This window comes from Mus musculus, chromosome 8 (genome assembly GCF_000001635.26).
Source record: "Mus musculus strain C57BL/6J chromosome 8, GRCm38.p6 C57BL/6J".
In the NCBI taxonomy this organism is placed as follows: Eukaryota; Metazoa; Chordata; class Mammalia; order Rodentia; family Muridae; genus Mus; species Mus musculus.
Window position 1 is genome coordinate 34,215,885 of NC_000074.6, and position 72,089 is coordinate 34,287,973.

The window sequence follows — 72,089 nt, forward strand, 5'->3', positions numbered from 1 at the left end:
AGCAGGAATAAACACAGAGGCTCTCCCTGGGGTAGGGATGGAAAGAGAAAGAGCCGGAAACTTCCCGGGTGCCCCTGGAGCCAGGACTGACCATCCTACAGGAAGCAAGGAAGCCACGTGGCTCTTTTCAAAAAAAAAAAAAAAAAAAAAACCACAACCCGATTAGAGCAATGTTTGTCCTCAATCTAGGTAGCCTGCTTCTCAGAGGAGCTCAGAAGTCGTGATCTCATTAGCCCTGAAGGCAGCTCTGTGAAGAGAGCTCTCTTGGTGACACCTTGTTTCCTGACAGGAAACCAAATCCCCCAAAAGCGAAGGCGGGGAGGCAGAGCCACGCGTGGTCTTATGTAACAAGCTGACTGTGTGGCGTCCTTACCAGGCTGTCTGTGGCTTCAGAGAGGCTCTGAGCGCCACATGCTTTAACCCCTATGGCCTCCAAAGTCTAAAACCTTTTTTCAATGCTGTCTGCCAATTTCTCTGGGTTCTATTCTCAAACACAACAAGGGCAGCTCCTTTATAAAAATCTCACCGAAGCTGGTATATCACCCTTTCCTCGACAAGCCACGGTCTGAAGTAAACTTCCTGCCTGCGTCTTTCAACAGCAGGAAATAGGGTTCTTTTTAACAGAAAAAGATTTCAAAGAATGCTAGAAATCTAGCAGTTGATGTGAACTTTGGTTTGGGCAAAAATAGGACGATTACACTGAAAAACTTTACAAGCAAAAGTTATTAGAGACCATTAGACGTAAACTTGCAACTATCCAAAGCAAGTATTTCTAATATATGCACAGAGAAATGTCTAGATGTTTGGTAATCTTAATGAAACTGACACCCATAGACTCATAGGGAGGGGCACTATGAGGAGGCGTGGCCTTGTCGGAAGAGGCGTGGCCTTGTCGGAGGAAGTGTGTCACAAGGAGTGGACTTGAGGTTTCAGAGGCTAAAGCCCAGTGTTGTGCTCTCTTCCTGCTGCCTGAGGATCTGGATGAGAACTCTCAGCCACCTCTCCAGCACCGTGCCTGCCTGCTTGCCACCATGCTTCTCACCATGATGACAATGGACTAAAACTCTGAACTGTAAGCCAGTCGCCAATGAAATGTTTTCCCTTGTAAGAGTTGCCATGGTCATGGTGTCTCTATGTAGCAACAGAAATCCTTAATAACTTAAGCAGTAACCTTAGGAAGTTCATGGTGTTTGTCTGGAGGATAGAGGAAATCCATTTTTATTTTCCTCTCCATCTTTCTTTAACATTTTCTTTTTACAATAAGTGAAATAGGAGTTTTGATAACAGAGAAAAAGAGCTTTATTAATTTCTTACCTTTCCTGTGTCCTTACATTGGCCAGCTCCTTAGCAAGTCCATGTCATCTTCTGCCTCCACATCTTTACCAATATGTGAGTCATTCTGAGTCATGAGTGATCAACTGCTGCTATGTTTTAGTGCCCCTGCCCCCAAAGTGTAGGTATCAGAGGAGATCTTGAATAAGTAAAGCCCAGAGTGAAGGTTTATTTTGACATGGGCACGGCTTGTTAGGGACTCCAAGCCCAATTGGCCTGTGGGGAATTGGTAAAGCTGATGGCCCAGACTCAGGAGGAACCGCAAAGCTCTCCTTGAGAGTCCGAGTATGAGTGTGCAGAGACTAGCAATGGTGGCTTCCTGCTCCTGCATATTTATCGCTTGTTATTGCTGCCTACAGAGATCTACTGCTGGGTCCGGCTAACCCCTCCTCCTGGTGCATATAATAAACATGAGGTTCTGGGTAGGAGCAGTTAGAAAACCTAACCTGGTCTCAGCTTCAGTATATGTGTGTGCACGCCTGTGTGTGTGTTTGTGTGCACACGCGCATGCGTGAGTCCATCCGTCTGTCTGTCTGTCTTTCCTCCATTCCCTCTGCCTCTAGCCATGGTCCCAGGACCCAAGCTGCATGGGTCATACACGGCATCAGCCCTCTCTGCCTTCCTCATTATTCCCGATACATTTCCAGGCAGGTGTTCATCAGGACCTCAGTTTTATCCCACGATGTCCAAAATGGAACAAATATTCTTTATGTACCTGTCTTGTTTCCATGTTCCCCCCGCCCCCTATACAAATATCTTTCTCATTTTAAAAACTTATAATAATGATATTACCTAGGGGCATCGGCTGCTTCTGCATCATGGTGAGCAGAAAACTCGACAGAAGCAACGTAAGGGAGGGAGGGTGATGGTTTCTGAGGGTTTCAGCCTATCATGTCGGAGAAGACTTGGTGGAGCCATGCCAGTAGGTGTGCTCATTGGCATGGTGGATCAGGAAGCAGGGAATTCAACAGGAACTAGGGGCCAGATGTCACCGTCAAAGGCCTTGCATTGATGACTTACTTCTTCCAGGAAGGCCCCACAGTTCCTTCTTCAGTGTAAGGCTCTCAACTGAGCTCTCTGGCTTTCCACAGTCTCATAAAGTAGCACACACTTAAAGCCCAAGACTCTGAGGCACATTTCAGAGGCAGGCTGTACCCCTTGCTTCCAGGCTTGGGCTTGGAATAGAAAGTCCAGTCAGACATCTCTTTCTTTCTGGCTTTGCTCCCCATCCACTTCATTGTTGAGTCGTCTGAACTTGAGCTTAGTTACTTCACTTTCGTCTACCCTTCCCTCCCTTTCCCCCACACCACTCTTGGAGGTTGGAAGTTTCCTGTCTGATGTGTGGGTGATGCCAACGGCATCAGAACAGCTTTGATGCCCTCTGATCCTCCCCCCATCCCATATATACAGTCAATAGCCTAGAGGACCACAGCCAGTTCTGAGTAGGTTTCTACTCTGAGTTGGCTTCTACTTTGGGCTCCTGGTGATCTACATGAAGTGGAAACTTAAGGGTTCTTTGGAAAGTCAGTTGTGTTGGAAGGTGTTTTCCTGAAGTGGACACTGGAGTGAAAGGCTGAGGCAGACTGGAGAAGGAACATTGAGCTGAAGCAGACACAGGAGAGAGGATGTTCTACTAAAGCAGGCACATGAAAGGACATTCAATGAAAGATTCTTTGCTAATGACACCCATGTATTGGTCTGCCTTACACTGCGTAGTTGAGCTGCATTTGTCGGGACACTATAGAGAGAAACACACCAATAAACTTCAGGTGGTGTGCTGTGGCTTCTTGCCGCTTCTGTAGACTTGGGCTGATTGGCACGGTGATGTCAGCTGAGACAGCCACATGTGCTTGCTGAGGCAAGACCATGGAGGACAGGTGATGTTTGGAAGGTATAAATAGAATGCAAGCTTGGCTCGCTTATCGTTTGCGAGTGGATTTAGCTGCTCCTGCTAACCTATGAACTGAACTGCCGATTTCCAGACAACACAGATGGGAGTTGCTCCAAAGAACCTTTCTAAACAGGTCCACTCCCCCCACACCATATCCAATCTTTCTTGCTACCTGTGGTGAGTGGTGGGCTAAAAAGTGTTTAATAAAACTAAAAATCGGTCTTGAAAAAAATTAAAGTTACATCTACCAAAACCAATCCAGGTGTTCTTAGGCTTGGGTAGGTTTAATGATCCCTTCTAATTTTGTTTCCCATCATCCTCCAATATTAATCTAGGCCCAGGCTGTCTAGGCAGGGTGTATCTGCAGCTATGCCTTAGTGCTTACTAGTATCATCTAGGGAATTAAGCTCCTGAAGGGACCAGGCTGGACATGTTGAATTCCTTCTATCATCATTTACACGTCCACTGTGTTTTGAGCAAACTCTAGCTTGTTCATGACCCTGTAAACATTTGACACTCAGGATGAACGTCAGCATTTTGAGCTCAGCAGGCTTTTTGTCTGGGAAGGGCATTGGAAATGAGCAGTTGATGCTGGATACAGAGGGAGCTGCTTCCCTTTGGGATGGAAGAGGTTCTCCCACTAGGGAGGGTCAAGAGAAGAAGGATCTATGTGATAGATGGAAGTGACTTAGGCAGGGGAATGGGGTTTCCAAGAGGAAATTTCTATAAAGACAAGCAAGGGTGAGCCCAAATGGCCCCCTAGCTTCAGGCCTAGAAGTGTAAAGGGGAAATAACAGTGGTTCAGGAAGCCAATCTGATCTGGTCAGGCTGGCGTGGGCAGAGATGGTGATTCTGGTTGTGTGAGTATGAGTTTCAAGAGGGCTAACATTTGACAGCATAGGCAGGCAGATTTGCTATGCTCTACCCTATGCAAAGGTGGGCATTTTATTTTATTTACTCTGTGTGTGTGTGTGTGTGTGTGTGTGTGTTTGTGTGTGCATGGTGAGGTTGTGAATGGTATATGTGCATGTGTGTGTGGTATATGTGCATGTGTGTGTGGTGTATTTGTGTATGGTATATGTACACATGTGTGTGTATGGTACATTTGTGCATCTGTGTGTGTATGGTGTATGAGTATGAGTATGTGTGTGTATAGTGTATTTGTGTATGGTGTATATACCTGTGTATGCTATGGTGTGTGTATGGTATATGTGTATGTATGTATATGGTGTATTTGTGTGTGGTGTATGTGTGTGTATGGTATATTTGTATATGGCATATGTATATATGTGTATATGATATATTTCTGTATGGTATATGTGCATGTGTGTGCATGGTGTATTTGTGTATGGTATATGTACATGGGTGTATATGGTGTATTTGTGTATGGTATATGTGCACATGTGTGTGTGTATGGTATATGTGCATGTGTGTATGGTGTATTTGTGTATGGTGTATGTGCATGTGTGTGTGTCTCTGTGTGTGTATGTGTACTGAAGCAGAGGCCAGAAGAGGTTGTTGGGTATCCTGTCCCATCACTCTCCACTTCATTCCTTTGAGACAGAGCATTTCAGCGGACCCAGAGATAGTTTGGTAGGCGGATCTTCCTGTCTCCATGCACACAGTGCTGGTGTTATAGGTATACATACAGCCGCCACCCCTGGCTTTTTGTATGTCCTCATGCTCATGAATCATGTGCTCTTACACTGAGCCATCTCTGTCGTGCCACCAGATGTAATTTCCTATTTCATCTCATAAGCTAACAGCACCATAAAGATAGAAGACTAGCTACAGGGGATTCTCCGTACAATTCATACTAAAGCCATTGCCTGGAGAGTCTGGCATCTTGGACTGAAGGTAAGTTTCTGCTCTGTTGTCAACCTTCCTGAAGGTTCTAGGGAGAGGAATTTGAGGAAGAGGAAGCTCATGAAGCGGGATACCGCTTACACAGAATGACTTTCTCGAAAGACCATGAGCTCTGTTGAGTGTAGAGATATGCCTAACTTTTAACCCATAAAACCCAGTTTTTGAGTCTTAATGGGCACAACCATGAATGATTGCATGAGTATCTAGTTTGTTCAACAAACATTACAATGCATGGTAACCTTTATTTTAGAATCTATGTTCTATTAGTATAGTCTGCCACCACACTGGGTGTTTGCAGGTGTCATGTTACATGGTGTCAGTTGACAATCTGGTTCTACTGAGTCAGAACTTCAGGGCAGAGGAGGTTCCATGGTATTCCTAAGCACCTGGATGGTTTCCATCAGAGCCATTGCTGGACCTTGTTTCCTTCCTGGCTGACTCTAGTTACAGCCCTTGGATTCCAAGTTTCCTCTTATCATTTCTGGCTCATTGGTGTAGCTTGTCAGCATCTTTTTGATCACTCTCTGTCATTCATTATACTAGCTATTTGCTCTCAGTTTTTTTTTCTTTTTTTTGTATTGCGTGTGCTAATTAGATAAGCACACCTTCTCTTGGGAAAACATGGGGGACATCAAAGGGTTAGGATCGAAATGGATTCATCAATTAACACCATGAAATGGAGTCAGCTAGAAAACCATTTAAAGAAGTTGTTATTCCCCCACAAATGTAGTTTACAGAGAAACACCACCAGGACACAGCTAGGAGATTTAATTGGTACTTCCATCTCTGCCAATTAGTATTTCTGTGACCTTGGGTGAGACATGTAGTCTTTCTGGATTCCACTCTGTGGCGATTGGGATGGCTCATGCCTTGGGCTGACCCTTGTGGTTCCCTTGGTGGATCTACCCCAGTCAGATCCCTTCTTCCATAATTTCCCCGTGCTCAAGCCATCATGCACAGATCACCTGCTCCTTTCGATCAACCCCGGGCAAGGTAGAAGAAATTTCAAGAGTACTTTTCTGATAGAAACTATAGGGACATATCTGCCCCAAGGAAATAGAAAGGATACTGTCCATTCAACAAGACTCTGTTGAGTTTCTGTTACACGGCAATCACTGTGCTGGATTGTGGAGGTTGAGTAGTGAAAGAGAGCACCTACTCAGATGGGCTCGTGATCTACAATTGATGGGATGAGGGACGGGGGAAGGCAGCTGAGGAATATACAGCCAGATACACTGCTGGTGAAAATGTTTGGGAGTAAGTAGGGGATTGGACTGCGATTAGGTGACTATTTTAGGTAGGACATTAAATTAGAGTCTTTTTAAGAAGCTGACACAAACAGAGTTCTGAGCAGCAGAGGAAGCTAAGGGAGATGAGCTATGGCAGATGCTTTGGATGGGGAGAACTCTCTGCGGTCTGGGAACAGCAGAGGCACTGCAGTGCCAGGGAAATGTTAGTGGTTCTCCCTCTCCCCAAACAGACAGGAGCTGATCTGCTGAAACTCACAGCAGGGTCTTTATTCTATTCAAGCTAGCTCGGGTTCCTCCAACACACCCGCTGTCACACAGGACGGTTTTGGTAGTGGTAGAGCCCCAAATATCTATCGGGGCAAGGCTTTATAGTATGCAGCAAGCAGGGGTACGTGTACAGGCATCTAATTGAAGAGCTACCATGGCCTTTAACATAATTGGCTGGTGCTGGAAGTCATATAATAAACTTAGTTTCTGCTCTCCTCTGCATTGGTGGTCATTAGGCAGGGGGTGGGCTTGTAACCTGGGGAGGCAGGTTGCTGGGGAAATAACCTGGAGATGCTGGTATTGTTGAGGGTGTAACCTGGAGATACTGGTCTTGTTAGGAATTAATCTAGAGACTGGAGCTAGGCTCTGGTTTTGTTGGGGGTGAGGGCAACTTGGAAACTAATGTTAGGTACCAGCCTGTTAGTTTACCTGAGTTCAAACTTGGGTTAGGTTCTCTAAAATGGAGTCAGAACTCAAAAGATTTGGTCTCTCAGCAATGAAAAGGAAGATCTAATTAGGGAAAGATGAGGCAGAAGAGGCAACTGAGGGTCCTTTTAGTCCTGATGAAGTCTTTAGACCTCACTCTGAGATAAGGGAGAAGCCATAGGAGATTTCTCTGACCAGAGAGTTATTATATTTCAATGTTTAAAGGACCAGGCAGGCTGCAATGCAATGAGAGCAGTTCACTGAGGCAGCTGTGGGGAACAGGAGACCTGACCGACCCAAGGTCATTAGATCAGGATTGGGTGGTGAGGCGTGAGATTGCCCAGATTGGGATGTAGCTGCCCAGAATGGTCAGCAGAGGTAGGTAGGTTGGATGGATGAATGGGGAGGGGAAGGGGGGAATGCAAAGACAGAGAGACATAGATGAAGAGACAGACAGACAGACACACAGAGAGACAGAGACAGAAAGAAACAAAGTCAGAAAGACGGAGACAGAAGAGGAGAATCTAACTTAAGCCAAAGTTGATGTCACAATTGATTTCTCATCTGAGTACTGAGAATAATGGTGAAGTTGTCTGTAAAAGATGGAAATACCTGGGAGTGGACATAACTGGACCTTGGAAATGTGAAGTCTGAGATGTGTTTTCAATACTGGAATGAGTCAGAGTTTGATTTACAAACCGATAGCTGTGTAAGGAGACTTGGTATCCCATGGAGAGGTACTTCAAAATCGAACACATGCATTTCTGCATTTCTGAGTCTTGAAATTTGAAATCTTCGCCCTCCGTCTGACTTTTTGCATAAAGTCTCCATATTTACCACCAACCGAAGGCTGGTTTTCCCTATTAGAAGGCTAACTTTCTTCAACTGATTTTAGTGGGAAGCTCTCTACCACAGCATTCCTACCACAGCATTCCTCTACCGCAGGGAGATGCCATGGCTGACGGAGTCCTCATTGGGAAGCAGAGTCTTTGCTGGCTGCTTGGTTCACTTGGGTGGCTACTGCTGTTGCCTTATTTACAGAGTGGAGATGGGTAAGAAGCCTGGGGTAGCCACCTCCCCAAGTTCCCTGTGGTGACAAAGAAGATCATTCCTACCCCCCCCCTTTCCCCAGTGGCTATAGCAGTCTACGCAAGTTTCAGGCTGACTTCCATTGAGTGAGGTTTCAGTAAGGGAAGAGTCAACCCAGCGATCGTAAGTAACTAAATTCCTTCTGTAGATTAAGGGTCCAGCTGATGCTAAGACAATTTCCCAAGATTCTGAAGGTCGAGGGTCATAATACAATACACTCTAAAGGAAGAAGCAAATCTAATCCCGCTCACCCCATTATCTCTTGCTCTTGGCTCCAAGAAAGATTCTGTAGGTAGCAATAAGATTTTTACATTGGATGCTGCTCATGGTATCAACAAAACAATTTCTCTGTCTCAGAGAGTCGGAGCTCATAGCCTGTGTTTCCTCTCTTCCCCATTCCTTTTGCTTCCTTTTATTCTCCGTGAAGGTGTTAATGAACGGTTAATTGCTTAAGGGTGGGCTTGCTGACAAAGAAGAATAAGGACAGGAAAGCAGTGATAACAGTTTGAAAAACTGTGAATAGAGAACTGTAAAAGCAGGCTTCCGCAGAGCCTGGGGTGTGGGGGTGGGGGCTGGGTAGGCAGATTAATCTAGTTCCTTACCTCTGGCTCCCACCCAGCATCTTCCACTCCCATCTCCTTCCCTCAGTTTTGTCACAGCGTTTGAGGGTTTAATTGAAGACCTGCAGAGGAGAAAGTGCTACGGCCACTAACTGGCTGGTTATATTATGGGAAAGAGACTTGAGAGTAAACAGAGGGCCTTCTGCTCTGAGCACAGTGCTGAGAACCTGAAGTCAGGCAGAGGAGAGCCTGAGCCAAGGCTGTATATTAGTTTAATATTTGTAGACCCAATGTGATGCTCAAGATGGAGAGAGAGAGAGAGAGAGAGAGAGAGAGAGAGAGAGGTTCCATTCACCTTGGCCCTGAGATGAAGCCACACTAAGGGAGTCTAAGCAAGAGAAGCACGCAGAAGCGAACTTTTGTACCCTTGACTTTTGCAGAAGGCTCGCCCAGTTCATCTTCTATTTCCCCAGAATTCCCTTTCCTCATGCCTTTCTTCTCTGACTCACCGTCCTAGCTGTTCTTTACTGTGAAAGCACACACACAGTGTCCACCAGACAGTGGCTGGAACCTCTCATTGACAGGATGGCCCGACAGCGTGGGCTCTGTATGGAATCATGGTGTGCTGTGTGTGACTCACTCCTTGTTTTACCACCATCTGAGTCGGCCATCAGCCCATCCATTATCTGTGGCTTGTAAGCCTATTACATTAGCTCATCTCTTTTTGCCCAGTTGACATCCGGTCTTCTTCCTTTGTTGGAGTCCCCGGGACCGGCTGCATTACCTTCTCATGTGCTCATTGCCCCGTATGGTGTCATCCACAGATAACATTAACATGCCGTTTACACTTTCCTGGGTCACTAATCCAAATGTTAAATGAGTCAGAGGGTGACACTTGGCATTCACCATCTGTGGTGGGTTGACATTTGCCACTCCTGCAAACATTCACCCTCTTAAAGCAGGACCGGATCTGGTGCTTGTCAAAACCGGACCCATTCAAACCCTAATGATGTTGGTATGTGCAGCAACAGCACTCTTGTTAGCTATAACCTTTGTTCATAGTCACCCTCCTGCCCCGCCCCCACCCCACGCCTGTGGCCTGTGGAACCAAGAACTGGCTGGAGTCTGGGAGTAAGGACAAAGGTAGTGACGGGATGCCAGAGGATGCTGCCAGATGGCAGAGTTGGGGGGCTCAGCCGTCTGATCACTCAGAACCTATAAGCAAATGGCAGTGCCCTGCAGTATTGTCAAGACCGGATAGTGAAGGTGTGCTAGCACAAGCTAGCTCTGTTGAGTTACTTGAGATGCAAATTAGATTCATGAAGAAAACCTATTTGGCTTCCTTGACTACTGTGATGAACTAGACCCTTAAGCTTCTACACCATTTAGAACTGATGGAATACTGTTTTCCTGGCTGAACTACTAAATATTGATTTATAATTTTCTCTCTTTCTCTCACTCCTAGAGATGAAATCCAAGGTCTTTCAAGATATGCAAATGAAGCATCCTTTTTAAATTCAAATTGTGGCATAGCATTAAAAAACTTATTTTGATTAAAAATTATACTTGTGAATCTTCCCATTCACTTACTCTTTCTTTTGTTTGATTTTTATTTCTTTTAAAGACATTTTAAAATTTTAATTTATATATATGTGTGTGTGTGTGTGTGTGTGTGTGTGTGTGTGTGTGTGTGTGTGTGTGTTTACTCACATGTGCAAGGCCACAGAGGCTAGAAGAGGGTGCTGGATTTCCTGGAACTAGAGTTGCAGGTGGTGTGAGTCACCTGATGCAGATGCTGGGAATTGAACTTGGACCCTGTGTGAGAGTGTCTTAACTGTTGGATCATCTCCCCGTCCCCCATCCCTGCCACCCCCCCATCCCTGCCGCCCCCTTGACATTATTTCTTGATAGGAGATTTTGTTTTGTTTTCTAAAAACCTGTACTGACTCTCCGTGTGTGAGTGTATGTTTTACCCTGAACTGTGCTGGCTTGTAAAACAGAATCGCATAGATTTTATGTATCTCTGATTTCCAGTTTTGCTGTGTATCTTCTCTCCTCTCATCCTCTTTCCTTCCTTGTAGGGGATTTTAATTCAGAGCTTTGCCTATGCTAAGCTTTTACTAACATGAGCTATACCCTGGACCCTAATATTTTTTTTTTCTTTCAGAGTGACTCTTCAAAACTTCATTCTATAGATATTATTTCTTGGGAGAACTGGAGTTTTATTTCAAAATGTCCTTCTCTCTCTCTCTCTCTCTCTCTCTCTCTCTCTCTCTCTCTCTCTCCCCCTCCTCTTCCCCCTCCCCCTCCTCTCTCCTCTCCCTTTCCCTATGTCTCCCCTCTCCCTTTTCATCTCCCTCACCCCTCTCCCTCTCTGTTCATACTTGAGAAGCTGTTTTCTGTGTATTCCAGGGTAAGCTTAACTTTATAATCCCCATGTCTCAGCTTCCTAAGGGCTGACATTCCAAGCATATGCGTCCATACTAGTGATTTTTACACTTTGAACAGACTTTCAGAATGGATTATGATTTCTTCCTTTTTCCTTCCTTCCTTCCTTCCTTCCTTCCTTCCTTCCTTCCTTCCTTCCTTCCTTCCTTCCTCCCTCCCTCCCTCCCTCCCTCCCTCCCTCCCTCCCTTCATTCCTTCTTTCTCTTTTTGATCAGAGGTGGAAAGTAGATGTAGACATAAATAACATCAATTGAAGGGACGAAGTAACCAGTGTCCTCATGCTGTTGGCTGTGGCAGTGATGCAGTCCTATCCCAGGGACTCTGCTCATGTGGACCACTAGAAGTTGGAAAGTTTGGGCTGGAAACCTATAAGCAGGAAAAGAGAACACTAGAATATGTAGCCATGCATGCGTACATATATTATCTCAGATCAGTTTCCTGTAAAAGACAGTCATCTAAGTGCAAGGAAGTAAAAAAAATCTATCTTTATGAACTCTGTGTCATTTAGTTGACTATGGTTGATAATGCCAGGCATCGAATTAAATGCTCTTGCTGAATTTATCATAATAATTTCTCATCAATATGTATTGAGAATTATTATCATAATAATTCTCAATAATTACCCCATCAACCCAATCAGCTTAGAAAGGTTAAGTCAGGAAGCTTTCTGAGGCTACACAGCTGACTGAGGTCGTCATCCGGTTTGACCCTGAGGTCTGAGCTATCGCTATTACTCTGATTGCTTGGGCGTTTGGAGATAATCAGATGGGTTCACTTATCGAGGCTCTTCCGATTAAATGAAGAGGAAGTGGAATTCGTGTCAGCATATCTTCAGGGATCATACTATGATAGAAGTGTACCCAGAGACGACTGGGCATAAAGAGGACAGGCTAGATTCAGTGTAACGACAGGGACTGATTTAAGATAGGGGGAAGGAACAGTGAGCTGAATCGTAAAAACAAGGATGAGCTCTAATCTTCAGACTCTGACAGTTACCCTACCTGAGAAGAGGTAGATGAAGAATCTTGAAGTGAACAGATTATCTTGGATTATCGAAGTTGACCCTAAATCCAATGACAAGTGTTCTTATAAAAGCCTCTAGCGATGTGAGACATCAGTATCCTTCACTGTGTCCTCTGTGGGCTTTGCCCCAAATGCATTCGCACCTGTATCCTAACCTCCTCTTCTAAGGACATTTATCACATTGGATCGGGGCTAGTTATGATTGACATTGATTCCCAACTTGACAAGCTCTAGCGTTACCAAGGAAATAAACTTCTGGGAAAGTCTAGGAGGGAGTGTCTAGGTTGGTTTAGTTGAACTGGTGAGACTAGCCCTATAGGTGGGCATCACCATTACGTGGATCCAGGTCTGAAAGAAAAGGAGAGAGTAAATCAACCACCAGCCTCCACGGCTCTCTGCTTCCTGCCTGTGGATACAATGTAACCAGGCACCTACGATCCCATTACCAGAATGGATTGTATCTCTTCCTACGGGAGGCCCAAGCAAACCTTTCTTCCTTAAGTTGCTTCATGGCAGGTATTTGGTCACCACAATGAAGAAACAGTAACTAATCCAGCTACCAATATGGAAAGGCTAGCAACAGAAACAGCTAAGCAAGGAGTCTCCTGCCCAGGTAAAGACACATGGCTTTTGAGATGGTGTCTTGAGAAGTTTCAGTCGGCCATGTTATATGCTTTTGATGGCAAAAGGCCAACAGTATCACGTGTTTGGCTCCTTCCTAAATGTTCTAATGAGTAGCTCATATAATCATTTTCTGAGCCTCAGTCTTCCCTCACATTCCATGGAAGAAGGAACCTCTTTAATTCTGTATGTAGGATTTTTATTTATTTACAGAATAAGGCACTTGTTTTTCTAAAATATTTGTATTACATTTTATTTATTTTATTGGGGCGTGGTAGTGGTACATATTTCCTAGCCTCCCTCCCTCTCCCTCTCCCTCTCTCTCTCTCTCTGTGTGTGTATATGTGTGTGTGTGTGAGAGAGACAGAGAGAGACAGAGAGAGAGACAGAGAAACACAGAGAGAGACACAGAGAGAGACAGAGAGAGAGAGATCATGAGTTTTTTGCAGGTCACAGAACAATTTATAGGACTCTGTTCTTTCCACCATGTGGATTCATGAGATCAAATTCAGGCCATAAGGCTTGGTCGCAGGAGTCTTTAACCACTCAGCCCTGTTGCTGGCTTTGACTGCTTCCTGCCCCCAAGACAGGGTCTCTCTCTCTCTCTCTCTCTCTCCTCTCTCTCTCTGTTTTTCTCTCTCTCCCTTATGTAGCTCTCGCTGTCCTGAAACTATGTAGAATAAGCTGGCCTTGAACTCTCAGAGTTCCACCTGCTTCTGCTTTTTCAGTGCTGAAATTAAAGGTGTAGGCCACTGTGCCTTTTAAAAAAATGTGGGACAGGGTCTTTCTGCTGGTGTGTACCATCCCACCTGGCTGGTGTGTAGGCATTTTCACATTTATTCTACTTGATGAGGCCTATAGTTTGGGCCTCAGTATTTGTACTTCACATGCCTAAAGCCAGCAGCCCTGACTCCTGTCTCTTTAGGTCATGTTGGTGAAGAGACTATATGACATCACAGGCAGCACTTGCAGCACTTGCTGGCCACCAGGTCTGTGACGCTTGGGTTATATTTAGTACAGAGGAAGCAAAGGCAGACAGCTATGAACTCACCATTGTTCCAAGCAGGGCGGAGTCCACTGAGTCTGTGGGGCCAACTTCTCAAGGATCTTTTTCCTGTGAATTAACGTAGGTTGGTCTTCCATGGGGAGCTGTGGTCAGTGGGTAGGGCATTGTGTGTTTCCATCTCATTGTCAAGAACCAGCTGTTTATGTTAAAAAAAAAAAGACCTTACATTTAATTAGAACCACTTAATGTTATTTTTCTCTCTGTGTGTACGTTTCCACAAACATGGGCCATGTCATATAGGTAGAGGGCTCTCTTTCTACAATATGGATCCTGATGGACGGACTTCATGGGCTCTGGATTGATAGAGGAAGCCATTCCCCACTCAGCCAGCTCACTGGCCCCAACCTTAGGTGGTATTCAACTTACTGAGCATCATTTTTTTAATTATAAAGTAATAAATGGTTAACAGTTTAATGCTGTTGAATGCTGCATTTTTTATAGTATTATTTGTTTCTGGGGACATTTCTCTAAAATAAGTGTGTGTGCATGTAAAATAATTACTGAAAACAGCATAGGTCATATTTTTAAATAAAAATTTATCCTCTAAGTATTATTTTAAAGTTTCATATGTGTATTGTATTTACACAGTTTCTCCTCTCCCTTTTCTTCTTTCACCTGGTACTATGTATCCCCACTCCCCTCTCAAATTAATGGCCTCTTTTCCTTTAATTATTAGTATCATATACATACAGACACACACATACACATATGCAAAAATACTGAGTATGTTTAGTGTTGTTCGTGTGTGTGTGTGTGTGTGTGTGTGTGTGTGTGTGTGTGTGTGTGCGTGTGTGTTTAGGGCTGACCAGTTGGTAATGAATAGCTAATTGGGGGTTCATCCCAAGGAAGAATGATTCTCTCTTAGCAGTCACTAGTTGCCAGTAGCTCTTCCTCTAGGGATAGGACCTTGTATAATCTCCCCTGCTTCTATGTCGCCAAGCCAACTGGTGCTATTGATGCTTATTATAGATGTTCAAAGAAACCTAACCCTGAACTTTGAATCAGCTTTAGCTACAATGACACTAACCTATATATCTCAAGAGATGGGAGGTCTTGAGAGGATCTGTCTTGTTACGGTAAGGTCCTTTGAACATTTAAGTACAGACCCATTTACATTATACCTCAGTGATTTCAACAGAGAAGGGATGGCTTTCCCACAGTGCAATGGACAGCAGATTAGCCTTCCACACTAGCCTGGCAAGGTCAAGGTCCTTTAAAGGATTTATTTTTATTCCTGTGTATGGATATGTGTTTGTGTGAGTGTGTGCCTCCTGCGTGTGGGTGTCCAGTGTCAGACCTCCTGGGGTTACAGTTCCCATGGGTCCTGGGATTGAGCTCTGGTTGCCTATAACAGCAAGAAGCACCCTGAAGTGCTGTATATGTGAACTCACAAAAACACCTGTGGTGGTTTATCTCATGACCACCGCAGTTCCCTGTCAGGCTTGCTGATGTACGAGAACCAGCAGAAAAGGCTAACTCATCCCATTCCCTAACTACACATTTAAGAAATTATAGTTCCTGGGAAAGTAATAGTTTAACTGCAACTAACCAATAACACTGAAAAATGCCTTTGTTGTAGGGCTCTGTAGTCCTTTCCTTAAGCCATAAATTGTAGGGAAAATTGAATTTGCTTACCTAAGCTAGAGATGAACTTCCAGCCCTATGCTAATTAACCCATTGCTCTCATATCCATGAATCTTCCAGCTTTATATTAATTGACTCTGCACGTGATATATCGTGTGTGTTCTCTTGTTAGTTAGAAAGCAGCTATTATAGTCTAGTTTCCTCCCTGTAGGCCTGCTCGCCGCAGTAGATTCTACAGACTTTGGCTGGAATGTACTGCAAAGTTTTACTCTTCTACAAAATCCCCTAAGTCAAGGAGAGCCAACCTTTCACAGAGATCACAGCTCCTTCCTTATAGGCCGTAGGTTAAATGCTTTTATTGCCAATATTCAGAAATGTATCACATTGAAATTATTCCCAGACAGTGACCGTTTTCTCATTGTATCACAAGTTGACTTAGTTTTGCAATGCATAGTGCTATTCCACTGTGGTCTCTCTTTCTGCTGATTATTTTGGATTCTGATAAATTGACCTGGCCAATGATAAGCTTTAAAGGTATGTGAGTGAGACCACACTAAGACCACAAAGGCCAAATGAGTCTGTCATGGCAGGCATTCAAGCACAGGGCACTTGGAGTTTTATTGAAGGACATTGTTGAAGAAGCAGGTGGTACAGTTCAGTAAGAGGTTGGGGATTTGTGGATGTCCTTTGATGTTATGACCAACAGGCATCATCAAAATGATGGCAGCTAGGGAATTGATTGGCAGGGAACCGGAAGGGCAAAGGTCAGATTCGGCTGTGTGTACAGTTCCAGGGATACACAGTTACCTGGGAGAAGCCAAAAGAACCTTCCAAGTCTGTTCTAGTTCTCAAGAAGTGGCCGTTCACTTCTAATACCTCACGGAGTAAAAATGTGTTCACATTGCTGTGTATTGATGAAACATTGGTTGTATAGAGAAGATGTTGAAAATTTCAAATCTTCATCCTTTCTCCATTTCTGCCCTCTACGTGTAACCATGGGCTTTTCCACCCATGCCCAGGTTCCCAAAATAATGATGCTGAGTCTTATTTATGAATAAATGCCTAGACCATAAGCCAGGGCTCACTCCCCAACTAGCTTGTAACCTAATTAACTCATTTATTCTATCCTATGCGTGCCATAGGCTGGTTACCTCTCTTCAGTTTCATGCCTCAGTCTCCATCAATGTTGGGGGCTCCTGTGCCTGAGTCTATCCCAGAATCCTCTCTCCCCACCAGAGCTCTCACCTCCTATTCCCTGCCTAAGCTAATAGGCCAATATTTTTATTGATAAGTGATGTTTCCACACAGTGTAGAGATTCTCTCTACATTGATAGGTAGCCACTGCTAGCATTTTAGAAAACGTTAATATGAGTATCCGGATATAGGTGTATAAGCAGTGGCAGGATTCAGGCCATATATTTGGGTGACAGAAAATGTAGTTAATTTTATTTTCTATAAGAGAAATTAACTCTCTTTTTAAGTGGCCCCTGGGATGTGTAACCTTGAGCATAGATATTTCTGAATTAACCCTGATTTTTTCTCTGATGCTATTGTGACGCTTTGAGAACTGGGTGGATGGGGTGATGGTGATGGACAGCCAGGTGAGGTGGGTGAAGTGTAGGCTTCTCAGGCACCTAGCATTCATATTTCCTTAATTGCCCAGCCACTGAACCATGTGACTTTAAAGACTCTGAAGTTGAGTGGTCAGTATTAGTTGCATACATTTTTAATCCCAGCACTTGGGAAGCAGAGGCAGATAGATCTCTGAGTTCAAGACCACTCTGGTCTACAGAGCAAGTCCCCTGTCTCAAAAAACCAAACCAAACCAAACCAAAAAAAAAAAAAAAAAGGACCTCTGAGATCTGGCTCCCTGGGGACCCTTGGGGTACCCCAGAAACTGCTTGATCCTTCTTGTTCCATTGTGGGTTGTATGAAGGAAATCTGCTATTTCCCAGGTCACTGGCTTGGCTGTCTCTGCTCTCTGATTCCATGTGATGTGGCATGTGCATTGAGGTCCAGGTCTTTTGGCACTCAGACTTCTGATGCATCCTAGCAGGTCCACTTTTACAACATGTATATACATGCTATGGGCGCTGTTCCTCTAGAGAACCAGGGTTAGCACTCCTCCTGACCTCCTTCTGGCAGTCTTCAAGAAGACGGCATCGTCTTCATCCAAGAGTCAGGAGCACAGCCTTCTTTTGTTTTGTTTTTCTTTTTTTAAAAAAGTTTATGAGTCAGTGTTTCTCTGTGTAGCCTTGGCTGTCCTGCCACTCACTCTGTAGACCAAGCTGGCCTCGAACTTACAGAGATCAGCCTGCCTTTGCTTCCCAAGTGCTGGGATTAAAGGTGTGCACTACCACTGCCCACACAACCTTGCTCTTAAGCCACGCCCCTGCCTGGGATTCCCTCACTCTACCTGGATATGAGATGTTGGACAGCAAGGAGGAGTCATTATGTTGCTGGCAGTCTTGGGCCTGTCAGTGTCCAAGGCCTAGGGGCTTCACAGGCAGACGAGAGGCTGTTAGCTCCCAACCTTGATTGCCAGAGACCTAATGCTGCAGGGCTTTAGAAGCCTGAAACATATGGTACTCAGGTTGGGAGCTTGTCAGTGCCTCTGATACTTGGCAGCTGTTGTAATCCTCAGCTCCTGCCAGGTTTGAGTGATGGTGGCAAGCAGTACCAGGCACTGGCTGCTAGTGTTAGAGCTGTCACAGAGCCTCAGGTAACAGCCCCACGGTGACAAGTGTGACATTCTCTATCGGGCGTGTTGAGACCCCTGAGCTCTTGAGAATGGCCTGAGGGTCTGGAATCCTTCTGGCTACGCAGATCCACTGTCTGTTGTTTTCAGGTTTTTTGTTTTGTTTTGTTTTGTTTTGTTTTGTTTTGTTTTGTTTTGTTTTGTTTTGTTTTTCCCAGCTTTCACTGTCTCTGGTCATCCATGTTTGTCCTGGCTGCTCTCTGTAACTCTTTACTACTGTTGGTGACATTGCCTTTGCTTCTGCATAGGGCTTTGCTGTCACCATCTCAGCCTGTCCTAGTGTGGTAGTGTGATGAGAATGGCCCCCACAGGCTCATGTGTTTGCATGCTTAGTCATCAGCCAGTGGCACTTGACAGGACAGGGAGGCGTGAGGAGGAAGTAGGTCACTGGAGGTGGACTATGAAGTTTCAAAAGCCCATGTCAGACCAAGTCTGTCTGTCTGTCTGTCTGTCTGTCTGTCTGTCTGTCTGCCTGTCTCTGTCTGCCTACACACTAGGATGTAGCTCTAAGCCACTGCTCCAGTATCTGCCCTGTTCCCTCTCATGATGGTACTAGACTAAATCTCTGAAACTGTAAGCAAGCTCCCAACTAAATGCCTTCTTTCACAAGAGTTGCCTCGGTCATGGTGTCTCTTCACAGCAACAGAACAGTGACTAAGACACCCAGCAATGAGTAAGATCAAAACCAGGCAAGGAAAGACCACTTGAGAGAAGCTTTCTATAGAGTGTAATGTGGCAATACGAGACAGAACAAAAGGTGTCTCCTTGTGAGCCAAATAGCCCAAGTTGGTAACAAGAAAGGGGGTTGGATACGAGTGTCTGCACCAATCACAGAAGTTCTCCAGCAAGAATGGACTGTTTGTACCATTCATAAGACTTCTGCTGGGGACCACAAGAGAAGGGCTCCTCCTGGGCTAGGTAGAATGACTACGGGGTCATCTTCAGTTCACTGGGCAGGTGATGGTAAATGCCCTGTCCAAACTGTGGAAACAATGGCTAAGATACTCTTTAAGTTTGGGTTTTAGTGCTGTAAAGAGATACCATGACCAAGGCAACTCTTACAAAGCCAAACATTTCATTGGGACTGGCTTACAGTTTCAGAGGTTCAGTCTATTATCAGGGCAGGAAGTATAGTAGCCTGCTGGAAAAGGAAATGAGAGTTTTACATCTTTGTCAGAGAGCAGCCAGGAGACTGTCACTTCTGCACTGGGCAGAACTTGAGCATAGGACCTTGAAGCCCGCGCTCAGAATGACATACTTCCTCCAACAAGGCCACACCTATTTCAAAAAGGACACACCTCCTAATAGTGTCACTCTCTGTGGGCTGAGCATTCAAACACACGAGTCTATGGGGCACCAAACCTATTCAAACCACCACAGACACTGACTTCAGGAGTCAGAGGTGTGCTTTGGCAGCAAACAGCTGTAGTTTCTGTACAGATTCCTCAAGTGTCTGTGAAGTGTCCAGAGCACTAAGGGAGCCCAGTTGGCTGCTTGGCTGCTTGTCCTTCACTCCAGACAGTCACGGAACTAGGGCAGGGTCTCACAGTTGTCAATTTAAGGAGTCAAATTCCCCAAATCTTTATTTAAAGGAAAAAAATGTCCATTAAAAAGAGGCAGTTATGCCGAGGCTAGAGTCACATCCTGACATGGTACTTGGTAGAGGCCTTTAGTATCCCTTCTAGTGCCCAGATCAGAAACATGGTGGGAAAAAAAAAAGAGGCAATTACAATAAAGATCCATCACCAATAGTGATTTAACAGTGTTTAAAAAATCTGTACTGGTTGGTTTTGTGAGATGACTTGACACAAGTTAGAGTTGTCAGAGAGGAAGGAGTCTCAGTTGAGAAAATGCCTCTATGAGATCCAGCTGTAAGGTGTTTAGTGATCAGTAGGGGAGGGCCATGCTTGGGCTGGTGGTCCTGGATTATATAAGAAGGGAGACTGAGCAAGCCAGTAAGCAGCACCCCTCGATGGCTTCTGCATCAGCTCCTGCTTCCAGGATTTTGCCTCTGTTTCACTTCCCATCCTGGCTTCCTTCAATAATGAACAGCAATATGGAAGTATAAGCCAAATAAACCCTTCTCCCCAGCTTGCTTTTTGGTTAAGGTGTTTCACCTCAGCAAAGGAAACTCTAAGATAGTGTCCTAACAATCTCCTGTCTAATTGCCCAGGGACAGGTGGACCTGTTAATAGGTCTCACTGTTAATTGTTTTACTTAGTATCTATTTAGGATCCAAGAACTAGGGGGGGTGGAGGGGGTGGGCAGGGAGGGAGGGATGAGGGAGAGAATTGGCCAAATTCAATCGGAGGACATAGCAGATGTCCTTAATACCAAGCACATGTAGGTACAACAAGCCTTTGCAAATTTCAGTGGATAATTTTATATTTGCTGGAAGAGACACACAGCTGAAAGAGGACTTAGGATATTTAAAAATAAAATCTCCTTCAAAAAAAATACTGGAGTGTTACAATGGTGACATTTCGGTTACTTCTGGCACTATTTGTAGCAAATAGAAACATGTCACTCATGGTGCAAAATACACTTTTTATTCAAAAAGTTTAAATAAAGTAGGCATGGTGTCACTCAACTGTAGTCCCAGCATTTAGGGGGCTGAGGCAGGAGGATTGAGGCTAACCTAGGTTATGTTACATTGGAATTTCAAGGCCACACTGGGTGAGACAGCTAGATTTTTGTCCGAGAATAATTACATATGTATTCATACATCTATGTAACAAATAGTTGCATTCAACAGTGTTTATTATTCATATGAACTACATATAAAAGTGTCTATTGACATATACACATGTATGTAGATGTCTATTGGATGTGTGCTCTTTAAGAGACCTGGTATTAGGGCTATTTAACATTTATCCTATCCGCTCCTACCAGTGCCCCAGTGACACTAACACTAACATCCCTTTTCTTTTTAGCCTTGCATTGCCTAAATCCTCTTCCCAGCTGCTATTAACACGAGTTAATAGCACCATTAGGCCAGTGTTAGGAGGAGACAAAGGGCACAGTATTCTTTCCTGTACACTTACATCATTGACCCATCAGGGCTGTGTGAGAATCACCTTCCTACAAGTCATGGTGAGGTAGTCTGCCTCCAGTGACAGAAAAACAAAATATCGGTAGTCGGGCCAGGGAGGACTTTCAAGAGAGCCTGGTGTATGTGCAAGACTTGGTGAAGGATCACTGAGATGGCTCAGCTGGCAAAAAAAAAAAAAAAAAAAAAAAAAAAGCTTTTGGTACAAAATCTTGAGGACCTGAGTTTGATACCTGGAAGCCACAGTAGGAGAGAGCTGACTCCTGAATGTGTCCTCTGACCTTTGCATTTATGTGTATGCCCCAGTCTCACCCCTTCCATTCTGTTAGCTACTTTCTTAATGAGCCCAGAAGGTCTTCCTAGAAGAGCAGCAGGTGGCAGAGTAAATTCAATTGCAGATGCTTATTAAATGAATGAACGAGAAGGATGGATTTCCATGAAAGGAGATGGGAGTGGAATGTGGCTCACGGAGCAGAACGTGGCTCACCAGCTCGTCTTCTCCTTGACCCTTCCTGGCTGCGGCATGATGATTGGTTACAGTAATTACTTAGAGCAGTGATCCCTGATCCACTTAGAGACTCTGCTGAATAATGGACTGAAAGAAATACAAAGAGTTCATCTTCAATTTCAGACCCCATGTAAGCTGACAAAAAGATTCCATGTCTTCAGGTTTGCACCAAGTAGACCTGCCCCACCCCTGGGGCAATTTCTAGACTGACTTTCCCTTTCAACCAATTGCCAATGGTGGGCAGCCTTACCTCCCAGCAATTTCCCAGTTCTCTGGATTTTTCATTGAGTCTCAGCACAGTTGGAGTTGGTCCTCATCCCTGTGTAGAAGTTCAGTAGAACTGAAAGCTCTGGAGTAAGTGCCTCTTTTTAATGGACATTTTTGTTGTTGTTGTTTAAATTTAGATTTGGGGAATCTGCCTCCCTAAATTGACAACTGTTAGACCCTGTTCTGGTGCCTTGACTGTCTGGAGTGAAGGACTATCAGCCATGCAGCCAACTGGGCTCCCTTCATGCCTGTTACTAGCTGCCCGGCACACTTCACAGACACCCTGAGGAAGCTGTGCAGAATTGCAGCTTGTCTTTTTGGTACAATGAGATCCATTCTACCCACATGCAGAATGTGGGCCTCTTTACCCCAATTATGCCAGCCTGGCAGGGCAGGGGTTGGGGGCATGAGACTTGAGTTATTGGGATAAAGGAATGGAATCTTGAGTTTAAAAGCACTATTTAGTGTTGCAGGGAACATTTCTATTATGTAGACCTTCAAGTGGTGATGGCCTACAGGGTCTGGCCTTCTGTTATCTATATTGGAAGGATTGTCAGCAATAGGAATTGTAAAATTGAATCAAATAATCCATGTTTACTTGTCTGTAAACAAGTATCCATCTGTACTTGTATCTTGGTTACATAGGTAATATCTGAAAAAAATTTTTTTTTCAGTTTTAAGCCTGTTTTAATCAGGAAGAGACAGGCTTGTCTTTTGTAAGGAAGACCTCATCCCAGCTTGTGCAGAACCAGGGGAAACTGTGCATCTCAAATAAAATCTAGGGGGAGGTGGACAGTGTTAGGATTACATGCAGTAGCACAGGTTGAGTTGGCTGTTGTTTTGGTTATTATTAAAAAATTGACAGCACCCTGTATACGGCAATGGCTCTGATCATTTTACGTGTGTTAGCCTAGTGACTCTGGGAGGCATGGGCCTCATTTGCTCTTCTGTCACCGTGATAAATACCATGGCCCAAAGCAACTTAGGGCAGGCAAGTATTCTCTTGGCTTACAGGATTTAGCCACCCTTGGGGAATGCTAAGGCGGAACACAGAGGCAGGAGCGGAAGCAGAGACCATGGAGGAACACTGTTTACCAGACTGCTCAGCTACTTTTCCTGAGTGTCCCAAGTTTCCCTGCTTAGGGATGCCACTGCCCATGATGGGATGGACTGGGCCTTTCAACATCAACCAAGAAAATATCTCAGAGCCGGGCAGTGGTGGCTCACACCTTTAATTCCAGCACTTGGGAGGCAGAGGCAGGGCTAGCCTGGTCTACATAGTGAGTTCCAGGGCAGCCAGGGCTATACAGAGAAACCCTTTCTTGAAACCCACCCCTCCCCCGAAAAAAATAAAAAAATAAAAAACAACAGAGATGTGATCACAGGTCAATCTGATGGTGACAATTCCCAGGTGGCTCTCCTTTGTGCCAAGCTGACAAAAAGCCACCAGCCCAGACACAGAGTACCCTTTTCCAGCCTTTAAGAACATTATGCAAGCATACAGAACTCATAAGTGACAAGGCTGGGATTTGAACCTTGAGATCTGCACATTTATGCTATTCTGTTCTGATGACTCAGGAAGATTGCCTGCATCTAAAATAGATCTGCTGTATGAATCAGAGAACCATTTTAGAAAATATCTGCTCCAAATGTGAAAAAAAAATTATAAGGGGATATTTCCTCTGTAGAAGAAGAGGGAGCTTTTATGGGAAAAATATGTGAAAAGCCCAGGAAAAGACTCCATAAAGCTAAATATAACAGCTAACAGATACTAGGGTGGAGGCAGCAAATGATGCATTCGAAGCCATGGAGGAAGAGAATTCGTGTAGAAACAACAGTTGTGAAAACGGCTGAACTGCACGGCGTCCAGGAATAGGCTATCAGAAGCGGTGTGCTGGCTGCTGTGTGACATGTTTTGGAGATCCCAGTTCTTGGAATAATAATTAATCTGCAGGGGAAAAAATAATCCAACCAGAAATGCAAAAGCATAATCCAAGAAATAAGGGAGAAAAATGTTTATTCTTCTACACATGTTTTTAGCCTAAAAAGTAGATGGATATAGCATCAAACTAACCCCTAAATACCCGTTTATAGCCACAGACCAAGGCTACCCTCAGCCTTAAACAGAAAAGCCTTTCCTTTCAGTGACTGGAGTGAAGCACAAGAACCCATGGGTGTCCTAGAGGGTCCCTAGAGGACAAAGGGCTGGGCTCTAGACAAGAGTTCCTCCCACCCTCAGGGGACACTGCTGAAAGGGGGAAAGAAGCCATTAAGAGCTGAAAGATGGGGGAGGGCTGTGAGATACCATCGTCTAAGCAACACAAGCAAGAACCAACGGTGACCACAGACTCACAGTAGCTGTGGCACTGGGTCCACGAAAGTCAGGTCCTAACAGTCAGCTGTGGAGGGAAAGGATTTGTAGGCTCTTACCATTTATTGGCAACCAACAGATTCCGAGAGAGAAGAAGGCATGGTAGCCAATTGAATAGCCATTGGTACACGTGTGTGTGTGTGTGTGTGTGTGTGTGTGTGTGTGTAGAAACTGATCAGTATGCATAGTGCACATGTATGAAGTTGTGAAGGAACACAATTTACTAACGAAAATGGTGAAATCCGGGGCTGTCCTGCTTTCTGCCAGAGACTTGACTCATTCTGTGGCCCAGCATCCCCACAGCATATAAATTCATCCTATTAGTCACGTACAGCCCTCTTGGTTATCAGGTTGACTTACCGTCATGGTAACGTATGCTTGTGTTGAAGTAACGCTTATTCATTTACTTAGCAATGGCCCCATAAGAGTTGTGATGCTGGTAATTTTACTGTAGTATATAATTATAATCACCCCATTTTTTTTTTGTTATATTGTACTGTCTCTTACTGTGCCTGATGCATACTTTAATTTCATCCCTGGCAGGTATGTATAGGAGGAAGCAGTATACACAGAGTCTGATACTATCTGCAGTTTCAACCATCCACGGGGGGGGGGGAAGGTCATGGAATGAATACCCCATGGAGAAGGGGGCAGGTAGGTGTAGTTCTTAGTTAAAATAGAAAAACAATGGCAAAATAATTAACAAGAAGGCATACAACAGAAATGGAAGGTGTATTTATAGTATAAAAGTAGCTAATTGGCTCACTATGGTTTTTTTTTTTCTGTGTTAACTCATTCATTAGATAGGAGTTTTGGAAGAGACAGAAATATATTTGAAGTCTAGATCTCTCTAGATGTGGCTGGATTTAAGGATGTCACAGGTCTCTCTGTGTATCTCTGTCTGTTTCTATCTGTTCCTCCCTCCCTCTTTCCCTTCTTCTCTCCCTCCCTCCTCCTCCTCTTCCTTTTCCTCCTCCTCCTTCTCCCCCATCTCTCTCTGCTGTTTCCTGCTTTGACTTCACTTTCAGGCAGCCTTTACTTTATGGCTCCAAGGCTGGTTCCTAGGCTCTAGCCTACACACTTGTAGCTAGCATGTCAAGTGTCAATGAAGGTGATGCCTTCTTCCCTGTGACTCTGCCCAAAGTCACAGGGGTGAATTCATTATCTTGGCTGGGGCTGTAGGCTTCTATTTAGAGAGGTGTGGGTCCACTTAAAACAAGAGTAGATGCCTCCAAATGAAGAAAGGAGCCAGTGTTTGCTCCACTAACACCACCAACATTTGTAGATGTACTATTAACATAAGCTGGGCACCCTGTTGTTATATACATCGTCTGTTTTAACCTCACAACACACTTCAGGTCTTTGTCATACCCGGGAGGAAATGAAGATGAAACAAGTGATCCCTGGTCTCACAAACAGGGAATTACTCAAGTCAAGACCGTGTCTTACTCCAGAGTCTGAGATCACTCACCACTCTTCCGTTAAACACGAAGCAAACATTCCTGTCTTTCTAGCACCAGCTAGTGTGTGCTTCTGTGTGTCTCTGTCAGTTATAGGTTTCTTTGCTGTCCTTTCCTAGTTGTAAGGCTTTTATACAAGATTGAAATATTGCTATATGCCCATGAATTGGAATTCTTTTTGTATACTTTTGATTCTAATAAACTATTTCATTAAGTTCTCTTTCACCTCTTTTAAAAATAATAATTACTGTGTATGTGTGTGTGTGTGTGTGTGTGTGTGTGTGTGCTTGTGGTTGTGAGTGTATATACCATGGTGTGCTTGCAGAGGACAGGTGGAGTGGGTCCTCCCATCTCGCCTTAGTGTGGGTTCTGGTGATCAAGCTCACATCGTCAGGCTTTTGTGGCAGGTCCCTTCATCTGCTGAGCCACCCCTCATTTTACCTCTTAATGTTTGCTTATGTTACGCCTTCCTTTTTGATAACATTATAAGACATATCATACATACGAAAGAAAGCATATAACACCACATTTAAGTAATAGTAATAAATTAAGATGCATGCATCTCCCTGCATGAAAAGAATGTTTCCAGGATGCTTGAAGCTTTTGGAAAGAATGATATGTATGTGTGTGTCTGTGTGAATGATGCATGCCATGTGTGGGTATAGGTGTCTGCAGAAGCCCGAAGAGGATGTCAGATTCTCAGGAGCTGTTACAGGCAGCTGTAAGCCACCATGGGTTCTGGGTACTGATCCTGGGTACTCTAGAAGAGCATGATGTCACCCCTCTAACCCTAAATCCTTTTTAGAGACAACCACTAATTTGACTTCAGTTCTTTCTAGTTTTACTACATATGTCATAGTAACTGTGTGAACAGAGGAAAGCCATGTAAATTCCTTGCTCCAGTTCCCTCATCAAAACTGGCTTCAAGGGAAACACTAACCAAGATATCTGTCTTGTGTTTAGCTAATTCTTTCTTCAATTCAATCTAATCTGCTATTTAACCTTTCATATCCTCTCTCCCACATCTTCCTTCTATCTTCCCTCCCTCCTTCCCTGCTCCCTTCCTTCCTCCCTCCCTTCTTTCCAGTGTTGGGAATCAAATGCAGTGTTTCATGTATATCAGGCAAAAGTCACATCTTTAGTCCCCACTTTACTGAAAAGAACTTTCTCTAAAGCATATTAAGTCCATATTTGATAATCAACATCTGCTCTGTCATTCTGATTGTTGTTTTTTGTTTTTTGTTTTGTTTGTTTTTTGTTTTTAATACTCCTGCTCATAGAATTTTGTCTCCTATTGTTGTTAGTGTCTCAGATACACTTCGTGCAGCTCATCTTAGATCCATCCTAAAGTAAACTGAAGTGTGGTTGAAACAGTCAGTTGTCTCCTAGTATTTGCTTTCTGTTCTCCAGTACGAGTAGCTGTACGGCTGCTCAGCCTGAAGATGGTAGGTTCTACTCCTTTGCTGGTAAGTGTGGCCATCAGTGATAAATGGCCAGTGGGATTTAGATTATAAACACATGGAGGTGGCTTACTGTAAATGCCTATGACATGCCAATACTTACCTGTGTCCCTTCTACCACTTCCTTCTTCCATCCTGTGGAGGGCCATGTTGCTGAGGTCATACTTTATGACAACATTGAAAGTGGCAGTAGCTTAGTCCACCCAATGTGGCCAGGTGTACAGCTAGAGTCTCTAAAATTTTATATTACAGAGAAATAAACTATCCTAGTTAATGTGTTGTTATTTTTTTCCCCAGGAAATCTGCCATTAAACCCAATTTTGACTTACTGAGACTCAGGAAGACTTATGGGAGCTACTCTACTTGGGAAGAGGCAGAGTAAGGATTTGAACCCAGTGCTTTGTGTTGGAGTAAAAAAAAAAAGACTGGATAAAATGAATTTTAACTTTTTTTGGTAATAAAACCATTATTATATCACATAAGTAAGTTTTTCTAGGCTTTTCAGGCTCCTTTAATTCTCCCTCAACTATACCTATCTTTCCTCCCATCAATTCCTTAACATTGGCTTTTTCATGCAGGCCCCTTTAAAACTGGCATTGTGTCAGTTTAAATAAGAATGCCGCCCCACCCCACCTCCATAGGCTCATGTCTTAAAGATTGGCTCCCAGTTGGTGGAACTGGTTGGGAAGGATTAAGTGGTGTCGAGCGCGCCCCCAACTCGCCAGCAAGAACGACGCTGCTACAGGATCCTTCTGCACACGTTTATTCAGTCCTATTTCTTCTTGTTTATATCTCCCTTGTTTATATCTCCCTTGTTTTTATATCTCTCCCTCGTTTATATCTCCCAATAATAACAATCCTCTCTCGAATAATAATCCTCCCTCTAACCCGGGCCTCTCACTCTTATATACTCTCAGTTCCCATCCACGCACAGCAGGCCACGCCACCTCACCAGGCACGCAGCTTCAGCTAATCAGGGCAGCAGGGGCAAATCTCCACCAAATTGGATTCACCTGAATCCTGGTACACCTGCGCAGCACTCAAGATGTTTGTGTCTTATATGAGGAAGTCAGGTGCAAGTCATATGACTTAGCTGCAGTACCTGACACCTTTGGGACTGCCGCCACACCCGCTCCCCACAATTCCCCCTTTTTTCTTTTTTGGCAGAGAGAATGTCTGTAGATAGCCCCCCGCAGCCATGCCCCTTACCCGTCCTTGGGAGACAAACAGCATTGGTTTGATCCCTGTCTTAGGTTGGTGACATGCCCAGGGAGTCTTATCACTGACTACCTCTCTATTATGCCAAGCCACACCTGGGGAGATTGTGTTTTGCTTGCGGCAGGTGCATCAAAAGGCCAGGATGTTAATTAACCTATGGCCAGATCTTAATTGCTGCAAGCAAGCCTCATGGGTGAAGGTAGAGGTCTGATCCCCAGTGTGCAAGCATAGGGGCCCTACACAAAACCATCCCTTAGGCTCATCACCCAGAGAGGTCTTGGCCAGCTCCCGTGTCGTTTTTCCTGGGGGAAGGGAACTAGGACACTGAACCTTCATGCAATCAGACGTGCCTTCCACAGGATGCCAACAGCAAGCTATCCTCTGTGCAGTGCTTAGCCTCGCACCCCACGGCATAACGCAGCATAATTTCTTTTAGAGCGGCAAACTGAATCTGAGGAGATTGTCCCGCCTCCACTGCAGCAAAAGCCTACGCTACCATGGCGAAAGTGCGGGCCGCACACTCTGCACCTAACACATGTGCCAAACACACAACACACACACACTATAACAAGCATACATCCCAGGGCTCTCATCCCCGCTCATCTTCCCTGAAGCAAGGGATAGATAGCCAGAGGGGCTATCTCTTTAAGGGGAATTCAGGGATCAAAAAGCGTGGAAAAATTTGAATGTCATGTCGAGCTGGTATCGGCTTCTGGAATACCGAAAGGATCTCCCATCTCTGCTCCATCGTTTGTGCTTGTGGGACCATCCACCACATCCACAGGGGCAACTGGATCAGGAGCCTCATTCTTGCAGCGTCTCACCAATCTCTCCGGCACCCAAAGAGGTTCCGTCTGGTCCTGTGGAAACACACAAACAGACCCTCTCGCCCACGTCAACACCTGATCCTGTCGATCCTCTCCAAATCTCCAGACAGAAGGTCCACCTACAGGTGGCTGCTGAGGAGGCATAGGGAGGCGGCACAAAAGCTAATTTGCCTTCCTCCTCCACCTCAGCTCTTTTATTTTGTCCTTTCTGTCCACCTGATAACACTGTGTCTCCTTTCTTTTTCCTTTTTCTTTTTAAGCCCTTTTCCTCTTCCGACATACTTTCTTGTTGCTCTGTAAGGATTTTCTGACCTGTCTTGACTGCCTCTACACACAGTTTCAAACAGTAACAGAGTCCATATATCAGAACAAACAAGACCAAAACTATCAGACCTACCCACAAAGGGTCAATGGGAGAAAAAAGCATAACTACACAGCGAGGATCTATTGATCACTACACTGAGGTTATCATAGTTCCTTAATCTATCCTGAAACCGTGAACCTTAACTTGTCCCAAAGCCATGAACCTTTAGTTACCTTGTACCTGCTTCCTGGCAACGTTATATTCGCCTCTATTTTATCCGAGGTCCTTCCCAAACTCCTGGGTTACTTTGTGCCTACTTCCTGGCAACTTTATGCTCACCTCTAATTTATCCGAGGTCCTTCCCAAACTCCTGGGGTCGCAAGTTTCACTCACCGTGAACTTACCCTGCCGGCAACCACTGACTGCTGAAAGTTCTGAACTCGGTGGGGGAGTCGGTTCCCCGTACGGGCCACCAATTGTCGCGCCCGCTCTCGACCAGCAAGAATGATGCGACCACCAGTCCTTCTAACAGCAGTTTATTCAGTCTTCCTCTTTCTTCTTTCTCTTCATCAGTACCGTTCCCCAGCTGAAGAGTTCTGAATCCACGCCGGATCCTTCTCAACAGTCTGTTTTACGGGAACCTTTATTAACCACTCCTTCCCCGTGATGCAGTTCTGAATCCTCCCTGTAGCAGGGGGTCTTCGCTCGTGCCTGAAGATGTTTCTTGTCCCGGGTTTCGGCACCAACTGTCGAGCGCGCCCCCAACTCGCCAGCAAGAACGACGCTGCTACAGGATCCTTCTGCACACGTTTATTCAGTCCTATTTCTTCTTGTTTATATCTCCCTTGTTTATATCTCCCTTGTTTTTATATCTCTCCCTCGTTTATATCTCCCAATAATAACAATCCTCTCTCGAATAATAATCCTCCCTCTAACCCGGGCCTCTCACTCTTATATACTCTCAGTTCCCATCCACGCACAGCAGGCCACGCCACCTCACCAGGCACGCAGCTTCAGCTAATCAGGGCAGCAGGGGCAAATCTCCACCAAATTGGATTCACCTGAATCCTGGTACACCTGCGCAGCACTCAAGATGTTTGTGTCTTATATGAGGAAGTCAGGTGCAAGTCATATGACTTAGCTGCAGTACCTGACACCTTTGGGACTGCCGCCACACCCGCTCCCCACAAAGTGGCGTGGCCTTGTTGGAGGAGGTGTGCCATTGGAGCTAGGCTTTGAGGCTTTAAAGGCCCAAGACGTTCCTGGATAGCTTTCTCTGCCTCTTGTTTGAGGATAAAGATGTAAGTGCTCAGCTGCTGCTCTGGTACAGTGCCTGACTGCCTGCGGCCATGCTCCCTGCCAAGATAGTCATGGACTCACCCTCAGAAGCTGTAAGCTTAATAAACCCTTTCTTCTGTAAGTTGCCTTGGCAGTGCTGTCTTATCAGAGGAATAGGAAAGTAACTAAGGCAGGGGTAATTTATGCTTCTAGTCGTAGTCTGGTGTTCGTACATCAATCTTTACAAGACTAAGGGCTGTAGCATGAAATATTAAAAAAGCAATCCACGCTACATCGGCCAGGCACCGGTGGGCAGGCCAGCCTGTTCTCATCTCGACAGACTCTCTGACCTGAGCTTTAAAATCTCTCCATCCTGTTCACTAAATTCCCATGGCATGCCGCTGCCACATCAGCCCTTTGCTTCCAAATCCCCATGACTGGCTGGGGTGCCCGGGCACCATACCGTTTCTCTGGAACTCAGTTGAGTCTTCGTGTAAACACAAATTTAGTTTAGAAACAACAGGTAACACAATCACTGGGCGCAGCAACTAGCATCCTAATTGGTAAGTCATTTTAAGTTAAATGCTCCGGTAACAGATCCCAACGGATCTGCCACCTGAACTGGGTGCCTGGGCTACCTAGATTTTGGCCTCCTTGCACCTCTCCTGTCCACCCTCCAATTCTCCTCTCTGCTTCCACCTACTCTTCCAGTGATTGGTTCCTTGGAATCTTTATTCATTAGGGGAAGGATCACCTGAAATCACCTGAGTACTGATTGACTTCTCATTCCAGGCAGCCCCTCTTGGGGAAGCAGAATTAGCATCAAAATACAAACAGTACCAGCGCAGTCCACAACAGAGGACTACTTCAAGCAAGACAGAGAGAGTCAGGATTTGGGTGGAAGGCTGGGTAGCAAGAAAAGAAACTGAGGATCGATTATTTTCCCAAGCAAGATGGTCACCCCAACGTTCATTCTGGGGCCGGGAAATTACATCAATTAATGTGCAAGGGAATTCACATTAACGTTAGGAAGGAGATTGGCGAGTGGACTATTCCTTTGATGAAACCTTTCAAGACTCAACTTCACTGGCTTTAAGTCATTTTAAAGGCCATGAAGGAAGCATAGGTTACTGATGCAGCTTTGCCCTCACAATTAATTTTCTGCTGAAATGAACAGGAGGGCAGTACTGATATGAACTGCTATTAAAACACATTTTATACTTATTTTACTTCTATTTATTACTCTTGTTTTAGGCTTTAAATATTACCATACATATTGGTAACAGAGTTTAGGCTAATTTGTAAGATTTGAGAGTGGAAGGAATGACTTTGGGAAATGCCTGTCCTTCTAAATCTTATATTTCATCTCTCGTTGCTATGTCTCAAAGGGCTTTTTAGCAATATTTAGCTTGAGGATAACTGTGGTTGTCAGGCAGGGATGGATTCTGTAACCCGACTCTACATAGGTGCGTGTGGCTGAGCTCACAACTGTGGACAGCTCCCTCTCTCCAGACAGAGACCAGAGACAGGATAGTCGTAAGGGTTGATTTTTCTTTAAGAACACAACACACACACACACACACACACACACACACACACACACACACACACACATTTGGCTGCCTGATGGTCTTCTTTTATGCAGGGACTGTTTGTGCTGGCTCAGCATGGGATTCAAAGTAACTAATTACCGTTGATCCAGCTCCCTGCTTCAGGAAGACAGACTGCAGACCATTGTGGCACCTGAACAATGTTGCAGTGTCTTACAGGTTGTGGAATATTTCAGGTCCTTGATATGCTGAGGGGAGTTGTGAATCTCTAAGAGGAGGGTGGTGTCCGCAGAGTCCCCAGTTGTCACTGGTTCTTTTATGTTAATTTATGTAACAGAGATAGGTGTCATACATGTATCATGTGTGCTGACAGTATTTACATCATACTCTTTCATTTCTCCCCATGCCTCTTCCTCTTTATTTCCCTCTTTCCCCTAAGCAACTCAACTCTACCTTCATGCCATATATATATATATATATATATATATATATATATATATATATATATATATATACATACATACATACATATATACATATTTACATAAGTTCTAGCATCCTGAGTAGGGGGGAAATGTACCATACGTTTAAAACAATGTTTTTTATTTATTAACTTTTTGCAAGTTGTGTACAGTGTATTTTGAATATATTTCTCCTTTCCCCCAACCCCTCCTATAGTCACCCTCTCTACACTCTCATCCCTTCCCACTCAAATTTAAGGTTTTCTTTTTTTTTTTTTTTAACCCATCTAGTACAGTTGCATTGTTCAAATAGTCTTGGGAGTGAGGCCTGCCCTGGCATGTGGACACCCAAAGGGCTATGTGTGTAACACTATAAATATACCATTTTTTACTTTCTGGAGTATACTATTTTATTAATATGATGATTTCTAATTACACAGTTTCCTGAAAGTCATGTAAATTCATTCTTCTTTATGAAAATACAAAATGGAAATTGTATGTTTTTCATTTTCTTTATCCATTCTTCTATTGATAGACATTTAGGTTGACTCCAAAACTTGGGTCTTCTGGATAGTCACAACTGGCTTGGATATGCAGATATTTGTGGCATGCTGCCTTCAACCTTTGGGCACATCCTATTTATTTAAAATAAAATATAATTATACCCTGTCTTCCCTTTTCTTGTTATCCTTCTAATTCCTCCTATGTCCCCTCTCTCCAATCCTTCCTATACCCCCTCACTCCCTCTCAAACTGATTGCCTCTTTATTATTATTGCATATATATGCATAAATAAATAAAACTTGACTGCTTAGTAGATTGTATGTATGATTTCAGGGCAGACCACTTTGTACTGGATCAGCAGTAAGAATCTCATGCCTGGGAGAGGCTAATTCCCCATCTTTCGGCAATCATTAGTTATTTGTATAGGGGTGGGACTTTTGGGTTCATTCCTACATGTTATCCAATAATGCTGTTGCATGGAAACTCTTTGGGTAACACTGACTTGGTATAGGAGCTGTGTGCTGTGTGTTAATGAGAACGTATGGGTTTAGTGACAGTGATAAGACTGATGCTATTCGTCATGTGATTTGTGGGACTGGACCATTTCTGAACACAGAAGGCTTCAGCCTTCTGTCCAAGGATTCTATTGAAAGTTTAGTCATTTCGTGGGTCAGGGAATTGAGTCTCAGAGGAAGTTGTATTCTGGCACTAGCATTAGTTGGCACTGATGTTGCACGTTAGTCTTTTGACCTCCCTACCCCCAGCCTCCTATAATATCTCCTATAATACTGTATAATAGTACACTTGGAAGCAGGAACCTTGGGAATGCAGATAGTGCTATAGGCATTCCTGGTGAAGTAGGCAGGGGGATGGGTGGGATCTACTCTTGGGTTGATGAATTACTAGAGAGAATCTGGTCTAGGGTCAAGAGCAAAGACAGAATTAAATTTCTAAGACCCATGTATCACTTTTGGCTTATATGAAGGTGCTGATTAACCCCAGATAGGCTGTCTATAAGTAGCTCTCTAATCAAGCCTCTCCTGAATTCCTAAAGGTATGTTTGTTGTTTCGTTTCCTCTTGGTAGTTTTGGCCTATTGCTTTCAATGCATGGGATAAATTCTGAATCTTAACTCATCAGTTGTCCGTGTAGCTCTCTCTTCTAAAGCTGTGAGAATTACAGACATAGCCTGTGTTTCCGGCATCTGCTGTCCTTGCTGCTTAACCAGACTCTGCTTCCCCATGGGGGAAGGAAGGGGACTGAAGGGCTTTTCTTCAGTATCTATTATTTTCCAGGCTCTCTGCTAACTGCTCTATACAGATTTTGTTAATCCCCCTATTAATCTTATTCTTTAAAAGGAGAGCACGAATCCTCATCTCACAGAGCGCTGGAGAAGTGCGAGCCTTTAAATCTGTTCCTAATTCCCCCGGCAGAGCGTGAGCATGCTCTGTCATCTCTGTCCTTTCATGCTCTCTTTGGACAGTATGACACTACACTGAAAAACCCATTGCTTAGGTGCCACAGAAGCACTACGGGCCCCACAGTACTCTCTGCCAGCGCCACATCAGGCAGTATTTGTTACTGTATTACAAGTGACACCAAAACCCAGTGGTTTAAGACACTATACATTTGTCTCCTCACAGTTCCTTTGGGTCAGAAACCCAGACATGCATCTTTTGCTTTAGGATTATAGTCTGAGCCTTCATTTGCTCTCCTGAGTATCACACTTATAAACAGCAGCTGCCGTGGTCACAGTTCTGGAGGAAGTCAAAAGCAAAGTGTTGCCTGATTTGGTAGCTGGTGAGGTTCTAGTTCCTTCGTAGAAGGACTGGATTCCCAGTAGCTTTCCAGCACCACCGGAGAATGTGAACTCTCATTTCTGTCTTCTCTGTCTCCATCTCTCTTATGTAGACCCTCACTTTGCCTCTCTGAGCTACTTCTTCATATGTATGGGGGTCGTTTTTAAAAATATAAGAACACTAATTCATGAGGGAGGAGTCCTCCCCAAGGCCCCACCTCCAATAACCATTGGATTGAGGAGTAGGTTCGGCCTCTGACTTCACGAGGGTAATAACATCAACTATACATTATTGTAGCTGGATCTCACACATCTGCATGCAAGATGGCTCCCAGAGTTGCGCTCTAGTCTGAAAGCTCAGCTGGGCAGAGTTCTTTCCCAATCAATCGGCTAAGGAATGAGTCAGTCCCTGAAAGGTTGCTAGGTTCTCCAGAGGCGCCCTTGGTTCTCTCATGAGTGTGCCTTCTCTGTGACCCCATCAGAGCCACCTGGTAGAGAGACAGTGTGTGAACAAGACAGCAGCTCATCCTTCTTGACCTAATTTTGCAAATGGCATCTCATTCTCGGGCTATGCTTTATTCTCTGGAAGCAAGCCGTTACATCCAATGGAAAGACGGGAGCCATGCAAAGGAGTGAACACGAGATGATAGCACGGAAGACCATGCAGGCAGCTGCCTATTAAATACCACAGACTCCTTCAGAAGCTCATACGGTGTCTTTGTCACTGGAATGTGAGTCTAGGGAGCCCTTGTCCTTTCCTCAGACATCATCCAGGGGAGAACGTTAGAGTGTGGGCTCTAGTCATGACTGCAGGCTCATTATGTGGCCATTTTCTCTCCCTGGCTTGGTTTTGGGAAGAAAAATGATTTATAAATGATGGGACTGTCTTCACACTCCTGTGTCCTCGATCTACTCTTTCATTTCTGGAAGTACTATTTTAATCCTTTGGAAATAATACATCTTCAGTCTCCTCCCCTGCAGGAGATAGCCCCATCTCTGCTGGCACAGACAAGTGAGCCAGTACCAGCCGGGTGTTCTTTCAGCCTGTATCACCCACCTACCGCCTCTCCTCGTTTTTGATTTCAGAAGATAGAAAAATCATTCCTTCTGTCCTCTTCTCTGGCACAATCCCCTCCCGCTCTCTTCATACCTTGATTACGAACATCTCACTCCTATAGAGATCTTTGAGGATACATTAGTAAGGGGCCGATTCTCTTTTCATCCTGGATGCTGAAAAATTTAAAAAGTACTTCAAAGAGTGCGGACAGAAGCCATATTATAAAGGTGCAAGATTATGTGATCAGACTTGACTGACTCCACTGGGAAGTCCTAGGCTGTGCAGGGCAGGGACCATCCTGGGGGTCGGGGTGAGGGTGGGGGTGGGGAAATAAAGTTACTTATGAAGATGAGTAGGAAAACCATTCCTGAACTGATGCAGGGTGGAGCTCAGCCGCAGGTGCCATTTTTCCCTCTAAGCTTACTCATCAAATAAGTCACCGCTTTCTGTAGCGCTGGAGTGACATACCAGGCTGAAGCCAACTTGCAGTTATGTTAACTGAGGTGTTCTCTCAAAAGGGCAGACTTTGAAATGGATAAAACTGTTCCAATCCAGCGACTCCTTTCATGAGTACATTAATGCCTTTCTTTTTCATTAGTGTCTTTTTCTTAGTCAATTAGTTGTTTATATTCTAATAAACATGGCTTCCTGTTCTCTCTCCACTTCCTCTTTGTGAATCTGGATATGAGCTCTCAGCAGCTGCTCCAGCACCTTGCCCGCCTGCCTTTGTGCTTTCCGAGGTGATGGGCATGGGCTCCTAATCCTCTACAATTGTAGGCCCCAAAGAAACCTTTCCTTCTATAAAAACAAACTAATAAACAAAACAAAACAATGATTTCCTGGAGGTAAGAGTGATCCTAGTACAAACTTGAGGGGTTGAGTTCAAATCCCCAGAATCCCTATAAAAAGCTGGGTGTGGCCTTGGTTTACACCTGTCACTACAGTGCTCTGAAGGGGCGTGGTAGTGGCTACAGGAAGATTGCTGAGCTTGCTGGCCACCAGGCTAACCTGAGGCTCAGTTAGAGATTCTGTCTCAAGAGAATACGGCAGAGCATGACATCTGATGTTCTTTTTGTTCTCTGAACATTCATGGGTACATGTAGCTATATATACACATATATATGTATATATGTATGCATATCACAACACACGTACACACACTTATGCATATGCATGCACGTGCTTAGGCCCTCCTACACACTGCTCCCTTCAGTCAGAGTGAAATTTCCTGTCTGTTTCCATTCACAGCCAAGATCCATTTAAAAAAACAAAACAAAACAAAACAGTCTGCAGATTCTGCTTTACCCTCCCCCACTCATCCCTCACACCAATGGGCGTTGACTTCTGCTGCCATCATTGTGTAGAGATTGTCTTGACAATGGTCACTAGTGACTTCCTACTTGTCAAAGCCAATAGGACTATGTAGGTACTAATTTGACCAGACTTTTTTTTTTTTTTTTTTAATTTAATCCTCTTGTCTACTCCATCTCTTTAGGAAGGATCACTTACGTGTTAGTCTTTTGACCACAATAATAAAATACTGTGACTCAGGCCAATAGTACAGAAAAGAGTGTTGCAGTAGTGGAGGTTAATAATCCAAGACCCAAGGCTCCACTGAAGTGTTGTGTGGTGTGGATGGCGGATGCCATACTTCACGATGGGAATGTATTCCCATCTTATGAGCAGTCACACCATGAGCATCCAGAATAAAGACTGCATCCTGCAGTCCCTTCTAAGGACATACCCCAAATGGCTTACAGACCTCCTGGTTAGGCCCTACTCCCAAATGTCCCACCTCCTAATAATGCCACCCTGGGGACCAATCCCTCAATCACAGAGGTGTCTTGGGATGTTACTCATACCATACTCCAAGTCACAGCAAGTTATGTTCAGGCTTTGTTACTGGCTCCCGTCTCTATTAATGCTTCCCGGGGCTTCTTTCTCTGTTTGAACTAATACTTTTGTTTTTGCTTTCCTTGGCTGAGTTGTTTTTCATAGCGTTCTGTCTCCTAGTACTGGTCACTTGTGGAGAAACCCTGCTAACTAAGGCCCAAGTCTACCGTTGTCTGGATAGCCTTCTGACCTTGCTGTAAAATGGGGGACTCCCTTTACCAGCAGGGCTTCTCCTTCTCTGACTTTGTCTGGGGAGCTCAAAACCCTCATACTGTCTACCTGTGGAGCGTCACGTAGCCTTGGTGAGATTACGGGTTCAGCTTCCTTTTTCCTTATAAGAAACCCATTCAACAAGAACCTGAGATTCCTGGAACGCCTCCCCATGCTAATGAGTTCTCTCAGTGTCTTAGCCTTCAGCCAATGACCTTTGCCCACTCTGGATATACCCCAAACTATATAACCCTTGATTCACCCTGAATAAAGTTGATCTGCCACCCCAATGCTGGTCCCGGGGATGTCTGTTATTTCTGTTATGCTCATGGGACTTCTGAAACCCTGCTCGTTGACTCTGCTCCCTTTATCCTCCTGGGCCAGTGGTCAACGACCCTGGGGAGGAGAGAGGAGACAGTGACTGATGAATATTCATTTCAAGTCAAGATCCACTTAGCACAAGGCTCACTCTGGCTGCTGCCTACTTTCCCATTCTCAGTGTCTGCTGATTCCTTTCGCTTAGTGTCATCTAACTCTACTAATATATATATATATATATGTAAAATATATATATGTATATATACACACACACATATATATATACACACACACACATATACATATAGGCCACATATAGACTACACTGTAGATCATACTTGGCTTATTACCACCCTGAAGCCTTTGTGCTCCCTGTTACTTCTGTACGGAATGCTTTTTTTCTGAGAGCTATACAAGGTCACCCCCTTCCCCGCAGACTCTGCTTATTTGTCACTGTTTTGAAGAGATTGTCACTTATTACTTCCATTCTGTTATGGTTAGATAGGAGTTGTTTTCCAGAAGCTCTTCTGTGGTACACAAGGTTCTCAGCTGGTGGTTTAATCAGGGAATCTGTGGGAACTTGAGGAAGCAGAGTTCAGCTGGAGGAAGTAGGTCACTGGGGTGAAGGTTATAACTGGCCCTCAGCCTTTGCTTTCTGCTTCCTGTTTGTCTTAAAGTGGACAGCTACTTCTGTCATCCTCCCACTACCAAGTCTCTCTGTGTCTAGAATCAGTGGAGTCCATGTCTTCAGGGTGAAGTCTTAAAAGCTACAAACCAAATTAAATCCTTCCTCCCTTATGCTTGTTTCTGTTAGGTATTTGCTCACAGTGGTGAGGATAGCAACATTTGTATATTGTCATAGAATTGATCTCATCTGTGGTGCTTTGAAGAATGGCCCCCACAGGTTTATGTACTTGAATGCTTCATCATCAGGGAATGGCACTGTTTGAGAGGGATTGGGGGTGTGGCCTTTTTGGAGGAGTTCCTCTGAGGGTGGGCTTCGAGATTTTAAAGCTCATCCTAGACCCAGTTTCCCTCTCTGCCTGCAGGTCAGGATGTAGCTCTCAGCTACTGCTCCAGCATCATGCTTGCCATGCGTGCTGCTCTGCTCCCTGCCATGACGATAATGGACTAAGCCTATGAAACTTTAAGCAAGCCCCCAATTAAATGCTTTCCTTTATAAGGGCTGCCTTGGTCATGGTGTCTCTTCACAGCAACAGAAAAGTGACTAAGACAGCATTCAACATATGGGGCCTGAAAGAATAGAAAATCCTGGAGGGTGAGACTTTTGTGTTGGTGTTCACTCTATGACTCTCATAGAGATGCTTACAATAATTGGTGAATAATTGAACTAATGCTTGCTTCGAGCCTGTCTTTTCATGAACTCTAACAAGCTGGTTTGATGTTAACATGCGTGTTTATGAATACAGCTCCAAATGTATCTATTTAGAAGCTTTTTCCTAAAACAAAACAAAAACCTGTTCATTGAAGCTGGGATGATTTTTCCTTATAGAACTCCCTTGGCAAGTTAAATACAAGTAATTTAGGTTTTTTTGTTTGTTTGTTTTTGTTTTTTGTTTTTCTTTCTTGAGAGAAAAGGAAGTCCCTGTACACCAAGGCTGGCCCCATAGTTTTTGCTAAGTTACTGTCATATCTGGGTCACTCAGGCTGATCTACAGGCCATCTCTGCCTTTCCATCCCTGCTTCATGCCTTGAAGTTTAGGCTCCACTAGTCCTGCCCTAAGCTTTGGCAGGAGGGACTCTGGTCCTGGGGTCATGTTTCAAGTCCCCTCTCTAGTTCTCCTTAGAGTTTCCCATGCCTCAAGAATGACAAGTTCTTGAGATTAAAAGCAAGTAACTAGTTAGAGCCCATGTTTTATATGTATGTTTTTATTAATTTTTAATATAATATATTTTTGATCACTTTCTTCCTTCCCCATATTTCTTAATGTTAGAATGAATTCCAGTGTTTAAGACCTCAGCATTCCCTCCATAACTTTCTAGTTCCATGGTCCTGTTAAAGAGCCTCTTGGAGTAGAATGTACTGGTGACTGTATATACACAAGTGGGCCAGAAAACAGCCCAGGTATTGATTGTTTTATGAGTGGAACTTTGCGTGGTCTGCATTGTCTCTGTGTGTGTATGTGTCTTAGTTAGGGTTTTGTTGCTATGAAGAGACACTGTTAACTACAGCAAATGGAGAAGGTTTAACTGGGGCTGTCTTACAGGTCAGAGGTTTAGTCCATTACTGTCATGCTGGGAAGCATGGTGGCTATACATAGACATCGTGCTGGAGATGTAGCTAAGAATTCTATACCTGGATCTGCAGGCAGCCAGAAGAGACGGTGAACCACCAGGCCTGGCTTCAAGCATCTGAGACTTCGAAGCCTAGCAACACTTTATTCCCACAAAGCCACACCTATTCCAGCAAGGCCACTCCTCCTAATAGGGCCACTCCCTATGAACCTACAGGAAACATTTTTATTCAAATAACCACAGTATGCTAGGCCACTTGTGGTGCAGAAAGGAGCTAGCAGTGGAAGATAAGGGTAGGATGGGGCATTTCTATGGCATGGATTTGGGAAGTGTGAGATTTCCGAATTCAGGTATATCTGTCAGGACAGAGCTATAAATACATTTACTAATGGTTTAAACTGGGCATGTGTTTTTCTAATTGTGTCAGTGTGGGACATATCTAGGCTTCCATCTGTATGTGTGGCTGTATTAGGAGTGTGGCTCGGTTTCACAACTCAATAAACGGTGGTGCAGCCTTAGACTTAGGCCTGGGTGGGTGCATAGCTCTCAATGAGCTGTTTGCAGTACTGTGAAAAAGATAACTAAGGTTCTAGGGTAACTGCCTTCTTACTGGGGAGCAGTTAGGACACAGAAATGGAAGAGGACTCTGGCTACAGGATAGAACGGCTCAGAGCTCTGTGCATTCAGGGGTCCCCTGCTTACATCCTTTCCCTCCCTCCTTGGATGGTTTGAAGCACAGCTCGGACACTGGGTCCTCACAGTTTACAAACTCTGGCTGTGGTCAGGTTCCCTCCCACACTGGTGCTCTGTAGACTGTCCCTGACACTAATTCTACTTAGTCTGGGGAACTAGGCCACTGTGCAACCTCCTGCCATCTTGGTTTATTTAGATATTTATTTAGTTTCCCCGCCTCTGCTCTCTCTCTCTTTCTTTCTGTCTCTATGTCTCTTTCTATCCGTGGGTATGTGAACACTTAATTTCAGGAATCTTCAGAGGCCAGGGGTGTCAGATCCCATGGAGATGGAGTCACAGGAAGTTGTGAGCCAATTGGTGTGGGTGTCAGGAATGTGACGTTGAGGTCCTCTGCAAGGACAGCTAAGGCTCTGAACTGCTGAGCCACCCTTCCAGCCCCACTCTCTATATTTTCAGTGTATAGTAAAGTGACATTACATCAGAGAAGGGACTGGGTTGTTTTGTTTTATCTAGTTTCCTAAGCATACCCTCCTATAGAACTCTCTCCTCTCAGAGGCCCATGGACTAGCATGCAGTCTACTGTGTGACTAACACAGTTGTCTAACACAGTTCCCTAATGTGAAACGGAGGCAGATCCCCATAAAAATACACTCACTTATCTTTTCCATATGAAAATTTAATGAGTAATTATAAATAAGTAATATAAAATTTAGAATAAAAGAAGATAACCCTTATTGTGATAAATTTCTTTTTTCATAGGAACTATTTATTTTCACTACTATGAATTTTAATAAAGTATTTAAAATGTATGTTGCTTTAAAGAAACATTTAACTATTACTCATTTACTTAAGGTATAAAAGGCCATGAGTCTTATTTACAGAGTATAGTCTATTCTTAAACCTTACTTTAATTTCTGTTGCTGGAGTTTTAAATGTTTTTGCTGAAAATTTTAACTGAATGCTGTATTATGATAGTTTTGTCTGCCAAAGTTTCTGGCTGTTCATTGAATGTAAGAGAGCCAATTTTCTATTCAAATATCTGCTGCCCACTTCCTTTAACTGTTTAGTTGGGAGACAAAACTATGACTATGTCGGTCAGCTTTCTGTTGTTGTAACAAAATGCCCGAGGCAACCAATTTAAAAAGAGAAAAGGGGTTGTTTGGCTCACGGTTTTGAGGCTCCAGTCTACAGTTGATTGGCTCAGTTGCTTTTAGATTTGTGAGGAGGAAGTATTTATCATGTTAGGAAAGCATTTAGCAAAGGAAACCCACTTACCTCATGATAGTTATGGAGAGAGGTGAGAGGAGAAAGGAAAGAGGGGGAGAGGGGAGAGGGGAGAGGGGGAGAGGGAAGAGGGGAGAGGGGAGAGGGGAGAGAACTCACTATCCTCTTCAGGTACATACCCTTAATGATTCATCTCAGGCTCCATGCCTGATGTTTTCAACATCTCTCAATATCTCAAATCTTTGAACTAAGCCTTTAACACCTAGGACTTTGGAAACTCTGGACTCACTCCGTAGACCAGGTTAATCTCAGCCTTACTGCAATTCTCCCTTCTGTCTTCTATTTGCTGGGACTTCAAGTGTGTGCTGAGAGCCTAACTATGACCCTAACTGTTGCAGAGACTTTAACAGCACTGAGTCCATAGTGTTTGGACTGAGTGGGGTAGCCCCTCCTTCAGATCAGGACTTTGTTTTTTTGTTTGTTTTAGATTTTATTTATTTTATGTACATGAGCATGTTGTCGCTGTCTTAATGCTCACCAGAACACAGCATCAGATCCCATTATAGGCCGTTGTGAGCCACCCTGCGGTTGCTGGGAATTGAACTCAGGATCTTTGGAAGAGCACCCAGTGCTCTTAACTGCTGAGCCAACTCTCTAGCTCCAAATCAGATATCTTAATGGCATGCTTTGTTACCTCTTCAGGATACACACACACACACACACACACACACACACACACACGCACACATATAATATGATATGTATATGTGTGTGTGTGTGTGTGTGTGTTTAATACTTTTGTCAGGCAAGTAGAATATTTCTCTTTAGATGCTTTTGATTTCCACCCTGAACAGAGTTTTTTGAGCAAATTTTTCCCCTTTCTTAAAAGGCTTAAAAGGATTATAGATAGGAGGAGGAGGAGGGGAGAGGAGGAGAAAAAGAGGAAGACAGGGAAGAGGAGAAAGAAATGGCTTGCAGTGTTTTGTTTACTTGATTGCTGTTAAGTCCTTAGGAATAGCTGAGACACTGAAGACATTGAGCTGGGTGAGGCACTTGACCTGTTTCTTGCAGATGCCGCTGGTCGATTGCTAACACCTCCAGCATCCCATCTTCATAGGCCTGTCAGTGATGCAGCTTGGATGCAATAGAAACCCCCTGGTGCGCAACAGGTGCAAGCTAGGACAGTAACACTGGAGCTGGGACTCTGATCAGTGGGCTTGGGAACTGGCAAGTAGGTATTTCTCATGCACAGAATTTGAAAGTATTCTATTCTTTTCATTCATCCAGGACTCCATCCCATGGATGGTGTCACCCACATTCATGGTGAGTCTTCTTTCCTCTGTTAAACCTTTCTGGAAATGCCCTTATAGACCCAGAGGTCTGTTTCTATAGCGATTCTAACCCCCATCATGCTGGCAGTCAAGATGAACTATCACACAATACATTGTTAACTAACCACTGCCACAGTGGTTTACAATAGAGCCCTTGAACGGTCTTCCCGGCCAGCTGAAATGTGCTCTTTGACCAACAGCTCGCTGTTATTCTCTATCTCTAGCCTCAGGGAGCCATGTTCTACCCTTGCTTCTCTGAGCCCAGCTTCCTGAAATTCCACACGTCCTGAGGTCCTGAGATCCTGAGATCCTGAGGTCCTGAGGTCCTGAGATCCTGAGGTCCTGAGGTCCTGAGGTCCTGAGATCCTGAGGTCCTGAGGTCCTGAGGTCCTGAGATCCTGAGGTCCTGAGGTCCTGAGGTCCTACAGTGTCTGCTTCTTGTGCCTGACATTTCATCTTACCCAGTGCCCTCCAGGGTCATCTGTGATGTCACAAAGGACAGGATTTCCTTCTTTTTTTTTTTTTTTAAACTCAGAATCACATCCCGCCGTGCATATCTCCCACATTTCTTTATCCATTCATCTGTTGACATGGAGGTTGATTCTGAATCTTGCCTGTCAGACAGCTGTTCAGGGCTGTGAAGCCACTGATATGTGGCTGAGGCATTTGACAGGGTAGGTCTGTTGGCCACTGTCTTAGTTGGGGTTTTACTGCTGTGAACAGACACCATGACGCTTACAAAGGACAGTATTTAATTGGGGCTAGATTACAGGTTCAGAGTTTCAGTCCATTATCATCAAGACAGGAGCATGGCAGCATCCAGGCAGGCATGGCGCAGGAGAGCTGAGAGTTCTACATCATGATCTGTCTGCATCCAGAAGAAAACTGACTCTTCCAAAGTGGGCAGAACTTCAAAGTCCACCCCTACAGTAACACACCCACTCCAATAAGGCCACTCCTAACAGTATCACCTGCTCTGGGCCAAGCCTATTCAAACCACCACAGTTGCCTTTCCTTCTTGTTGGCTTTGACAGCCACTAATAACCTCTCCATGGAACTCTGTATCTCAGAGGAGGGCTCACAGGTGTCTTGGTTTTTGTGACACTCATAGTGAGGCAGCCTGACTGTGGAACATTTTCTGATCATTTCAGAGTCTCCCACTATTCAGTTTGTAGATCCTTCCTGATGACTGGGGGTGGTGTGGGAGATGGGGGAGGGAGGAGGGGAGGTCATTGGAGGGGGCATAGTTGTCTTATAGAAAGCATATTTCCTGACTTTGCTGTGAAGTGCTGTCTCTGGAAGGGGTGTGACTCAGTGAGCACAGAGAGCATCTGTCCCCCTGTCTGATTAAGGATTCCCATTGCATCAACAGTGTCACCATCATTTCTCAGTCTCTGTGTGTAGGGAGGCAGTGCTGTCAGCTCTGATTTATAGGCTAGCAAATGGACAGAAGCGCTGTCAAAAAGGACATCTCAAATCAAGCTTCTTGGGGAATTACTTTTTCTCAAGACGGTCATTTTCTTGTCTTCGATTTGATGTTAAATCTTTCAAGATAAACTGGAATATTTTAGTCTTAATTCAGCTTCTCTCAATGTCTTCTGATTGAACAAAAATTTTTCTTCTTTCAATAGAACTTTATGGAAATCTTGATTTTAGAATTTATTACAGCTATTTGCTATCATAAGCTCCTCAAGTTCACTCATCGTTTCCCATCTGTGTAAGCCTGAGGCCTTGCACAATATTTGAACATCTACTGTACAGAGCTGTGACCTGCCCCCTAGTGATCAATTTATTCTGGAACTTTTTTTTTGTAACAGATTACCATATATATGAGATCCCACTATAGAAACCAACAGTTATCTTTTGATAGACAATGACAATCAGATTTGACCTTCCTTAATCTTCTTGGAAGTGAAGAAAATTTATTGCTTACAAGAGGGATTTACAACAATATTAACAAAGTCATGTGTAATGGAACAGATAATTTCATATTGCCCTTTTCTCTCTTGATTGATATCTCAGAACCAGATATTAATAGATACCAGCATCATGTTTTAAAATAGTTGTGCACTATGGTACGGTGACTGCTAAGTAGCTTCCCAGCTGTGCAGACTCTAATAGACCTTATCACAGGAAGGTTTCCCGCCACCAGTGGGCCTGCAGCACACAGTAAAGGTGTTGTCTATTACACATAAGGCATTTATGGTTGGAAATGTGTGTCAATGGTGTAGGGCTTGCTTCATATGCTCACACCTTTGGGATCAGTCTCCAGTGCTGGGAAGGGTGTGGGAAGAGGAAAGCCAAATGCTATATGTGCTATATATGCTATATGTGCTATATATGCTACATGTGCTATATATGCTATATGTGCTATACATGCTATATGTGCTATATATGCTATATGTGCTGTATATGCTATATGTGCTATATATGCTATATAGGACGATTACTAACTGAGGCTTAAAGGTAGGTTTAGTAAGAGATAATGATTATTAGCTTTCAGTTTAAAAAAATCTAGGTGGGCCAAGGGGGCTAATCATTGTTAAAAGACAAAAAAACTGGGGTGAGATGGATAACCTTGAATCGGGGAGGGTGGAGGGTGGGATGTGCTCCAGTTGAACCAAGTCTTCACCTTGATGGTTGAGTCAGTGGAAGTAATCTAAGAGATTCTCAGGTGTTTTTTATTTTGCTCACCTTTGTGTCACTGAGACTAGCAGGTTATCAAGCAGAAGGCAGACATTGGGACAGATGTACAGGATGCTATGGCAGGGAGTCATGGTCTTTGACTCAAATAGAACTGTGTTCACATATTGGGTCTCTTGTTCATCACCTGCTTGTCCTTGGGAGAATTGCTAACCTATCTCATCTCAGCAACCTTGCCTCCCGGAAGGATGACACACAGGCTTTCAAGAAGACTGAGTTAGAATCTGTGTGTAAGGAAGATGCTCAATCAATGGTTCTTTATTTGCTGAATGAGTGATGACTAAACACAGATCAATGACTCTTTTTCCTTCTGTTAAATCTATGTATCTATGTATTGTTGTATCTACCTATGTGTCTATCTATGTGTCTATCTAACTATGTATCTATCTATGTATCTATGTATCTCTCTCTCTATGTCTATCTCTGTATCTCTGTATCTCTCTCTCTATGTATCTATGTATCTCTCTCTATGTATCTATGTCTGTCTGTCTATCTATCTATCTATCTATCTATCTATCTATCTATCTATCTATCTACCTATTTATCTTACAATTTTCGCAAGGTGAAGTATGGATATCCACATGGATGCAGAATACCTAGAACAGTTTTGGAAAAGATGATGTGTGTGAGGGGAATCACTGTACTTATTTTAAAATATATGAACTCTCCACAGAGATCAAGGCAGTGCAATACTATAGAGATGGCTCTGCAGATCCATGGAACATCACAGAGAACCCAAGTAGTTCTTAAACAAGTGTTTACATAAGAATTAAAAAAAAAAACCGTGTCGTGCTGATGAGTGAATACAGGATCTTGAAGTCGGGAACAAGTTCTGCACCTCTGAGCTGGTGTCCTAAGCCCCGGTTCAGTTTGAGACAAAGTCTCACTAAGCTTTCCAAGCCATCCTTGAACTCACTTTTTACCTCAAGCAAGTATTGAATTTGTAGTCTTCCTGCCCAAGTCTCCCAAATAAGCAGGATTGATAGTCCCTATGTCCGGCTGAAATTGATCATCTTTGCTATGTTAAGTAGATAGTAGTATTAGTGTCAAAGAGCATCCGGATTATTGTGATTCAGATCTCTAGAACCGTTTCCGCCTAACTTGGCTGAAGTTGATAAAGCAGTCCAATGGAGGAAAGCTAGGTTTTGTGGCAAACTGGAACAGGGGACAATTGAGCATCTATAGGGGGAAGAACGACCTCGAACCAGACCTCTCACCTAAACATTAACTCAAGATGGATCGTGAACCTAAATGTAAAATGAAAAAAATGTAGGAAACTCAGGAAACTAGTGGAATTCTCTGAGACCTATGTGGAGGTGACACCCTCATAAGTCCTGCACTACTGGCATGGAAAGGAATGTTGATAAATCAGACCTCATGAGCCCACAGAATCAACCAAGCAGGGCTTATGGGGACTCACAGAGACGGAAGCGACAACCACAGAGCCCATTTAGGCAGCAGCCCTATGGAGCTGTAAAACATCACACAAACATTTTTTCTGGACAAAGAGTTTGCTACATTGGATTCTCGCCCTGCAAGGAATCTGTAAATAACACTTTGCAAGCGTTCTTTTCTAAAAATTATTTATTTATATGTTGTTAATTTTACATGCATTGGTGTTTTGCTTGCGTGTATGCCTGTGTAAGGGTGTTGGGTCTCCTGGAACTGGAGTTATAGACGGTTGTGAGCAGCCATATGGGTACTGGGACTTGAACCCTGGTCCTCTGGAAGAACAGCCAGTGCTCTTAACTGCCGAGCCATCTCTCCAGCCCTGCAAGCATTCTTTTTCTCAAGAAAGGAGAAACTGTTGGTTGATGAGACTCTGGTGTGGATGAGGTGTGGGGTTAGAATAACCTGAAATTTTCCTTAGCCATTTTATACCGATCATCTGAACACAGGTAGAAAAAAAAATTGCCAATAAAGACAGACATGTCTGCTTTCACATAAAAAAATTATGCAGAATTGATTCTTAGGTGTGAGACTCTGCCCCACCCCTTTCTATCTCAAAATGACAGCAGAATACTATAGGAACAAAAAATTAGATGGCAAATTTCCACATGAAGTTTGGTCTGGATTGAGGTATCTCCGAACGCCATGGTTGACTATTTAAAACATGGTCAGATTGGAAAAACTAGACTCTGTTCTGAGATGACTGATGTAAAAGGTGAGGTTCCCCCTCAAGTACTTTCGGGAATCGTGATTTAGCCAAGAGGTGTTCCTTTCTTGGCAGTGTGCATGTACAGGCATATGTAAGTTTCTTAGAATAGAAAGGTTTGTTCCTGTCCCTATACATGCCTACAGTGTTACGCCACGTGGCAGATTTCCCCGGTGGTTTCTAGGTTGCTAGAAACATGAGATAGTAATTCTTTTGACTAAAGCAATACAAGCACAGACTTCTTATGTTCGGAGACCTCAGAGTACTGAATTGTCACTGTTCTGAGAGGGACACATGGAGGACTGAGGCCTTCTCCCTGTTGGGCACTCAAGGTCTCAAGCCCTTAGAACGAGTCCTTGAGTTTCCTCTGCTAATTAGACTTCTGTCAAGTTAGATTACAAACAATCATGAGCAGATGGAGAAGACTGAACTAAGTCCTGAGAACTCCACGGAGAGGTTGGTGAGCAGTCTGGTAGATTTGAGTTGGGAAGTTTCATGCTACCAGTCCTTACCCAGTGGATGGTCCGCAGGTACGGGAGCCGGGAGACGGCAGGGGACAGGTCAATTTCACGTGTACTGCTTGATTCTGCCGCTTCTCTCTCTCCTTGCAGGTGAGCCTGGGTGCTTCAAGGACCCCTGTGCAGAGCATTCTGCAGAGTTCTCAACAGAACACTGTCGAGTAGGTCTAGCTGACTTTATGTTAGTGCAATATCATGTATAGACATTACTTGGAGTATTTGGTTTTCTAATATCTTCTGGGCTCAGAAAACAAGTATCCAGTTCATCTATTCAACCCATGAAAATAGGTGTCTTTAAGTAAACTACAAAAAAACAACAGAATATACTTGGGAGATAACCTCATGTCTATAGGTTAAAATGATGCCCCAGTCGGTCTCAATAGGTAGAGCTTTGCCATTTTTGCTCTTGGACTTGGGGGGGGAGTTAACTCCTCCCCCTCCCTCTCTCCCTCCCTCTCTCCCTCCCTCCCTTCCTCCCTCCCTCCCTCCCTTCTTCCCTCCCTCCCTCATAGGAAGGCATAGACTTAGAGGACACATCTTTCTGAGTTTTTCTCTCTTTGAGTTTGCTGGGTTTTATCTCTGGATCTGTTTATTTCTTCTGGTCAGCTTCGTTGGACAATGTGTTATTTGTTCAGTAATTAATCTTTACACAACACGGGGAAATGCAGCCCTGTTATGAAGAAACCTGTCTCAGTCAGGGTTCCCATTGCTGTGACAAAACATCATGACCAAAAAGCAAGTTGGAGAGGAGAGGATTTATTCAGCTTCCACTTCCACTTCACTGTTTACCACCAAAGGAAGTCAGAACAAACTCAAGCAGGGCAGGAACCTGGAGACAGGAGCTGATACAGAGGCTCTCCATGGCTTGCTCAGCTTGTTTTCTATAGAACCCAGGACCACCAGTCCCGGGACAGCACTACCCACAATGGGCCATTGATCATTCATTAAGGAAACACCTTACAGCTGGATCTTATGAGCATGTTTTCTCAACTGAGGCTTCTTCCTCTCTGATGATTCTAGCTTGTGTCAAATTGACTTGACACACAAAACCAGCCAGTACAACTGACCCTGTGTCAACTTGGCACACAAACACAACTTTATTAAGCCACAACCCTCCTTTTCTTATTTGTCCCCAAATCTTACATAAAAACAAATAACTTTAAAAGTCCCACAGTTTTTACAAATGCAAACACATTAAAATTTCAGTCCCTTTAAAATAGCCAATCCTCTTAAAATCCAAAGTCTCTCAACTGTGGGCTCCAATAAAATACTTTATTTCAAGAGGAAAAAAAATCAAGGCACAGTCACAATTAAATCAAAGCAAAACCAAATTCCAACCATCCAATGTCTGGGATCCACCCATAGGGACTTTTGGACTCCTCCAAAGGGCTTGGGTCACTTCTCCAGGTCTGCCCTCTATAGCACAAACAGCTTGTCTTCTAGGGTCCATCTGACTTCACTCCACTGCTGCTGCTGTTCTTGGCGGTCATCCCATGGTCCTGGCATCTTTAATATGCTGGGGTCTTCTACTGCAACTGGGCTGCACTTTCACCAATAACCTCTTAATATGCTCTCTTCGAGATGCCATGCCTCAGTTTCTTTGCATAGCCCCTTTAGATCTGGGCCTTCAACTGCCACTGAGGCTGCACCTTTACCAACAGCCTCTCCTTTTATCTCACAGTGCCAAGCTCCAGTTACTCTCCATGACCCATACCTCGTGCCTTCAAAATCAGCACCATCTGGGTGACTCTGACACATTACCAAGTCTGGGTGCTAGCATGAGGTACAACCTTGGCCACTTCTGCAACACAGCTTCTCTGTGCTCTCAGGAAACACATCCCAAAAGATTTCACCTTAGTGATGCTAGTCTCCTCTTAAATACTGCCAAATTTCTTAGCACCAGCTACCCAGCATCAATTGTCCCAGTAAGGCAAAGGCTTCATTTCAATGGTACTTGTCTCTTGTTAGTCCTGGCTGACTCTTCATCTCCACCTAACTAGAATGACAGAATCTCAACTCAAAATAGCAAATAGCCTTGATAGGCTCTTTAAATTTCTTTCTGCAACATCACAAGCCAAGCTTTCATCGTCTACATTGCTCTTGACATTCTCATCTCCCGAGCTCCTAAAGAACAGTCCACTGAGCTCTGAACACACAATGGCTCTTCTAGCCCAAAGTTCCAAAGTCCTTCCACAGTTCTCCCCTAATAAGGTTTGTCACAGCAATACCCCAGTACACTGGTACCAACTTCTGTGTAAGGGTTTCTGTTGCTGTGAAGAGACACCATGACCACAGCAACTCTTATAAGGGAAAACATTCAGTTGGGGCTGGCTTATGGTTTTAGAGTTTTAGCGCATTATTATTAGTGTCATTCACCATGGGCTAAGCATTCAAACACATGAGTCTATGGGGGCCATTCTTACTCAAACCATCATAGAACCTAATTTTTTTTATTGAGTTAATTATTTTTGTTATATATGTTGTATGTATTTTTACGTGTTTGTGCCCAAGTGCTGATGCATGTGAGGATGTGTTGTTGTGATCTAACTCCACAAGAGAACACACACAGATGTGCTTAGAGCCGAATAGAAAGTCTTTACTCTCTCTGTGGTGGCTGCACAGGAATCTTGCTTGTCTCAGTCATGCAGCCAGGAGCCTTTCTGCTCTCGGCCTTACTATTCTTGGATTTTTTTATGCACAGAAATCACATCCAGTTGACAAACCACAGCAAGAACAGCAATAAACAGAGAGCTACAGAAGCCAAAGAAGCAAGGTTAGTACATGTAGGGACTTTCCACATCTGTGGACTGTGATGGGTCAGGCTTTTGTTTGAGTTTTGGCGGGCATTGGAGTCAATGTGTTAGGGTCTTAGTGCTTCTAATAGGGTGCCATCTGTGTTAAGGGTATAGAGGCCAGAGTCCAATGTCTATGTCTTCCTCTATCGTTCTTTGTTTTATGTTAGTTAATTAATTAATTACTTTATTTATTTAGAGAGAGTGTGTGTACACATGCCAGGGCAAGCATGTGGAGCTCAGAGGTCAATTTATTTATGGGAATTGGTTCTTCCCTTCCACTCCATGGAGTCCAGGGGTCCTACTCAGGTCATCCATTGGGCTGGACAGCCTCTCCTCTTCCTTTTTTAGACAAAGTTTCTCACTGAACCACGAGCTCACGGATTCAATAAGACTAGCTTTTCAGAAAACCGTAAGGATCTTCCTGTCTCCACTCTCCCGATTGCTAGGATTACAGTGGGTGCCACCACGCCTTGCTTTTCTGTAGGAACTAGGATCTTGATCTCAGGACCTTCTGCTTACAAAGCGAGCACCCGCCCCCCCCCCGCCCCCCAGCCATCTCCCCAGCTCCCAGAATCCAGCTATTTTAATGGTGCAGAAACCATTTTTAAGACCCGACTTGCCTTCGTTTTAGAGGTTAGAGGGGAAGTGCTATTTTTCTGGGATGCGTTTAGCTTCAGTCCTAACAATGAATTTGACGCTGGCAGAGAGCCCGGCACTGCCGACCTTGCATACTTTCTATCAGTGTTACTCTTAACGTCCCATGTACGTGACAGAAAACGTCACGGTTTGGTTCCTCCCGAAGTTTCAGAGGGATTTCAGTCCACCTTAGCAAGGAAGGCAAGGTTGGGGGAAGGGGGTCCCTCTCTGGTGACAGGATGTGAAGTGGGGAGACTCTTCAAATCATAGCAAGAGAGTAGGGCCGTGTCCTGCTTTCAAAGGTACAGCTTTCAAAAGCTTGCCTCAAGCTACCTGCTTTCATCAGGGTCTAAACATTTGCACAGCCCCCCACAACACTGCCACCTGCTGGAGAAAAGTGCTTACAACAGGAGCCTGGTGGGGACGTTCACGTTCAGACCCTAGCAGTTGCCACCCCCGCATTCTTTTTTGTATCATCCACTGGTTTTCAACTTGTGGGCCGTGACACTTTGACAAACCTCTGTCTTCAAAAGTATTTATATTATGCTTCAAGGCAGTAGCAAAATGACAGTTATGAAGTAGCAACAGAAATAATTGTATGGTCGGGGGTCACTACAACACAAGGACCCGTATTAAAGGGTCACAGGATTAGGAAGGTTGAGAGCCACTCTTGTCTCTGAATCATAGTCTTGGAGACAGAGTCATCACATAACCAGCTCAAGCTACTGATCTTCATTACCGTTGATCTTCCTCAATGAGCACCTTTTTGAGAAGTGAACCTTCTTAAGGTCTATGTTTTAACCTTATGGAGAATTATAGATGAAGTTTTAGGAAGTTTTGCTCAGTTGTTTGGGCGATATCCAAGTGCGAGATGAGAAGAAATATCTGTCAGCCATTCAAAAAATTATTCAGATTTCCCTGTTGTACTCAGAAACCCTGAAAATAGATCAATTTACATATGACATTTATTATGGTTATTTATAGTTTGATTTACAAAATATGCCCAGCGTGCAAACCCGCGGGGTGCAGATGAAGGGAGAATACTCCACAGAGTGTTCAGATGAAGCCCAAACTGCTTGGCCAGGCTTGCTTGACAATGTGCATGCTCTTGAATTGGGTGGATCTGTCAATCAAAGAAGACAAAGGTCATACACAGCTCCACGGCAGGGCCTTCGCTTAGCATGGGTGGGGCCAGGAGTTCAATCTCCAGTGCTTTAAGAATGATGCCTTTATAAAAATAGAATATTATTGTCTGAAAGCTTAAAACAGAGGCTTTTCACCTTTAGTTCTGTTCTGTATAAATTTTAAAGTCTGATTTCGATGAAGTAGTACCAGATAGTGGCAGGAATATAAGATACGACTTCCTCTTTGGGGATGTCTGCTTCAGTTGGAGATCTTTACAAGCAAGTGTGAAGCCTTCATTGCTGCGGGTGAGTTGAGTGTTATCTGGAGGTGCGCAGGTTGGAGCTGGTAAGGAACCCAAGCCTGGAGAGTAGACTGACCCTCGATCAGAGCAGAGGCGTCTGAACGGTAGATGTGCCACCACAAGCCACTTAAAGCTCAAGCTTTCTATATCTGAGTTGCCAAAAGCCCTCAGATTTTCATCCCGGTGGCGGATTTCTTTTAGATGCGTGTCTGTCCTTTTCATTTTATTCTGTGTCATATCTCTGCCTAGTGATCCGTCCCTTCTCTGTCCGCCTCTGTGATTTGCATGGAGAATTCCCTCCTATTTTCCATGTGCAAGTCACTTCTCTTTCCCCACGTTTACTTTGCTGTTTAATGCATTTGCATTATCATGGAGATTTTATAATCTCCATAGCTACATATGCATTTTGCTTGTGGAAGTTTTCAGCGTGTCTTTTTTTTTTTTTCTTTCCTGATCATAGCTTTTGAACAGTTGTACAGGTTCCTTTGCATCCTTAATGGCTTTGGACACAATTATCTTATAGTTCCACATGGATTGTTTAATCACCTGGGTTTACTGAAGATTGGATTCTGAGGCATGTCCTACCATGGTGGATAGATTCCTAGTGTTTTCACAGGGCAGGACATTGTTTATACATTTTGTCATTGAACGTAGAGTTTATCTTCATTGGCAATTTCTCTGTGAGAATCTGTGTGGGCTGCAAGATCATCTTTTTGAGTTGTTTTACATCAAAGGTCTATTAACAGCCTGTGTTGAATTTTTATGTTAAGTTTTGGATAAAATTTATATAGAGGTTTTAGTTAGCATGGCTATTATAAACTAAAAAAAATGTTCTCATGTGGTTTGGACTGGGTGATGTATCTTTTATCTATAGCACACATTTCTCTATCATCTAAATATTAATTTCTATTTATTTTTAGAGGAGAATATATTTTTTTCACTGACAGCTAAGCTTGAGACAATTATAATAAGTAAATTTTTTGATGGTGTACTGTCCTGGCAGGTATTGTTATTATTATTATTTTATTATTATTATTATTATTCTCAAAATAGGATTTCTCTGTGTAGCCTTAGTTGTCCTGGAACTCACTCTGCAAACCAGGCTGGCCTCGAACTCAGAGAGGTGCCTGCCTCTGCCTCTCAAGTGCTAAGGACTAAAGGTGTGTGCCACCGTGCCCGGTCATGGCAGCTACTTTAATTTCCCCACCAACCCACTCTTTTCCAAGGGTGGATTTTAAAGGCTGCTATTTTTTAACAGTGGCTGGACTCCTAATCTCTACAACAGCCATTCTCAACCTTCCTAATGCTGCAACCCTTTAATACAGTTCCTCATGTTGTGGTGAGCCCTAAGCATACAATTATTTTTTTGTAGCTGCTTCATAATTGTTATTTTGCTACTGTTATGAACCATAATGTAAATATCTCTATTTCCTAATGGTCTCAGGTGACCCCTGTGAGAAGGTCATTTGCCCCCACCCCCAAAAGGGTACCCAAAACAATGTCTACCTGTTCTCCCTGCCTTCCGGAGTGGCTTCTGTTTGAAGGCCGCCCCTCCAGGTTTCAGATCCTTGTTTCGGGAACTTGAGAATTTTACTTTTCTGAACACTCACTTATGCTCTCAAAGAGAAGCTATTAAACTTGCTCCAGAATTATAGATAGGAAAGGTTTTCAGGACATGTCCCATCAAGAAGTAGAGTGACTTTTTTTCCTTGCTTCTCTCCACATGGCCATTCCCTCTCGCTCCGTGAGGTGTTGTTGGTCTACAGTCCTCTCTTTTTCCTGGCTTTTCAATGCATCTCTCTTTTGTGAGTATCCTGCATAATTTTATGTCAACTTGACACAAGCTGAAGTTATCTGAGAGTAGTCAGGAGGGCACCTCTATTAAGAAAATCGTTCTATAAGATGGGGCTGTAGGCAAGCCTGTGGGACATTTCCCCCCTCCCTTTCTCTCATTCATTCATTCATTCATTCATTCACTTTACATCCTATTGCAGCCCCTTCCCTCCTCTACTCCCAGTCCCACCTTCACGAAACCCTCCTCCCATTATCCCCTCCCCTTCTCCTCAGAGGAGGGGAAGTCCCCATTTTGGGTACCAACCTGCTGCTCTAGGATATCAAGTCTCAGCAGGACTAAGCACATCCTTTCCCACTGAGGCCCAACCAGGCAGTCCAGGTAGGGGAAGGGGAATCCAATGTCAGGGTCAGAGTCAGAGACAAACCCCGCTCTAGTTGTGAGAGGACTCACATGAAGACCAAGCTGCACATCTGCTACAAATGGGTAGGAGGCCGAGGTACAGACCTACACACTCTTTAGTTGGTGGTTCAGTCTCCGTGAGCCCCATGGGCCCAGGTTAGTTGACTCTGTAGATCTTCTTGTGGTGTCCTTGACCCCTCCTGCTCCCTCAATCCTATCTCCACTCTTCCACAAGACTCCCCAAGCTCCACCTAAGTCTTGACCATGAGTCTCGGCATGTGGTTCTATCGGCTGTTGGATGAGGCCTCTTAGGAGACAGTTATGCTAGGCTCCTGTCTGCAAGCATAGCAGAGTATCATTAATAGTGTCAGGGGTTGGCTCTCTCACATGACATGGGTCTCAAGCTGGGCCATTCATTGGTTGGCCATTCCCTCAATCTCTGCTCCATCATCATCCCTGTGAATCTTGTAGGCAGGACAAACTTTGGGTTGAAAGTCCTGTGGGTAGGTTGGTGTCCCCCCACCCCCACTAGAAGTCCTGTCTGGCTACAAGAGGTGGCCACTTCAGTCTCCATATCCGTAGCTGCTTGAAGTCTCAGCTAGGGTCACCCCCATAGATTTCCTGGAGCCTCCCCATCCCAGGTCTCCTGCTCATCCCAGAGATGCCCCCCCCCAATTTCTGTTCTCTCTCCCACCTCCCTTTTCCCATATCTGATCACTACCCTCATTCTCTCTCCCACCCTGTTGCCTCCCTCCCTCCCTCCCTCCCTCCCTCCCTCCCTCCCTCCCTCCCTCCCTCCCTCCCTCCCTCCCTCCCTCCCTCCACCTCTGATGTTTATTTTATTTCCCCTTCTGAGTGAGATTCAAGCATCCTGGGCTCTATCAGAAAGCAGGGTGAGCAAGCAATGGGGGACAAGCCAGTAAGCAGCATCCTTTTATGGCCTTTGCATCAGCTTCTGACTCCAGGTTCCTGTCCTGCTTGAGTTCCTGCCCTCACTGCATTTGATGATGGACTGTTCTGTGGAACTGTGAGTGAAATAAATCCTTTTCTCCCCAGCTTTCTTTTGGTCATGATGTTTTATCACAGACTAGTAAACCCTAATTAAGATAGTGGGCATCATATAATTTGTATGGTATAGTCCCAGCACTCGGGAGGTAGAGGCAAGAGGGTCAGAATTTGTAGATCTCCACTGTCTAAGACCACATGGTATCTTCTAAATTACCACAGATAGTCTAGACTGTTGGTAATCCTTGGTTATGCAGGAAGTTTGAAGCCTAGGGTTCATGAGTCTCTGTCTCAAAACAGAACAGAACAGCCCTTTGGGGTCTTGTGACATATATACAAGGATGAACAATGGCCCTGTGGATGACATCTTTGTGAAGTTTACATGTGATAATTTGGGGCATGCAATACATGCCTGTAAAATGGGATTACAAATTTTTAGCAGAACTGGCTACATAATTTGTGGAGTTTAGTGCAAAATAAAGATGTAGGACCACTGATCAAAAAAGATTAAGAATGTCAAGACTATAGATGCTCTATAGAGCATCAAGCTGGCAGCCAAACGGTTCATGGGTCTCAGATGCCTGGATTCCAACCCAAGGAGGCCTGCTCTGACTGTTGTGGTAAAGAAGGAAGAGAGCAGTCACATCCTAAGAGTCAGCCATGTGCACAGGGCTAAAAAGAACAAAGCACACTATGTGGAGAAGCAATAATGCAGAGAGATGGGGAGGGAGGCGCCTCTCAGAGTCCTGTCCAGACCTTAGGAGATTATGTCCTATGCTTAGGTCCACTAGAGATCACTACAGCCTTGACTTTTATAGAGTGTTCTCCTTATCAGGGCTTGAGTAGGTGACAGGGCCTTATGCCCTCATCCTCAGCACAACAGTTGGTGTGCGCATATCTGGAACCAACGTCAACCATGGCGTTTCTTGGCCTGGAGCTCTGCCTGGCCTCTCAGAGCCATCCTGTACCTGAGGGCAAGCCAGAATTGCTAGGAAGTGATGAGGCACCTGAGCTTCGAGCATACCCCCCGGGCTGTGCCTGACACCGTGTGTGACAGTTCTCTAATTCCACAGAGTGGCTTCTTTTACTTTTTTTTTCTCCTATCCTGCCTCTTTGACCTACCATGGGCATTTCTTGAGATCAGCTTCTAAATAAACCATAATATTCAAACAGTGAGCTAAGGATCTCTGTCTAAGTCTACCTCAGACCCCAGGACAGTGTTTAAAGCAGCAGGATGGCCCTCAACGTTCCCATCTTGTGTCCACAACTTCCCTGCCCCATTTAGGGGCTCAGCCCCCATGACATCAGTGCCAACAGCAGTGCCTACCTCCAGAGTACATGTCAAAGCTGTCCTTTTTCATCACAAGGCCAGTAGATCCTAGTGAAAAGAGACTCACTCCCATAATGTGAGTCACCCTGCTTGTCATTTTGCTGAGTTTGGCTCATGTGTAGTGTAAAGCCTCAAACCAGATTGAGATCTGAGTGAAACTAGGTCCTGTGAGCATCACACAGGGCCACAATAGGGGCCTAAGGATTCCTAGGCCGAGGCTTATTTGAGAGGCAGAACACCCTGGCTGAACATCCAGAACAACAGAATCTAACCACTCAAGATCTGCGATCTGTCATGACAGCTGCTCACACAGAACTCAGCATTTCATCCTCAATCTTTGCACAAATTCAATGGGCTATTGCTTCGAAATGGAACATATCTGAAACAGTAAGTGTAGTGGATAGGTTTTCTGCAAAAACTATTATAAGGGCGTGGTTATCACTATTCCCACATAAGTGGGAAATCTGCAAGCCAAATCTAACTTTTGGAAGCTATGGAATTTTCAGTGATTATGGTCCTTGGATTTTCAGGGTCTGAAATAAGAAGAGCTCTCCACCATGGAAATGGTTTCATTCAACTCTATTTTCAATTACTCCTGACCCAATTCTCCTGCTTTTCACAATGGAAGACATTGCTAAATGTTCTATTAATATGCTGCTCTAGACCCATTGCTCTAGACCCTGCTGTTCTAGACCCTGCTGCTCTAGATCCACTGCTCTAGACCCATTGCTTTAGGCCTGCTGCTCTACACCCTGCTGTTCTAGACCCCACTGCCGTAGATGCTATAGAACCCACTGCTCTAGACCCGATACTCTAGACCCACTGCCGTAGACACACTGCTCTGATTTTTGTCCTTGAGTTACTGGAACAGGCAGACTCCCCCTTCCTATTTCTCTGACCTTTCTCTAACTTATCTTCACTTCTAGATCTCTTTTCAACTGATTCACCCAACTCTATCTTTAGCCTTATATTTCTTGAACCAAAATTCCCATTTTTCAGGATGAGGTATTTTTTTTTCTCTTGGATATAGCTGACATGTCAAAAATCATTGGGTTTTACACAAAGTATATACTTTTCAAAAACTGCCTTGTCTTCTGGCCCACTGTGTCCATCTGTCATCAGAAAGGAAAAAAAAAAAAACCCTTTCTTTTTCTGCTTTTGGTCTTAAAAAAAGAATCGAAGGATTAGTTCTTGTAAATTTCCCTTTCCAGCTTGCACTGGTTTGTCTTTGTTTTCCGGTTTTGTTGCTTCTCTTCCTGTCCCACTTATCTCTAACTATTTTTACCTACGCACAGTTTCACTTTCTATCATCTATCCCACACACAATTTTTAGGTCAGTCCCTGTAATTCATAAATGGCCATGCCATTATTTAGCTCACCCACTACCACCACCTTTTGACATTGTAGCATGATGCAGTTATTTATAAAGTTCATGCTGGGGAACTATGCAATGAGTTACAAAAGAAAACACACACACACACACACACACACACACACACACACACACACACACACACACACGAGTCCCGTCATGGTTTAAGGACATTTAAGATTTAAGATTTATTCATTGGCTTTTCTTGGCCACAATTACCAACTACAACTGACCCTGAACTCCCTATTCTGGTGGCAGCAAAAGCCTAGAGGCTTCGGGCTGTTGTTCTAAGTCTCACTTTAGCTCCGTGACTCATTTGGTTTGTGAGCATGATAACTTCATTAGTCATCAGGGAAAAGGTCTGTTTGCTCCAAAACAAAGTATGAGAGAAATGACCAAGATACACTTCTAAAAGCAGACAGCCAAGGCTTAATAACAAAATAAATAAATGCTTTATTGTGGTGAAAGATTACCATGTATTACTAAAACAGGTTAAGCAGAAAAGGCAATATTGTGATATTGACAAGTATGTGCAGCAAGAAGGATTTTTATATGTACGTTTCTTACTCTGGGTTACCATTGCTGTGATGAAATACCATGACCAACAGCAAGCTAGGGGGGAAAAAGTTTATTTGGCTTCTGCTTTTGCATCCATCACGAAGGAAGTCAGGCCAGGGGCTCAATCAATGCAGGAACCTGGTTATAGGAGCAGAAGCAGAGGCCATGGAGGGGGGCTGCTTACTGGCTTGCTCCCCGTGGCTTGCTCAGCCTGCTTTCTTATATATCGAACCCCAGAACCTCCAGCCCAGGAGTGGCACCACCCACAATGCTCTGATCTCTTCCCTATTAACCACTAATTAAGAAAATACCTTACAGCTGGATCTCATGGAGGCATTTTCTCAATTAAGTTTGCTTTCTTTCAGATAACTCTAACTTATGTCAAGTTGATATAAAACTGGCCAGCACAATCCTTGTCTGTGAACAAGCAATTTTAGCCCCAGGCATATGATATTCAGACAGCTACCAAGATGCACACAAGAAGGCTCACATCAACACTGTTCACATTGGCCCCAAAGGTGAAGTGATTTCAAGGGCATCAGTTGTGGCATATCCACGCAGAGTAGAATTCAGCAGGAGAGAGAACATACTGTGTTCTGTGGATGAGTCACGTGATAAGATAGAACCGAGCTAGACACAGGGATCTACACTGTATGATTTCATCCTGGTCATATAAGAATATGGCCCAAGTGAATCATTGCTATGGTTACCCTCAGGGGCATGGCTGCTTGTCGTCTTCTAAGGAAGAGTGTAAGAGGTCTGTGGCCAGAGCCACGGTGACGGCTCCACCAGCATGGCTGCTCTGTTGGTGGGAAACCCGATTTTAAAGGGCGATCTTCCAAGGAAGGAAGCTTGGGTGAGAAAGGGCAAAATGGGAGAGGGAATTACATTATAGACAGTGGGTGAAAAGGGAAACTATGAACGAGATAAAATAACAAAAAGTAAGGCACGGCCAAAACAAAACAAACAGGAACCCTGTTAGTCTCACATTTTTACCATCTGTCAAGCAACTGAAATTAACCAGTCATCAAAATACTGCACCATTACACCAATGAACAAAAGGAACTTTTTACAGTTCTCAAAACCAGGACATGAGTTTATGCGCAAATCAACTGAAGAAAAACTCCATTCTTGAAGAACAACCATGAAGCAGAATAAAATTTTAGGTTTAATTGTCCACCCCACTGAGGCAAGATGGCAAGATAGCCCACTTAGGGCCCAAGATGGTCTGCAGTATATACCTAAGGCCCACAACTATCTGTAGCTTTCACTTAAGGTCCAAGGCGATCTACATTATCCATCCAAGATGCCCAAGATGGTCTTCAGTACTCTAACCAGGGCCTAAGATGGTCTGAAATATCTGCTTAAGGCCCAGCACTGGTGGAACAGGCCTTATTCTTGGCTCTGTGTGGGAGCTGTTTCCTCTTTTGCAGGTCCTTTGAGTCTGGAGCCATCTACACACAGGGTTCAGTCCTCTGATGACTGGGAGGGAGACCTGCAGATTTCGGTAGTTCTCTCTCAAGGTTGGAATAGTAGCAGGGAGAGGCTTAAAACACGATCACGTGTTTAGCAAATTATATCTTATATCTTGGGTATCCTAGGTTTGGGGCTAATATCCACTTATCAGTGAGTACATATTGTGTGAGTTTCTTTGTGAATGTGTTACCTCACTCAGGATGATGCCCTCCAGGTCCATCCATTTGGCTAGGAATTTCATAAATTCATTCTTTTTAATAGCTGAGTAGTACTCCATTGTGTAGATGTACCACATTTTCTGTATCCATTCCTCTGTTGAGGGGCATCTAGGTTCTTTCCAGCTTCTGGCTATTATAAATAAGGCTGCTATGAACATAGTGGAGCATGTGTCCTTCTTACCAGTTGGGGCATCTTCTGGATATATGCCCAGGAGAGGTATTGCTGGATCCTCCGGTAGTACTATGTCCAATTTTCTGAGGAACCGCCAGACTGATTTCCAGAGTGGTTGTACAAGCCTGCACTCCCACCAACAATGGAGGAGTGTTCCTCTTTCTCCACATCCACGCCAGCATCTGCTGTCACCTGAATTTTTGATCTTAGCCATTCTGACTGGTGTGAGGTGGAATCTCAGGGTTGTTTTGATTTGCATTTCCCTGATGATTAAGGATGTTGAACATTTTTTCAGGTGTTTCTCTGCCATTCGGTATTCCTCAGGTGAGAATTCTTTGTTCAGTTCTGAGCCCCATTTTTTAATGGGGTTATTTGATTTTCTGAAGTCCACCTTCTTGAGTTCTTTATATATGTTGGATATTAGTCCCCTATCTGATTTAGGATAGGTAAAGATCCTTTATATAATTTGCTAAACACATGAAACTCAAGAAGAATGAAGACTGAAGTGTGGACACTATGCCCCTCCTTAGATTTGGGAACAAAGCACCCATGGAAGGAGTTACAGAGACAAAGTTTGGAGCTGAGATGAAAGGATGGACCATGTAGAGACTGCCATATCCAGGGATCCACCCCATAATCAGCATCCAAACGCTGACACCATTGCATACACTAGCAAGATTTTATTGAAAGGACCCAGATGTAGCTGTCTCTTGTGAGACTATGCCGGGGCCTAGCAAACACAGAAGTGGATGCTTACAGTCAGCTAATGGATGGATCATAGGGCTCCCAATGGAGGAGCTAGAGAAAGTAGCCAAGGAGCTAAAGGGATCTGCAACCCTATAGGTGGAACAACATTATGAACTAACCAGTACCCCGGAGCTCTTGACTCTAGCTGCATATATATCAAAAGATGGCCTAGTCGGCCATCACTGGAAAGAGAGGCCCATTGGACTTGCAAACTTTATATGCCCCAGTACAGGGGAACACCAGGGCCAAAAAGGGGGAGTGGGTGGGCAGGGGAGCGGGGGTGGGTGGATATGGGGGACTTTTGGTATAGCATTGGAAATGTAAATGAGCTAAACACCTAATAAAAAATGGAAAAAAAAAATGAAAACAACAACAACAACAACAACAAAAAAACAAAAACACGATTACGGAAACAGTGATTTATAGTCAGTCACCTTGTTTCTTGAATTCGCAGAAGCAGCCATGTTCAGTTCTGAGACAAAATAACACAGGACATGGCTTTTGAGTTTGGTCTCCTCAGGAGTCCGTAAGAGCTTTTACTTAAGTATGAATGTTCAGAATTCCTGAGCAGCTAGGTATAATTAAATCGTTTCTCTCATTTCTGTCCTTAAGATTCGATTTCCTAATTCTGTTTATTCAGATTGTTTTTCAGTGAAGGAGACACAGTGGTGCCTCTTTTTGTTATGGCTAATGGCTCTGTTTTTTCAGGACCGCAGCCAGAGTGATAACTTAGTTGAGTTGGTTGAGCTGGGACCCTTGGCATCTCCATTTAATCTCATACTCTTCTGTTTATCTTGTTTTTTTTTTTTTTTTTTTTTGCCCACAGGGCTATCAAGGCCCTGCTGATGCTTGGAATTGTATTAGGGGCTGGGGTGAGGCTGTCTGTGCTCTGTTTCCCTCAGAAGAGAAGAAGCACTCTCTCAGGCAGCAGCCGTGGGATAGTGGAAATGGTCTTGGTGTGGGTTGGCAACGGGCCAGATCAATAATGGTGCTGTAGGCTTCCGGGTTCAAATTTCTAATTTCTAGTTAACCTCTGTGATGGTTAAATTTGGTTGCCAACTCGATCTGATTGAGAAGTGCCTAAGGGATTAGTGAGCGCGAGTCTGTGAGTGCGCATGTCCGAGCTCAAGTTTCCTGAGGATGAAGGAAGAGGACGATTCATCCTGCGTGTGGGTGCCATCCCATCGGCTGGTGACCCCACGGAATAAAAGCAGAAAGTTAGCTAATTTAGGCACTCTTTTTCTCTCCACCTCTCCCTCTCCTCCACTCCCTCTCCTCGCCACTCCTCCCCGCCCCCTCCCTCTCCTTCCTGGCTACTGTAAGTTGTCCCACTCTCCTTTCATTTCAGGATGGACTGAAACCTCAGGAGCCAGGAACAAAAATGCTTCAGAGGACCAAGCCCTACCCCTCCCATTGATGCCAGATAAGGCAGTCCTCTGCTACATAAGTAGCAGGGGCCATGGACCGGTTCTTGTATACTTTTTGGTTGGTGGTTTAGTCCCTGGGAGCTCTGGGGGCGGGGGTGGGGGGGAGATGATATTGTTGTTCTTCCTATGGGGTTGCAATCTCCTTCAGCTCCTTCAGTCTTTCCCCTACCTTTTCCATTGTGATGTGGTGGGAGTGGATGGGTGTGGAAGCATCCTCTTAGAGGCAAAGGGGAGGGGGGGATGGGGTGGGGGGTTTTCAGAGTGGAGAGCAGGAAGGGGGACAACATTTGAAATGTAAATAAATAAAACAATACAAACAAACAAACAAAGAAATCCTTCCTCTTTGGGTTGTGCCTGTTAGGGATTTTGCTACAGGGATAAGAAGAGCTAAGAGACCCTCAGTCTATCACAGTGATCTTTCTATGATATAGCCATGTTTTCAGCTACTTTATTGGGTTCTTTTTCTTACCACTGTCTCCACCCTTCCAACCCCCAACCCTTGCTAGTAGCGAAAGAAGGTTAGAGGTAAAGGGGGGCGTGGATCTCATTAGAGTATTTCCTGCTGATTAAGGGTGTCAGGCTCCTTAGAGCAAGTTTGATCTTGCTCGTCAGGCTATCTCCAGCAGCAATCCAGCGGGAGCAGGAGAGGGAGCAGCCACAGCTGGGGCGCTAGCTTTTTTACACCCTCTGGAGACTCCCCAGAATTCCAAACGTAAACTACTCTCCACTGGCAAAATTATGCCCCTGCGGGAGCCCAAATCATAGTTGCCTGCTGTGGACAATGGGAAGCAGTCCCAAATCCCATACCTGGGATTAAACAAGAACATATTCACACAACATTTCTGTGTAGTTAAAGAGACCAACGTTCTTGCTACACTAAGACTCTTAAAGATGGCCTTCCCAGCAGGCTCTGGGGTAGGTAGGGGTGATGTTTTTCAGAGCCTACCAGCCTTGGTGTGAAGAGGAAGGAAGCCGAATTGAGGACTTAAACTGGAGCGGGGAGGTCTCCGGAAAGAGGGGAGCCCAGGTGGTACTTGTGGGAACTGACTGGTTCTGACACAGTACAATACAGCACCAGTCGTGGTGTGAGGTGGGCGGCAGAGGAGGTGTAGACTTAATAAATTTGCTCATTTCTCATTTAGCTGTTCCAGGGCTAAACATTTTGGATCTTGGATCTGATTTACTTTGATTCCCTCTAGAATTCAGGTCTCTTTTGCTTTAGTTCCACTGAGCCCAGAACAAGGAACCTGGAGGATCCTGTATTAGTGAACCATGGTACTGGGCTATCTAAGACCAGCTTTTACTCAGATGAGATTCAAGGACTCCCTAGTTTTTTCTTGTGAATTTCATGACCCCAGACCTTGTGGGGTCATAGTAAGTGTTGTGTTGGAATCGAAGCTCGAGTCTGGACAGACCACACCAGGCCAGGGCAGTTCCACATGAGAGAGGTTTATTGGGGGGAGGGAGGAGGCAGAAGGGGGTGATAGAGACAAAGGAAAAGAGAGAGAGAGAGAGAGAGCAAAGCTCAAGAGGGTATGCCTTTTATTTAGGCTGTGATGTAACTGCTCATGGGAGGTAAACTAAAAGACGCTGAGAATGTATGGTGATTGCCATGGCAACAGATGTGTGGATCCCTGTTGCCTATGGGTGACATCACCGCCATCTCTGGGTTTGGAGGTGATCTGCAAAGCCAGTTCCTGATACCAACAGGAAGTGATACTGTTTCAGTGAGGATCATTGAAAGAGTTAAATGAGAACATCTCAGTACTTAGCATGGTACCTAATTCATACTGTAAATGATAAATACATGCCCCAAAGGACAAGCAGCAGGGATTAGAAACTGGCACAGATTCCTTCATAGACCCATGCTTCAGCTTTCTGTGAAAGAATTTATAGATGAAGTCAGCTTCTTGCTTTGTCGTTAGGATTGCTACTTAGGTGGATACACACACACACACACACACACACACACACACACACACACATGCATATATACATACATATATATTTATACCTCTGTTTTTATTTTGTGTGTGGGTATTCTGCCTGCATAAATGTGAACCACATACAAGCAATGTCTATGGAGCCTAGAAGAGGACATTGGATCCACAAGGACTAGAATTATAGACAGTTGTGTTCTGCCATTTGGGTGTAAAATTGAATCTACATTCTCTGGAAAAGCAGCTGGAGATTGTAACCACTTTCATCCCTCTAGCCCCTCAAGTGGCTTGTCCTGGCTACTTGAAGCTACTTTTATGTCAACTTGACACAAGTTAGAGTCACCAGAGAGGAGGGAGCCTCAAATAAGAAAATGCCTCCATAAGATCTGGCTGTAGGAGAGCCTGTAGGGCATTTTCTTAATTAGTGGCGAAAGGCCCAGCCCATTGTGGGTGGGGCCATTCCTGGCCTAGCACTTCTGGGTCCTATAGGGAAGTAGGCTGAGCAAGTCATGAGGAGCAACTGTCCTAGACAGTTGTTCAGTCCACTACTGAGACATGAGTGTTGAACTCTCCACTGTTGATGCTATGTTGTGGATTTGACTATTCCCCATCTGAATAGATTATTGTTTCCATCATGTAGTTTGAAACCCGTGTTATGCGCATGCATATATGTTTAGCACTGATATATTTCTGGCAGATTTTATTATCATGACGTAAAATCACTCTTCACTTATTGTAATTTTAAAGTCATATACGATACTCTTTTTAGATCTTATATTATTTGTTTGAAATTACATCCTTTATGATCCAGCTTTCTTTTGATTAATGTTAATTTCGTATATCTTTTAATCCTTTTTCTACTTACCATCTCTTTATTTATATATGTATAAAATACACATAGTAAGGTCTTGCTATTTTTTGACTTCCTGTTTCTGCCTTCTAATGGGGACAGTTAGACCCTATTTTATATAACTATAGTTAGATTTAAATGTGCTACTTTTTCTATTTGTCATTTATTTTTCTCTTATTTTGCCTTTTCTACTTATTTTTGATAGTTTGATTTTAAGATATCCTCTTGATATATACCTCTTTCTTATTGTTTAGTGGTTGATGTGAATTTACAAAATACCAGTCTCCTTTAAAATTATAAATCATTTCTTCTGTTGCATAAGGTCTTTAAAACTCTATTCCTTTCTTGTCTTTTGTGCTGTTTTAGTCATATTATTCCTCCTCTATATGACATAAACTCTATAATGCATTAGTATTTTGCATTAACAAATTTCTTTTAAAAAGACTTACAATAACCAAAATGCCTTGGTGAATTTTCCAAGTTTAGTACCTTCATTGTTACTTTTATCTATGTGCGGGCTAAATTTTCCATCTCTTTTATCTCATTTTGTTTGAAGAATTTCTTTTAGTTGCAAATTTATATTTAATGCCAGTCTACTGGCAACTGAGACTCTCATGTTTTGTTTTTTTCTCAAAATAGTCTTTGTGTGTGTGATATATGTGTGTACATGTACATATGTACGTGTGTTTAGAGGACAGGTTCACTTCCAATGTCTTCCTCAGTCCCTCTTCATCTTATTCTTTGAGACAGGGTTTCTCTGAACCTGGAGCTGAGCGCTGTGCCTGCTACTTCATCTTTCCCTCAGGACTGTACAAGGAAGGATTCCATTACGGGTTTCATTTTCACCATAGGTGAAGTGTGTTTCTCTGGGACTCAGTGGAAGTATTTTCTCAACATTTCCCTTGCTCCTGCTTCATCCAATGACTGCTTTCTATCTGGGGCATCTTTACATGGTCATATTTTTCAGCTTTCAATGGTTGTAAGACACTGCTTGATCATTACGGGATTCTGAGCCAGATAGGTTTCTCCTGCTTCGAGAGGCTTTCTTAGGACAGTGGTAGAGAACTTTAACTTTGGTTTCTCAGGAGCAGCAAGAGTCTGCCTAGACTGGAGTGTGGGAGGCAGGAATGCCTTTGTTTCCTGGCAACTGTAGATGGTTACTTCATCTCAAGGAGTCTGCTAAGTGGGTGAGATTTCTCCTTTGTACCAGTGCAGCAAGTGTTCACAAGAGTACCAGTGCCACCCAAGGGCATCTCCTGCCCAGGGATGGCCCCACCCATCATCCTTTACGGTCAGATCTTATGTAGGCATCTTCCCAATTGAGGTTCCCTCCTTTCAGATATATCTTGCTTGTGTGTGAAGTTGACAAAAGACTAGCTAGCAAGAGAGGGTTCACAAGCATTCACCCCCAGCCAAGGAACTATTGATAGCTGATGTTTACTGAGGGACAGAAAGCCAGTTTTCTTTAAGTAGCCCCTGGTAGGTTGACCATGTCCTGTGGATGGCCTAGTACCTGTGAGTGTGTAGATAGCAGTAATTGGACTTGGTGAGCTACAACAAACAAACAGACAGACAGACAGACAGACAAACAAACAAACAAAAAGACATGAAGTTGGGAGGGATTAGAGGGAGAAGTGAGGGTTGAATACGATCAAAATGTATTGTATGCTTGTAGAACATTCTTGGATTTTTTTTTCAAATTATTATTCTTTAGACCTTTTTTACAGCCCAGTCTTCATCCCCTCCCAGTCCGCTCCCTAACTGTTCCCCATTCCATACCTCCCCCCACATCTCCAAGAGGATGTTTCCACACCCCACCCTATTCCACCAGACCTCCCCACTCCCTGGGGCCTCAAGTCTCTCAAGGGTTAGGTGCCTCTTCTCTCTCTGAGGCCAGACCCAGCAGTCCTCTGCTGTCAATGTGTAGGAGGCCTCATATCAGCTGGTGTATGCTGCCTGGTTAGTGGCTCAGGGGGTCTGAGAGATCTCGGGGGTCCAGGTTAGTTGAGACTGCAGATCTTCCCATGGGGTCACCCTCCTCCTCAGCTTCTTCCAGCCTATCCCTAATTCAACCACAGGGGTCCCTGGCTTCTGTCCATTGGTTGGGTGTAAGTATCTGCATCTGACTCTTTCAGCTGCTTGTTGGGCCTCTCGGAGGGCAGCCATGCTAGGCTCCTGTCTGCAAGCACATAGCATCCTTAGATTTAATAAAGACTGTTTATACATATTTAAAGGTTTGTTTATTTTTAATTTGGTGTATTTTGACTGTATGTGTGTCTATAGACCATGTGTGTGCAGTGCTCACAAAAGCCAGAAAAGTGTGTAGGAGCCTCTGGAGTCATAGATAGTTGTGAGGTGCCATGTGAGTACTGTGAGCCAATTCCTGATTTGATTCTATGCAAGAGCCACAATGAAAGACCCACAATGTGAGGACTTCCCCACGTTCTGACTCAGGAGAGGCGACACCCCAAAATCACCCACAAGAAACGGTCTTGCTGCAAATTGCAAGAGGATTTTTATTCAAGAGTGCTCTCGGGCCCACGGTCATACACCATGCAGGGGTAGAGGACCGTGTCGCGCCGAGTAGCTGGGTAAGGGGGTATTTAAAGGAAGAAACCACAACTCAAGGAAGTGGGGAGGGCGTTGTTGGAAGATACCAAAGATACCAGTTAAGAGTCACAAGGAAGTGTAAAGTTACAAGAGTCACAAGGAATACCTGGTAATTGTTAACTCTCAAGACAGCTTCTAAGAGCCTCTAACAATAGCACATTTGCATTGCAGGTTCTGGTAATGGCCAGGGTGACTTTCTTTGAATGAGCACTCTTTGAATCCAGGAAGCAGGTGGGTGGAGGAATGTCACTATCTGTTTTATGATTAGCATACCTTTACAAAGGCCACATTCCCCAGCCTGGGCCTAAAGGCCTAGAATTCTGTTTTTACTTTGTTATACTTTCAACATATGTTCTCGGCCATCGAGCTATCTCTCTAGTCTGTCTGTCTATCTATCTATCTATCTATCTATCTATCTATCTATCTATCTATCTATCTATCTATCTATCTATGAATCTATCTATCTTTCAGCTACACTGAAGTTACTATCTGTCTACAGTTCTCAACTGTGTGGTCTTGGAGGGATGATGCTTACAGACATAGCAGGGTGGACTCTCATCCAGTGTGTAGTATCCTCATAAGAGGAGAAGAGACATGGCAGAGACACCGGAAGACACTGCAAGGTGAATGGCTAGGAAAGCTAAGAAAGCCTGAGAGAGACAGAGAGAGAGAGAGAGAGAGAGAGAGAGAGAGAGAGAGAGAGAGAGAGAGAGAGACTCTGCTAGTCCCTTAATTATAAACTTCCAGTCCCTAGAAGGATGAAACACAGTTCTGTTGTTCTGACGTTTGTTTCAGGCACTCTAGGAGACCATCATGACTGGCTTTAAGGTCCACTTGCCCCAAATTAAAACCGACTCAGTAGGGAGCCTCACCAGGGAAACTGTTCTGATTGCTTTAATGGGTGTGACAAGACCCGGCCCAAACATGCATAGCACTTCCGAGTGGCAGCCCAGATAAAGGGGGCATGGCAGACAGAATATTTGCTTTTCATTCACTTGGCCTTCCCTCTTGCCACAGAGTTGTGTGCCCTAGCTGCTGCCCTCGACTGCTTTGCTTGTATCAGAAACAGCATTTCCTTCTTTCCATCATTGGCCAAGGACCAGCAGGTCTATCTCTCAGAGCCTTCCAAGTTTTGGCAGTAGATTGGGACATAGTCTTAAGGTCTAAGTAACTATAGGGCTCTTAACCTTTCTGGTGTGAGGTTGCTATTGTTACTATTTAAAAGTAAGCTGATTTAACAATATCTCTGCCTGTGTCTGTTTGTCTGTCTCTCTCTCCCCTCCCTCTCTCTTTCCCTCTCCCTGCCTCTCTTTCTCCCTCCTCTTCCCCCTTTCTTAATCTCTCTTTCAATACTATTTTGTTATTCTAGAGAACTCACTAACAAACATATATACACACTTAAGGCCTGAAGTGGTGAAGTGAAGGAAAGAAAATTACCTACATGGTGCTCTGGTCAGTTTCAGGAGGACACTGGCCTGAGAGAGAAGTTCTAGAATCATCCTCAGGCCTTCATAAGCTTGTCCCGTCTCTCTCTGGATTAAACTTAACTAGAAGTGTGAACCAGAAGTCAGGTGAGCCCATGTCAGTCAGCCTTCTAAGACAGCAGAATTGGGGAACACTCCATGGAAGATGCCATGGAGCATGGGGCACAAAGAGCCACTCCTGAGGGTTTTGCAAGATGAGGTGACTCTGTCAAGTTGCTTGTGGGAGATGACATGAATCTTCAAAGCACCACAAAGGC

General features: G+C 44.1%; 1 long non-coding RNA gene across 1 annotated transcript; it reads left to right on the forward strand.

Moving 5' to 3' along the window:
* Nucleotides 1–945: 945 nt before the first annotated feature.
* On the forward strand, nt 946–10,266 carry Gm29243 (predicted gene 29243). Its single transcript, NR_166073.1, has 4 exons — nt 946–1,072; nt 4,983–5,080; nt 7,978–8,084; nt 10,147–10,266. It is a non-coding gene; the product is annotated as a predicted gene 29243 (long non-coding RNA).
* Nucleotides 10,267–72,089: the final 61,823 nt, after the last annotated feature.